The sequence below is a fragment of the Phalacrocorax carbo genome, chromosome 3 (genome assembly GCF_963921805.1).
Source record: "Phalacrocorax carbo chromosome 3, bPhaCar2.1, whole genome shotgun sequence".
Taxonomy (NCBI): domain Eukaryota; kingdom Metazoa; phylum Chordata; class Aves; order Suliformes; family Phalacrocoracidae; genus Phalacrocorax; species Phalacrocorax carbo.
This window is the reverse complement of record NC_087515.1, coordinates 124,167,252-124,239,340: the sequence shown is the minus strand read 5'-3', so window position 1 is coordinate 124,239,340 and position 72,089 is coordinate 124,167,252. Positions and strand designations below refer to the sequence as shown.

Sequence of the window (72,089 nt, the reverse complement as noted above, 5' to 3'; positions counted from 1 at the left end):
GATTGATGGGAAAATTTTAATACACATGCCTTTGAGCATGACAAAGCAGTATGCATAAACTCAGGTGTTTAAGGCTTGGGCTCCTGCCCTTCCTCTCCTTTCCCCTCACAAATACTCATCGAATGCTCTGTTCCTCTGCGTGTCAGTATGACCCTTTTGAAAAGGTTAATTACCTGTACCAGCTCCAGGCACTGATAGCATGGTCTCATCAGTCTTTATACATAACTGAAATGCTGTATTTGGACTTCCTTGGATTTCCTGCAATGCGTCAGCTGTCTTGTGCAGATTCTTGGTTAATCCTTAGATGTTAGTCATCCAATAATTAAGCTACTACCCAAGTGTTTAGTTCCCACATGCCCCATCCATCATTCCAGCAGGTAAGCTCTCAGGGCTTTTGGCCTGCATCATTTTAGCACCATTACAGCTCAGAGAGATGGGGTATCCTGCAAAGTAGAACAGTGGGACACCTTAACTGGGCAGATACAGGTTTCTGGAAAGTGAGTCTCCAGTAAGACCGGTGAATCCATATGTCTGTCTGGGTAGAAGTAAAGAAGTTTGATCATTCAGGCTACCAGCTGGAGGAAAGGGGCAGACCAAAGCTGACTGCTGTGCCCAGATGTCTTGCCACCGATGATAACATCCTGTTCAGAAGCCAAATATGAATGATTGAAGTTTTAGGGGGAAAAAAGGATCTGAGCTGAACACTTCCTTTGGCTTGAAACCTCTCCTGTTGAATCCTTTGCAGTAGCTAAGTCCTGCTCTGAAGTTTTTGCCAGCAGTTTCTGGGAGAGCAGAGCAAAACTGCCACCATCTTGTTTACGAGTAGGCAATAGAGTGGCGTGCGGAACAATAAGATGCTGAACCTGTAATAAAGCAGGGTTTGCTCTGTGCAACCCACAAGCTTGTCTTTCACGCAGCAAGCATCTTTCGATAAGGTGTCATAGAGAGAAACACCAAAGGAAGGCTCTGACACCTCTGCTGTCTGTGACTCAGTTTATCGACTGCCAATGAGCCAGAATTTCTCTGTTCCCTGTAAACTCACGCTGGTGCCACTAGATGGTGCTTTTAATCTCTGGTAAAATCTGCAGCGCTCGCAGGCACGGTTGTTTTTCTTTTCATTGAACAATAACTCTGGAGTTTTGGGGAAGAGGGAGTTTTGCAGAAGAGAAAACTTATTCTGCATGAGGAGAAACAGCCGGGAACACAGATATATCAGTAGAGAAAGAAATTCTGCACTGCCTTCTTTCAGCAGTATTGGTACACTTGTGATCCTGAAGCAAAATATGCTCCCTAGGTACCCTGACAGATGCTGACAGTAAGGGACAATCTGGTCTGTAACAGCAGTGCCTTTTAACGGTGGCACTGGCCAGGCTCCATCAGGGCTGCACAGGCTGGAGGACTTGCAGCTCCAGATCAGCCCTGGAAAGGCTGCGTGTACATGGATTGCCCTGGAAGCACCGGTCCTCAACTTTCCAGATTCCCAGACCATCTGGCTCCTGGCTTGGACACCAGCTGGTGGGATGCAGGTGTTTGGGCAGCCTGGTGAGAGAGCTGGCCTCTGAGTCAGGCAGCTCTGGGGATCCAGCACTTCACTGAAGCTACCGACCCCACATGTCCCAAGCAGCACAACCATCCTTTCAGCTGCACGTGCATTAAGAAAAGACTCTGCTTCTGCTGTCGTTTGGTATAAGGCAAGTAATACATAAAAGCATCACTGATTTCTGCTCGACTCTCACCTTTTCTCTTAGGTTTTGTTCTGGCCAACCAATGCTTCTTCTCTCCAGCCTCTCTGGGCTGAACAGAAGATAAAATTGCAAAGTTTAAATCAGATGGCTGATGGTTCCACCAGTGAGGGCCCATCATTTCTTGTTTGCATGGGCAATACCACGTTTGGAGAAAATATGGCGCCTCTCTTGAAAATCGTTGCTCTGCAGTCTTTGGCAGAACTATGGCCTGTGCCACCATTTGGGAAAGTTTGAGGAACCTGCTGTTGGTTGTAGAACAGGTAAGAGTAGAAGCAGATATTAAAGTTGGGATGGCTGGAAGTGTTACCTCCATTTGATTAGTGTCTCCTGGAGAGGATAAGGAGTATCTGATATAACAGTATGGGGCTGCATTGACTGCAGTGATGTAGAAACAGCTGCTAAAGGCTTCATCATCCTCGGGTGACACTGTGTAGTCTCAAATGACCTCTGTTAAATCCTGGTAGCTTCCATTAAACAATACGCATTGGCTAATTTAGTTGTTATCTTTTGAAGATCATTTTAATTTCCAGTCTCAGGAGTAAATACTAAAAAAGTTATTGGCATTTGGGAGAGTACCTCAGTGTCTGTTATATTTCGTACAGGGAAACACCTCCTTTTACTGAAGAAGTTGTGTTGCAGTGGTACTTTACTGTCTATGTCACTTCACTTTTCTCCTAAATCTTCTCAGACAAATTATGAAGAAAATTATTTATAAAAACATAAATAGAAAATGTACTGCTACTTTAAAGATGTCCTGAGCACAATCCCAGCAAATTAAGACCTTTGCTATAGACATCCACATTTCATAGATTCATAAAACCGAGATGGTTACAATTCCTAACATCTTTTGTACAATACATCAGTCATATCCTGTCCAGATGCAACTGTATCATACTCGGGTTGCATGAGAATAGATCTTCCAGAAAGACTTCCAGTCTTGATTTAAAGGCACCAAGGTATTACATCCCTAGTAGTTCATTCCAGTATTTAGTCACCTCTGTTAAATACACGTGCACTGGTCTACTGTGATTTTCTTGGCTTCGTTTTGCAACCATTACTCACTGTTAGTCCTTCCTCAGCTGAAGAGGAAGTAAATTCTGTAGAGGAACATGTATGGGTTATAGACCTCATAACATAGTCAAGCCGACTCGTTAGGACAGCAACAAAGGAAGCCTTAACGAGATATATCTTTTCTTATGTTTGACTTTTCCATGATAAGAAGAAACATTTACATGGTAAAGACAAAGCCACCACTGTATGTTCCAAATTCAACAGTAATAATATTTTCTGGCTCCACATTTATGTTTCCATCTGGCTGAAGTGACTTGGCAACCGAAAGCATAAGCTTTGTTTCAATTCTTGGTATCAACAAGTACCCTTAAGGCATATTAGGGAGGTATGACAAAAATCTAGTGAATGCCAAAGCAGTGAAGCTTAGTTATTGGCTTGCCAGCATGAGAGAAATATAATCTGCATTTTATAAGTATGAATATAGAACAAGCCCTGGCATTGCAAGCCGCTGTCAGTCAGGAGGAACTTCCTACTTTCAAGAATATATTTCATTTTATGCCAATTTATTTTTACAGTGTGGTTTAGTGAACAGAGGATTAAGCACAATGGTGTGGCATAAAACAATTTATGTGTATTCTTTGTATACGCATTTTCTTATTCCACACCATTGCACTTAGTCCAACATTCCTTGAGCAATGGATAACTAAGAATGAGTTAATCTCAGAGCTTTCTTGGACATTATTTTTAGTGCCCTAAAAGTGACTTGGAAGAGTTTGAAAACCTCATGGTTTTTCAAACCCTCTGTCCAGGATGTCTGTGTATCAGAGGCTTTAGACTCTGCATCTTTCGTGAAGATAGAAATGAGTCTTCATTGATTAATTTGGCACAATTTGAATCAAAATTTGATTCAAATAAGAAATGGAAACCTTTAGTATGAAATACATATTAATGAGTAGGTCATTCCACACTGGATCTTCTCTCTTTCTTTGGATTTGTTTTTAAGCTGTTCATTTCAATTCTGCTTTCACAACTTCAGTCTTCAATGTTGGATATCTGTGTTCTCATTTTTAGTGGCCAAGGAAGCATGGTCAGACAAGGAGGTGGACTGAGGCTTGAAGACATCAGTGGACAGATGGAATCTGAAACATAGGTGTTACAACAGACCTTTGGAGACCTTTTTAAGAGAAACCCTTCAGCTGTCTGATTTGTCATTCTACGCCTCCTGAGCAGTTTTCAAGGTGTCCCACAACAACACTAAATGATGAAGACATCAACATAACTAGCCATGGGTTTGTGCTACCTGAGCAACTGCTGGGTAATCTGGGTTTTGGGAAAGCAAGCAAACCATTGGAAGATGCTGAAACTACCACTAACAAATTGTCCAGGTATCTGGCTACACACCCTTATCTTCATCCCATGATGTAAAGCTGGACATATGAACATTTCAGTATGTGACTTACTGGGCCTAGGAGCTCAACTTCCTCCATCTAAAAGACTCAGACATGAAATAGTTCCAGATGTTGACTTTTTTGTTGTTTTTAACTTTGGCTGAGCTACAGGAGTGACCTTCTTGCCTTACTTGTCTCCTGTTATTCCACATCCTAAGTTTTCCACATCTTACTCTTTGGGGTGCAATGGGAAAAATCTAAGACAACCATCTTTCCTCTTTGCCCAGGTTTTTAGTGCTGCAAGATTCACCTCAGAGGTCAGTTACAGGGCTAAGCTCAGCTATTTCACCAGGTCAGACCAGAAGCCTGGATCAATGTTTGCCTTCAGTTCAAGGCTGTGACCCTGAGCATAGTGAAACTTCATGGGGTAAAGTTTTTCTTCATCAAATTGATCAAATCCCAGTGAATAACAGCCGAACTGTAGTAAATTTTCAAGTTCATCAGGTCCAAGCAGGTTTTCAGCCTCCTGAGGTAGAGACTATGGAGAAAAAAAAGTTGAACTTGAAATCTGAGCCAAATCACTCCTTCTCTTTCTGCTGCATTACAGTAGAGCAAGTGACTGGAGACATGTTTCTGTGGCTTGTATTTTATACTAACAGAATTCTTGAGAAGTGGCTTTATGGCTGGCAAAGCAAGGATTTACCTCAGAAAGTCACCCGAAGCAACAAGAAAATACTTGTACTATCTTTCCTATACCAGAGGTTACAAGGCCTGGTTATTTGAACAAGTTGCACCATCTGAAATGCTAACCTCTGTCTCCCACCTGCACAGCTTGACACAGCCAGCCTCACTGTTCTTGCCACTGAGATAAATCTGTTTCTGAGTTGTGGATGGTAGTGCAGAAGGGGGAAGAGTCCCTCTCAGCACTGCCATTGTCTTTCCCATGCCTTCTCCTACCACAAGCCCAGCTTCCCAGGGCTGCTCTCCCCCATTCCATTGCCGTAAGGCAGGACCAGACAGATCCCCTACCACTCTTCACTGGAGTGGTGGGAGCCCAAGAGTCCCAGGAAGTCCGTCATGGCCAGTTGTCTCCTGGGCTGCATAAGAAAGGTGACCAGCAGGTTGAGGGAGGTGATGCTCTCCCTCTACTCTGCTCTTGTGAGACCCTACCCAGAGTATTGCATCCAGCTCTAGGACCCCACTACAGGAAAGACATGGACCTGTTTGAGTCCCCTTTATGTGGGACCTTTTATAAGAAAGGCAGAGAGAGACTTTTTACCAGGACCTGTACTGACAGAACAAGGGGCAATGGTTTTAAACTGAAAGAGGGTAGAATTAATCTAGATATGAAAAAGACATTTTTTTACAATGACTGTGTTGAGGCATTGAAACACGTTGCCCAGAGAAGATGTGGATGCCCCATTGTTGGGACAGTTTGGGGCCAGGTTGGATGAGGCTTTGGCAACTTGATCTAGTGAAAAGTCCCCTTGCACATGGCAGGTACCTTGGAGCTAGATGATCTTTAAAGCTCCCTTACAACCCAAACCATTCTATGATTCTATGATTCCATAAGGGAAAGTGTGAGATAGAAGGTGTTTTTTGGGGAGAAGGAGACAAGCTGTGGAAAAGCATGCTACTGTCCCACTGTAACCTCACAGTCTGATCAGCGATCAAGGGGAGGTTAATAAAAGTTAAGAAAGGGGGAAAGGTAGTTTTCTCTCTTCCTGAAATTGTTCACTGCTCTTAAAATCTTCATTGACCCTTCTTGGTCTCATTCCTAAGCCCCCCCTTCATGTCCCTAGAGCTTCCTTCAAACCCACATCTTTGTCTTGCAGAACCCCACTGATTCTTCCTGAGACTCATCGTCACATCTATCTCCATAAAAAACTTCACACATCTTTTGTCACAGTCACAAATGCAATTTTGCCGAAGATATCTCAAATCAGCTCTGCTACGAGGCATAGGAAAAGATTTAAGATGCCACAACAGCCTTAGAGAAATCACTAACAGTTGCAAACATGCTATTTTAAGTGAATGCAAGTGTTCATGAACATCTGTATTTGTATGTGTTTATGCACAGTGGGGTGCATGATATAGCCTACATGGTAGAGACCGATACTGCTTGAAGACTAGTCTTTCCTTTCTAATTAAGTATTGAGTAGTAAAAGAATTAACTTAAAATGTCTTCTACAGCTGTTTGACATTTTTTTTTATGACAAAACCCAAATCATTGTGTGTGGACTTATATGTTCACTTCATTGAAAAAGGGACTGATCTCAGTTTGGAAAAAAATGTAGTTGGTCTAAAGATATGTATCAGTGAGGCTTTACAGCTGCCTGGTGGGGGCTTAGGAAGCCTGAATTCTTCAATTTAGAGCTGGGAAAATCACAGTTGTCTCAGTCCCCTTTAATAGGAACTCTTTGTTTTCAGACTTCTAGAGTTATTCTGTACAGCTGGACAGAGGAACACAGAGAAAAAAATTCAGTTGCACCCCAGGAAATATTTATGTTGCAGTGATACTGCAGCCAGTCTACAGTAGCTCTTTTCTGAGCACAGAGTGAGCTAAAACCAGAAGCAAATTTAAATTGCTGTAAGTAGTTACTTTAGTCCACAGTTAGTGACAAATATAGGAAATCAGGAGTTTTATCTTCACAACTCTGCTGTATTTAAAAATTTGTCTTATTTTGAAGAGGTTCAACCAAGTATAGGCAGGGAACTTGACATGTTTAAAAGCTAAATACAAACCCCTCCACACTTACTCAACTTCCGGGATTTTCTAATGCTTTTAAGTCCTCAGTGAGCATGTATTAGTCATTCTCAAATTTTTTTTTAATCACTACACTATCTAACAATTAGACTGATTAGCAGCTGAGTTTTAGCTGCAGAAGTTCCCAGGTTCACAACAAATTAGATTCACTGTGAAAGTAATAATTTTGTAGTAGGAAGAATGATCAGTGGTCCACAGATCATTTAAATCCTTTGAACAAGCCAGGGTTTTTAATTTGCCCATTGAGAGTTTAAGGTTATACAGAGAAATTATAGACATGTGTCAGCATTCTGCTATCTGTTGCTCGCTCTTTCTGCTAGGGACAGGCAACATGGGTGCACTTGCCAGATACTTTTGAAAGTTCTGCCTTTCTTCATGGGCTGGATTTGCAGACCCTACAGTGTAATTTAAACAGAGCTCCACCAGATCTAAGGAAATAATAGTGTTCTAGGATGTCCAAATATCTTCATCCACAGCCTCACACAATGGATGCATATGTTTTTATATATTTATTTACATTTTGTTTTGTTTTCTTCCTATAGTTATTCTCTGATGCAGAAATGACAGACATTCAAAGGCCAGTCTAAAGCCTCCTCAAAATTAGGACCTTGGACTAAAGGGTTAAATGCATAAAGGATCCTGAGATTTTGCAGAACCTAATTTTAAGCTTCCTTCCCTAGAGAAGGTTTTCCAATTTTAAATTAGTTACTCATGCTCAAATACAATATAGTTGTCACGTAAAGGTGAGTTTCTAAAAGTCACTGGACTCTGTGGAGAGATACTAGAGCTAATGGGAGCCCTGCACCCCAAAGATAAATTTACAGTGTCTTCACCACAGCCGCTCTCTTAAAGTTAGATAAGTAAGCTAGTCAAGTGTTTTCTGATAGTAAAATATGTAACAACAGATAAGAAACAGGATTTTTAGGGACACTAAAACCTTTTTGATTATAAGGTATTTTATTATAAGTGAATTATGAGTAGACTAAATACCTAGGAGTTAGAGATATGGTTTCAAATGATGACACAGACTGATTGGGTGCAAGAGAAGCAGCTCTTTTTTTCCCAGAGAATAGCAAAATGTTCTGCAGCTATCAAGGAGTACAGTAGTGCTGCCTCACATGCTTCATCTCACCAGCTAAAGTACTTGTTCAACATTTTACAAAAAATTCAATTGCTTCAATAGGAGAGACTGGAATAACTTTACTTCAGATCACATTAATCATCTAATTTGTGTTGTGTCTTTTCCTTATTCCAATTTGGAAGAGCCATTCCTTATTATGCATGCAAGGGAGCAGAAAATAGAAAAGCACAGTATCCTGTGGTGCCCTTTCCCACAGAACCTTCTTCCCTGATGTTGTTCTTGTACCTAGACAAACTGTCTTTTAAAAATAGTGGCCTCCCTTCAGAGCCCTAATAGTGATGAGCTTTGGAATATAGTGAATATCCTCCGTGGTGGAAAAACAAGATGAAGGCAAGCATAAGCGCAGCCATTGTCTCCGTTCCTCTGGGGTAGCTGCTGCTGCCACAATACCCTGAAGGAGCACCCTCTGGAGATGCTGTAAACACATCCCACACACCTTTTGTGAAAACAACCGTTTTACTGCCAGTGTGTCCATCAGCTGTGGAAGTGACTAAGGGTGCACGCAGAGGGCCGTGATATCAAAGACGGGCAAGTCTAGACTGCAAGCTGTCATTGGGAGACATCATAGCTGGTCAGGTTCACATCCCCAGGCTTTAGATACTGACAGCACAATTGGCTATGTCTGAAATCACTGTGTGGTCAGTTTGTAGTCCATGGAAAGAAATAGACACCTATAATATGATGTATCCCACCCTTCTTAGCCATCCAGTTAGGATAAGATGAATTGCAACCAGAAGTTTTCTCTCCCTGAATGTAAAGGGAGTCTAGATGAAGAACTGAATTTCAGGCAGCTATACAGTACATGACTAAAGGCAGAGGAAATGGATCCTGCCCTAAGTGAGTCTCCAGTTCAGTTCTCAGCCCCTGTGCCAGGGACATAGCTAAGATATGTTCAAAATATATGAGTCAAAATTAAGCTATAGCATAGAGATGTTAAAATGGGAGGAAAATGGAAGATGGGAAAAGTATCAGTGAAGTGACAGAATATGAGCATTTTCATTGAGCTTTTAATCTTAAATTTATTCATGATTGAACTATTAGTGTTCACTTTTTGTTAGGTTAAAGGTTATTGCTTATGTTTTCTAGGGGATTACTTGTTCTAGATTAATTTAACTCCAACAACCATTCAGCCAGAGTTCACAGTGCTACACGATGCTGGAGAAACATTTGATTTAATTCTATTAGTTGTCACCAATCAACTCTCTCTCCCCACTTCTCTCTCCATGTATATACATATATGTATGGACAGTAGTTTGTTGCTATGTAGAATAATATAGTTATAGCATATTATACCTGTAGTATAGTGTGTATATATAATATATATAGTATATATACCTATAGTATATTGGTTTATAGTATAATATGGCTGCATGGAGGTAAAAGTTAAAATGACATAGGAAAACAGCATGTCTTCCAGAAAGGAGAATGTTGTTAAAGATTAATAAAATTTTACAGTTAAATGGGGTGCCTTGGTTAATGATCCACATTTCAGTTTCTTTCCTAACATACGTCATCACTCTGTTGATCACTTTGTTGATATTAATTTATTCGTCCTCACTGCCATGCTGAACCCCCTTCACTTCAGTCAGGCACTGAGCAAGCAGCGAAAGGACAGGCTTCTGAAGGGACATAGCAATAGAAATGAAGTCAGAAATCACAGGTAGGAAGTTGTTCATGTTGGGGTCTTGTCTGAGAAGACCAAGCATTTGAACTTCCATTTAGGAAAGAAAGAAAGAGACTCAGCCTTTCCATTCCATATTTTATTTACATATTTTAGCTACTGAAGTGTTATAAGGAAGCGGAACATTGTCAGCTGCATCCAGGAGCTTCTGTTGCTGATGTTTCACTTTATTACATCAAAACAGCAGCCACGCTTCACTGTGGAGTCCATTCCCCATGATACACATAAAAGACAGAGGATGCCGATGAGGTCTGCTTCCTCAAATGACAGAGGCAAGGGAATGTCACCTTTGTGAGTCAAAGCTGAACCTAAGCAGGAAACGAATGCTTATGTGCTCATTTGTAAAAATTTATGGTGTACCAAGCTCTGAGGAATTTTATTGTTGCAAAACAGAGACGGCTACAGCTCTGAAATGACTATACAGTTAACTAGGGGAGTTGGAGAAATGAACTCTTAAAATATAATACCTCATTCCATGTAAGTTCTATTTCATATTTGCAAAATACTTTCACAGTTAAACAAAGTGTGTGCCAACACCCATTTACTCCATTTAAAGCACAGACGTCACTTTGTTATCTATGGTCCATACGGACCAATATGTTATAATGGACCAATCCATTAAAACACCTCCTAGCTCTAATCATATAACAGTCTGCAGAGGTTTATCCAAACCATTTTCTTAGGTGATCAAGAAAGGATGGACTCCATTTTACTCGCACTGTCTTTATAGATACCACGTTTGTACTTAAAAATACACACAAGTTATGTATTCCTCTCTCAAATACATTGACTGATCAAAGCTTGAAAGCATGCTGAGCACTAATTTCAGCTAAAATAAAAGACCAGAACAATAACAAGGGTAATGGCGTTTCTATTAATTCTTGAAGGTTTGAACACTATTATCCAGGTAGTAGAGGCTGTTAGTTTTAAACAAGAGAATCATAGGATCAAGAATGGTTTGGGTTGGAAAGGGACCTTTAAAAGTCATCTAGTCCAGCCCCCAACATTACTATTTTGGTTATCAAATCTTGTTTTCCACTACATTTATTTTCGTACATAAAATGATAATATTAAATAACTTTAAAGATCTTCAGATATCAAGTATGTTGATGAAATTTCTGTATATATAGAAATAGGAAAAGTGTAATATCATTATCTTACTAAATAAATTACCTTTTAGACAGAATTCATCCCTTACTAACGCCTTATGAAAACTGTATTAAAGTAAAAAACTTCAGAGTTGGGTCAGAGACTGATTTTTCTCATTGAGAAAAATCCTGCTCAATTCCACAGTTAACAGGAGGTTGGCCTATATGACTCCAGAATTATTCCTTTGAGTCAATACTTCTGCAGCTCATTCATCCAAAAACCAAGACACCAGCCAGGATATTCAACGTTCCTTTTCCACCTCAGTGACCACACTGCTAATTTAGTCACTGTTTCTTCTTTTGCACCTATTCCTATGTCTTAGGAGCACCCCATTACTGAAACTGATGATGGTACCTCCTTTTAAATTAGGTTTCCTTATTTTTCATACGCAGTGACACTAGCACTTGTAGAGTATGATGGTATAGTGATTTTTTTTAGTGTTTTTCTTTATTCCTAGCTGGAGAATGAAAAAGGAAAAATGAAGGGTCTAAATTATTGCACTTGTTCATTCAGAAGTTTCCCACATCAGGAAGAAGTTTCTTGCCATGAGGGTGCATATCTTTTTGCTGCACACAACACTGCACAGAGCTGTGCCCATTTCCAAAAAAAAAAAAAGCAGTTTTGGGGAGGAACCATTCTGCACATTAAGGCAATTAATGGCCAACCTACAAGAGAAGAATAAACTTTTTAATAATACTCTTGAAATTGTGTTTTGGGTTAAATCCTGTGAGAAAGTAATGTTCGAAATAAAAATTTTTATATTAAAAAGACAAATTCCTCTTTAAAATGTCAGTAAAGAGGAAAAACTAAACTGCATATATGAGTGCATACTTAAGTATATATATATATATATACATTTGCAAACATATTTAATTTATAGTTAGCAGATTGGTGTTCAATGAACTTTCTATCATAGACAAAAACACAACTTGTTCTTAAACTTTTGTCCTTGTCCTGGGTGATCCAGACACAACCATAAGAGAATAATTGTTCTCTACTTAGATACTACTCTTCAAGTTATTTTCTTGCAAAGTAGCCCACTGAAGTAAGGCCAGAAGGTGCAGTTCCTCCAGTTCTGGCAAAAAAAAAAATGAAGTGAAAATCGCTTTGAAAGCCTACTCGCCTCCGTATTGTGGTCGAGAGGAAATCGCTGTTTCCAGATTTCACTTCATCTCATCCTACAGCAAATACTAAAATCTCCAGTAAGAACCATGTCATTAAAATGCTGCCTGCTGCTTGTTCACTTCGAAGGGAAATCAAGTAACTACTTTGATGTAGATGTCTATATTTACAGGAAGGCTACAACAGTACTTAAGGCATATGTTCTGTTGCTGTGTCCTGCTCTACTACAAGTAATTTTATCCCACTCATTTATCTGTGATGATGTCTATACTTTTGATGAAGTGTACACTTTTTTACACAGATAAACTGGCAGTAATAGCCAGTCACCACTGTTGTTTCATCTTATTCTGTAGTAGCAAAATCAGAAACAAAAATATATTACAAAGAGATGACTCCACAAGAATTTTGAAGCTCACGTTGTCTCTATTTAACTCATATTTTTGACATGAAAAAGATTTAAGGTGTAAAGTAATGGGCTGTTCCTTCTGGATCACATACCTGAGACTCCATAGGTAGCCATGTTTATTTGGTAAGTAATGGCAACGCGGGTTATGTGGTAATAGTGTCCAAAGGTATCAGTGATGAATTATGGCCCAATCATGCAGGGTGTGTAGGCAGAATGAAGCAACATCTCCAAAGAATTCATGAATGGTGTATTTTGAGACAACATGCTGGTTTAGAAAGCAGGAAAACCCAGACAAATAGTGAGAAGCTCTGCAAATTCCTTAAGGAAGAACTCTATGGTGCCGCTGGCTTAGACCTAGCTGAATGTTTTATGGATATGATATGATTTATGAACCAAAGTAAGTGCAACCTTCACACATGACTTTGGAAACCAGCACTTTATGATTAGACTCATCACACATATTGAGATTTCTCCCTCATGCACTGTCTTGCTTGCATTAAGATGAAGATATGCTTTGAAAGGAAAATCAATCTGAACAATGGAAACATGTAGTTGAAAGCATGGCCTCTCTCTTGACAAAGGTTAAATGTTTTATCTCTGTGCAAAGAGGAGTCAACATTAAAAAGGTACTTCACAACTGACAGTGTTGTGTCATTAACATTATCCATACCCCTTTCCCTGTTATTTTATAAAAATGATCACCTCCTCTCCTATAAAAAAGTTTCCACCCCAAGGCAAACACCCATTTACAGAAAGACTTATGCATACTTTAAAGTCAATCTAGCAGTCTCAGAGTCTCTATCGACGATTTCCATGATGGTGCTTTCTTCACTTGAGTGTAGTGTATCCATGGTTCCACTCCTTCTACTTTGATTGCAGTGTAGGTTGTTAACAGTACTTGTAGAGGTCCTTTCCACTTCTTCCGCAGTGCTTCAGAGTTCCAGGTCTTTATGCACATGAGATCACCCGGCTGGTACTGATGTATAGGTGTATCCAAGGCAAGTGATCTAGTCAACACAATATATCTTCAGAGAGCTCCAAGAGTTTTTCCTAAAGAAATCAAATACACTTTTAAATCTTCATATCCCCTGGGATGAGAGGAATTTGATAAGGTTTGCCATACAAAATCTCATATGGGCTTACACCATCTTTAGATCTTGGCTGAATTCTAATTCTCAGGAGAGCCAATGGTAAGGCTTGTGGCCGTTTTAAAGACACTTCTTGACAGATCTGTTGATCGGTTGTGTTGATACACACTGTTGATAATCTCAATAGGAAAAAACCCAACAGCCTAGGACTGAACTAAAGCATTTACTTATGTCTGGGGAGGACAATTCGGATCTAAAATGTGTCAGATTGGCAAAATTCATTTAGGATAATTATTGCCATTTTTCAGAGAGGTTTTAAAAACTAGTATTAAAAAAAAATGGATCTTATGTTTAGGATCCATAAACAAGGACTAGGGAGTGTTCTGCAAGCAACTTAAATAAGACAAACCTTTCACTGATTTTCTCTTTATCATATTTACTTCAGCATTTTGGAAAGTAAAAAATCACTTTTTCTGATCTTATAAAAATACCTTAACAGTTCATTTTCTCTATATATTTTTCTATTAACATTTCTGGAGGAAACTAAAATTTAAAAACATTATTTTTATTATAGGTATTACTTCAGTTAAATTGGTTCTTTGAATCTGCCTCTTTATTTGAAAAATAATAATTGGCAAACAAGATTCTTCTGCTCCTTGATTTTTGTGAAAGAATCAGGTGTTTTCTATTTTAGTTATAATGACAAAAAATATAATTTCACTATCATTGATTTTTGTTTTATCCAAAGACTTAACACACCTGATTTCACCTTTAAGCACTGGAAGAAGATGGATTTGCTGCAGAGACCGGAGTCCACAAAAGAATAAACACATTACCATAATCTTTATTCATCTACTAGCCAGTTACAACTGGCAGAACTGGCAGTTACTGCTATTTCTCATCTACACATACATTGCCATTTTTAGAAGTTAAAGAGAGTTCAGTAACTATCTGACCAAAGATCTCGTTCCCATTTATAAACTTAATCAAAACTCTTAAAATTATTGGAAGCTTTGCATAAATCTGATAGTTTTTGATCAGGTTGTTTGATATAAATTGTGATTAACTGCTTTGTAATCAAACTCATGGGTTTTGCAAGAAGATTTTTTTGGCTTGCATGGAAAATGCCTAGCATCTTAAATCCTATCTTCAATATAATTCGCTATAATGGACAAATAGTGACTCTAGGGAATGCTGACAGTAGTGTTGAATTAAAATCTGTAAATTCAGAGTGTACTTATATGCTTCACTTTCCTTTAACTGTGGTTAAATCAGTTTAAAATATTTTTTTCTTTTTCACTGGCTGAAATTAATTTGTATTCTCAAGAAAAGATTATTACAGCTGATGACCAACAGCAGCTATTGCTTTTTTGGTATTGAAAATTTCCTATTATGATTTTTTAAAGTCAAAGGACAAAGAAATTAGGAGGAAAATTTTGCTTAGTCACTAAGTATTGACTACCTTTCAAAAATATAAAAGACTTAGGAATCTGTATGCATTTATACAGCTTATCCTCCGCTGCTTTATCAACTGATTGATTGATCAATGGATGAGTGATACCGGTTCTCTGCCTGAATGTAATTGTTTACATAATTTTTTATTTAGAATCATAGAGTGGTTTGGGTTGGAAGGCATCTGTAAAGATCATCTAGTTCCAACATCTCTGCCATGGGCAGGGATTTTTGTACTAGACCAGGTTGCTCAAAGCCCCATCCAACCTGACCTTGCACATTTCCAATAATGGGACATCCACAACTTCTCTGGGCAACCTGTTCCATGCCTCACCACCCTCACAGTAGTGAGGGTTTTTCTTTATATCTAACCTAACTCTACCCTCTTTCAGTTTGTCCTGCCACTACAGGCTCTGGCAAAAAGTTTCTCTCCATCTTTCTTATAAGCCCACTTTATATATTGAAAGGCCCCAGTAATGTGTCCCCACAGCCTTCTCTTCTCCAGGCTGCACAACCCCAACTCTCTCAGCCTTTCCTAGAAGGAGAGGTGTTCCAGCCCTCTGATCATATTCATGGTCTCCTCTGAACCCACTCCAGCAGGTCGATGCCTTTCTTGCACTGGGGGCCCCAGAGCTGGATGCAGCATGCCAGGCGAGGTCCGGCAGAGCAGGGGGGTTGGCTTCCCCAGTCTGTATTCTTATTGGGGATTGCCCTGACTTTGCAGTTGGCCTTGTTGAACTTCATGAGGTTTGCACAGGCCCACTCTGGAGCAGTCGAGGTCCCTCTGGATGGCATCCCTTTCCTCTACCAAATCAACTGCACCGTCCAGCTTGGTGAGTAGTATTGATCCCAGTACAGACCCTTGAGGGACACTACTTGTTACTGGTTTCTACTTGGACATTAAGGCATTGACTTTAACTATCTAGATGTGGCCAACCAGCCAGTTCCTTATCAATATAATAGTCATCTGTCAAACCCATATCTCTCCCATTTAACAGCCAGTATGTTGTGTGGGATTGTGTCAAAGGCCTTATAGAAGTCAAGATAAATGACATCTGTCGTATCAATTTATTGATTTTTCATTCATTTTTTCTTCAACAACAGAAATAAAACAGATTTTCGGTGGAATTCTTCTTGAAGACAATTTCCAATGTAAAATATTTTCCCCTGACTTAAAAGTAACCAAATCATACCTTACAGTTATTTGGTCAATAGCAAAACAAGAAAAGAAAAAGTTGCTGAATTTGTGTTGCCTTGGCCAGGGATTCTTTCAAAGGTACTTTAATGCTTCTAATTAAAAAGTTAATTAAAAGTTAAATAAATATTTTAATTTGCCTTTAGATTTGGAGGTTTTTTCCGAATTGTACAAAATGTCCCACAAAAAAATTAATTTATCTTTAATGTATAATACATTAAGATACATTAATGTATCTTAAATATAAATCTCATCAAGTGTCATTAACATAAATGACAAAATACATCCAAGTCAAAACCTGATTCTGAATATTCCTAATGTTGGGAAAAATTCAGTTTCAGGCTATATTTTGTTTCTCAAGTGTGCTTCTAGAGGGTGGTCACAAAAGGGGAGTGTAGATGTGGCAATATGGGCATACTGAGGCATTTCAGTTCCAAATATATCTATGCTTCTTCTGATTCCTCTCTGGAAAAACTATTAACAAACATGTTTGAAAGCTGTTTTGTAAGGGAATGGAAGGGGAGTGGCTGCCCCAACAGGAAAGGAAAGATTTTTAAGGTTACAAAGATTTCTTGCAAAATGTTTATTTTCAATGTCAGACTCCCCTAACACTAGGCTTAATGTAGTGTCATAAATATATCAATAAAGAAAACAAGTTTTCAGCAGATAGCTTTAAAGATATTGACTTTAATTTTGTGATAATCCTCTATCAAACAAGTCCATACCCATGAAGAATAATGTAATATTTGCAACATGGGCAGAGCAGTATTTCTAGGCTTTACTAAAGACAGTTGGATTAATCACTTTTTTGTATCCATTATGATTGACAACAGGATTCTTCATAAGGGGATTTGATGTCTTTTTTTTTTTTTTAAGATTTAAAAAGTTATTTCAATATGCACAAAGACCCTAAGCAGAGTTTTGGGAACAGAAAGTGGAAAAGCTCCAGAAAAACAATTCATTAGGCCCATAGCCTGCTCCCATCAGTTACATTATAGAATTTCAGAACTGGGTAAGAAAATGTTTAGGGATAGGAATCATTTGTTTAATAAGCCATAAGAAGGGAACACGAGAAAGAAACAACGAGCTTTGCAACTCAGAATCAAGTCCCATTACACAGTAACAAAGAGATTTCCTCTGCATGACTTGTATACTTCAAAAATTCATATTTACTTTTATAGTTATAGTTATTGTTACATTTTTTACAATCAGTAACCAAAGAAAAAAAAAATTAAGTCAAATGTCAACTACGAGAGAGAATTCCTGGTTCATCTTTAAAACCATTTTTCCTGAAAGATAGGACTGTTGAATTCAGTTAATGACCTGCAAAGCAAAGCAAAGAAGGTCTTATATACAGCATAGAATGGCATGAAATAAAGAATCATGAGTCTGGAGCCTACTTGAGGCAGCAAGTAGATGCTGTTTGGTGCTTCCTGGAACATATATGTTAACTTGAGCATTTGCGAACTTTACCTTTAGCACTTCAGGTTCTGGGTTAACTCACGCTACACCTGCATGCTCAGTTCCGCAGGATTCGGGAGCTGTTGGTTAATGAAGCTCAAGGTGATATTGTCAGTAACAAATCTGATAATTGCTTACAGGGAAACAGCAATTTCAACAAATGCTCTTTCGTGCAGGTGGCTGGTAGAAACTGCTTTCAGTCATTTATGCCTTCAATTACTTTAGATGAATAAGACAGGATCCTTTAGCTAATTAGAAGCCCAAATCCACAATAAGTAAGTAAATATTTTGACACGGTGTTGAAACTGACTTCTGTAAAAACATGTATAATATTTATATCCATTGAAAAGGTCACATATAATCATCTTTCAGTGCATTCAGTGCCAGCTAAAGGAAAATCTTCATTAATTACTGGAGTAATATTTTAATACTGTGAGCAGTCAGTAGTTTTCTGAAATACTGAGATTATATGTCTGGTAAATACCTGTGTCTTCTATCACCTCTAAAAAAGGAGGAAGTTAAGCGACAGAAAAACATGTGCCTTGTTTATGGGATAAAGTGTATACTAATATACTGTGCTGGAAAAGCCAAATCCATTTTGGGGCAGAATTTTATATCACTTTACATCAGAGAACAGGCTGAACAAAAATAAAAGAAGATCAAATACTTTGCCCTTCTAAAGCAACAAAAACTTTGGGGAAAAAAGAAAGGGGTACCCTAGCTAGCCTGAAGAATTTTTTTTTTATGTGGCTCAGGACCAGATTTTGTCATCCTTGCTTCATTTCCCTGTCCATCCAGAAGGAAATGCAAATATGAGGTGACTACCACCCACCTGCAGGAGAACTGGCTATAAACCAGCACTGAGATGTGATGGAAGGGACTTTTTTCAGGTGAACAAACTGACACATGGCAACCACGTAAGCAAAGTCTGTGGAACAGCTACCGAAAAGCTTAAGGTTATCCTGTGTGACATCTTAGTTTCTTTGATTTCCATAAAAGATTTGTTTTCAAAACAGGAGATATGGCACAAAACCCCACAGCATATGTGGAGTAAGGAAACAGACCAGAAAACCACTCGCCTGAATAAACCAGGCTCTGTGAAAAGAGATTTCTGTTAAGTAAACATTGATTTTAAACTATATACATAATTATTATTGTCTCATGAAAAAAAAAACACCGGTCACTTAAATACCAGTGGATCTGATTATTAAAACAGCTCTTAAAGTCTGTGGCACTTTAGTCATATTCCATTTTTAAATAATAATAATGACCCAATGGCAAACCTCTGTGAATATTCTTGTAACTGCAAGTGAATGACTAAACAAGAATTTTTTACTTATTTCTAGGAATCTAACTGAAGCAAATGAAATTGAAGCAAATGAAGCCAAAGAGGACACCTCCTCTTTTAAAATATAGACCAGTTAACCACTTGCTTTGGAATGATGTTTCATTATGCTTTGTATATTATCCCTTTCATTAGGGCTAGGGCAGATAGGCAGATAAAATACCATCCTTCACTATTAATGTTATGAATGCATAAGGGCATGAACTTTATGCAGGGTTTCTACCTTTGTGGTTACTCCGAATATTAAATATCAGTGCTTCTTCACAAATGCAAATATTTGCATTATTCCTTTCTCCTGTTAAATTGCAAGATTAACACTATAAAACACGCCATTAAAATGCCAAAGGTAAATGCTGAGTGCTCATGATCGAACAAATGCAACAAACTGACCTGTTTAGACCAAGTGCACGTGTTCTCAACCTCATATCTTCATTTCTATACCATTTGCTGTGAACTAACTAATTCCAAGGTGGGACCTTGTGTACATTCTAGAGAATGGGTATATAAAGGATGGTGTTCCTTTGAACTGAACAAGCAGAGAATATGTGATCCATCCACAAACCTCCCTGACTAAACTTTGAAATTGCTGATTTTTGGCTAAGATACTGCTGCCGTACTCTAACATGGCTTTCAATTTGTGACCCATGGCACCACAAGGTCTCTGAGTTACTTCTACTGGTTCAACAAAATGTGATCAAACGTGGAGTGGTTAAGAAGAGAATAAAAGACTATGATTCTATCTAATTTTTTTATATCTAAAATTTTGCTGTTCTCCTTCATGCTTTGCCTTGTTCAAGAAGAACAGTTAGGAGAGGTTTTCCTGGTTGTAGACCCTCAACACTTGTATGATGTAAATTGCAGCGAGGAACCCTTATCTGTACTCAGAGAAAAAGCTAATATTGATTTTCTATGATGAAAGATAATGCATATTTAGCAAAAAGCTCAGCAACATGTTACTGAGGAGTGATCTATTCTGTACTGTTGTTTAACACACTCCCTTAGCAACCCAACAGCAGCTGTAAATAGATTAAAGTGCCTGACCAAAGTTTGGAAACAACCTGTTGTGACAAGAAATACAAACTGGTTTTAAGAAGACACGAGTTGAGAAGGAACTAATTCAGTTATGTGCGGTATCAGTGGGACTAGACTTAACAGTTCAGAAAATCCCTCTAGTCCTGCATCCTAGAGTCCTTCTGACATGGAGCCATAAGAAGTGTATCAAACATCTGTGCCACATTATGTCTGAGAACATGATTTGATGTTCACGCTAAAATCTTTAAATGACCTAACTACTTGTTCCCATCTTGTAGATATTTTTCCAACCTGCTTTTTGGATGGTGCCTGACCATGAGCTCTTAAACTTCTCTCAGATGGCATTTGTAAAACTATATTAAGTACTAATGAGGCCCAGTATACAACAAATTGCCTGAAACCCTTGTTGAGTCTTAAACTCTGGAGAATGGAAGTGAATTCCTCAAAGCTAGCTGGGAACGGCCGCACTGTGAGGGAATCCTCAGCTGGTAAGCAGTCAACATGGCCAGAACTGCTGATCCTGCGATGTACACATAATATTAGAGAGAACACAACGAAAGCTGCTGTGCTTCCCAGCTGGCAGAGTGGATTTCAATGCTAAAAGCCACTCTCTATACCTTAATGTGTACCACAGCTATGCAAATCTGCCGTAACATTGGGTGAAGCACCAGCCCAGAAGAGACCCAGCATCAAGAAGTGGATTGGTTCTGTTTGTTCTGCAACCTTCATAGCAGTACTGTATGATGGAACCTGTTTTTCAAAGACAATGTAAGACTTCATTTCTTTGTAATCCTAGAAAAATAAGGGTAAAGCTACTTTTAATCCATTTTTTTTATTTGTCCATTTAAACAGACATTAAATATCAAGATTATTTAAATATGACACTCCCTTGGGAGTTCCTGGGAGTCATTCTGTGTTAAGCCAGGCTGAACTAATTGTGAAATGATTGTAAGAGTGTATTTGATTTTAAATGATAGATAGTGCCTAAGTAAATGGCAGGGATTAGCTGGAACTTGCAACAGGTGTGATAAAATTAAATAGCTAAAGAATACTTATTACAAAGAATACCTTCAGAATATATATGGGGCTCCACAGATCCTGAAACCTGGGGTACCATGACTGCCATAATAATTCACTATATTGGCAGGAAAATTAATGCAGAGACAACTTCATATTCTGACTGCATTGCTCACATTGCATGCTGCTGGTATCTACAGTCAGATAAAAACCTAAATATTGCTTATACCACTCAGAAACATGCATGACAAAGACAGAAAATGTTTCCCAGCTTGGATGTGATCAGATATTGTTTAAGATATAATGACAAAACAGGTAAAAAGAAAGACAAGTATCTCAAATTACTTCATATCTTGATACCATTAATTTCTACAATCTTCCTAGAAAGTCTGAAGATGAATTCTTACTCCTGTCATTAAAAGTCCATCGATTTTAATTTTTACCAATGGGCATCATAGAGAAAAGTTTGTTTCCTTGCCAGAATGATGGCAAGAAATATTCTTCTGCATCAGTTCCAAATGAGACAATGGTACGAACTTCTCTTTACTGCTGTAATGTACTGGGTAATAACTTAGTATCATACTGTTATCTTGGCTACTTTGAGTAATTTGCAACCGCAAAACCACCAAAAGCTCAATACACGTCAAGCCATTTATCTGTCACACACATAAAATCTGCCAAAGCTGAACTCAGTGGATTCACAATCACTTTCCTGTTTAAATAAGTGTATCCTTACATTTGCATAAGCCTGTGGTTCCCAGCAGTAGATGAGCAAAGGTAACAATGACGTGGTTTTCCAGTGCAAAACTGGGTTAGAGTCTATATCCTTACACAGAGGACTGAGCTCCTATGAGTGCTGGGCAGCTTGGCTCCCCCAGTGCCTTGTGACGGAAATACAAGATACACAGCAGAAAGGTTGAACCATCCACCAACGTGTTTATTTTACCATTCCACCTCTACCTTATAGGATTTTGTGCAACAGGACTATTTCTGCTGCGGGATTGAGGCAGTTTCCATGGTGCTCTAGTCATGCCATATTTTGAACAGGAAGATCCCTCTGCTTTTTCTTATCTGAGCAATGCGCGCTTTGATTGAGGGGCCATAATGATTCAGACATTTATTTGAAAAGTGATTCATATTCAAAACAGCATTTAAACAATTGCCTAAGATAATGAATGCATTAAAAGCTCTTTATGATCAGAGGAGCATGAGTAAAAATGCTAAAAGTATCTATTTTCCCACATTGTCCCAAATGAGAATGAACTGGAGCACACATTTCAACTCTTTGCTGAACTGTAAACTTGGCTTTGGTTTTTTTGTTACAAAAAATGAAACAAATAAAAACATTGTGTAAGAAGTGACCCAAAACGTTAACAACAGGTGTGAGAAGTGTCTTCCAAAATGTACCAGCTTCATTTTGTCTCCTTATGTCAGATCTGCATTCTGATCAGATTCACAGGCTGGTGGGAAGAGAATCCTCTCATCAGGATGCGTGGAAATTTTCCATGGGTGATTGTCAAGAACAATATATCAACCTAAGGTATCACAATGCGTTATGGATGGTGACTTACTCTTATTCTAGACCAACAACCTAAATTTACGCTAGCAAGGAGGAAGAGCACGTCATGGATGCCAAGATGGGGAGTGACAAATGCCTTTTGAACTCATCTTGCGGCAGGTCATGCATGGAGACAGGTCAAGGAACTTGTCCTGCCCTTAAGTTGTCTCATAAATGCTAACAAACCATAATCCAACACTGAATTTTATTTTCACCTTGAGCCTTTCTGCACTTTTCACCATAGTGAATTCAGGAACAGATGTGGCTTTTATGGGAGACCACAATTATTCCACTTTTTAGGATGGTTTGCACTAGTAGGATCCAACCTGTGGCTTATAAACCTATCAAGACTATTCTCAAGCCTAGAAACTGCTACTAACCTCCATACAACCCCCACCAGCATTTAATTCTACTGTCTATGTGATATACAGAGCCCACCTTTACTACACTATAAGGTGAAGCAGATTTGTTTATCCATATAGGCGACAGCATATAGTCCTTCCAGTCTACACCTGAGACTACATCTAGCTAAGTGATGTTAATGTTGCCAAGCCCATCTTCTGACCCTGAGTCCAAGTCACTGGGCCCAGCTGCAGCTGTCACACTCCAGACAGTATGGCTGGATCCCAAACTGTTAGTTGGGGATGGTATTTGGTCCATAGTAACTCCTGAACTTTAACCTGGGATTGTCTAGAGAGGGCTGATCAGCCTGAGCTCCAACTATGGCCTGTGTTAATAGTTGAAGCAACAGGCCTTGCACTGCACTGCAGTGCACAGGATCATGCCCTATTTAGTTTACAAATATAAATATACAGGCTGACCCATTAGCTGGAGAGCTGTAAAACCTGGAGCTGATGGAAACTATATGGTATTTTCCCAATACCATGGGATTCATGTGCAGATGGGCTGAAAGACTTACCAAGCAGACTTGACTAGTCAGTATCTCACATGTATTTTAACTTTCCTTACAGGGGTGAAATGTGGCAAAATTCAGATTTTGTGTTCAAACGCCCGTACATCAGATGTCATCTTTGACTGGAGCATTTCAAAATGAACATCCACTTACTGCCAAGTTTAACACAATCGCTTCCTATATTTACATGTTTTCTTATTAGTCATTCAGTAAAGTCACTTTATTGAATGCATCTTTGATGCACTAATTATATGTTCTTTGTGAGATGGTTTTACGGGAACTCTCTAGGTGACTAAGCTTGCAGCAGTTCAAGGAATTAAAAAATGTTGTTTCCTCTTCAGAGATAAGTCTACCAACCGTGCTTATCTGCCTAGTTCCTGGCTCTCATCTACCTCAGACAGGTATGAACTTGAAATTTGAGGTTATCCCCCCCAGACAGCTGTGGTGGTTCCTTAGAAACCTTTTGAGAAGGCTGAACATGTGGTCACCAGAAACACTTCCTGCAGCCCTGGAAGACTTCTAGTACTGCTGGCGAACATCTGTCCCAGGCTGGCACCTAAATTAATATAATGTAAGATCTGAAAATGCAAATAAATATTTATTTAGATAAATGCTTTCCTTATATCTTTAATTGGATTTTTTGACTCTGTGGCAGTTTATGCTGCTTTGTCTACTTACTTACCAGAGACACAAGATGATGTCACTGGCAAGCACATGATCTACTATGACAAATAATTCCAATAGCTAGCAACACACTGATGATGGCATTTGTGATGAAGATGCTGCTCACATGCCTGGAGCAGTGGTTCCCAAATGTTTTGATACCAGAAGCCTCACTGATTCAATTTTCCTTGATCTTCTGGTGGAGGCAAGAAAAAGGTGGCAACCATTTTGGTTGAAATGTCTTGACACCTCATCCTTGTCAACAGGTACTACAGGAACTATGACTTGGAGATTATCTCCCTCTATGGAGATATTCAAGAGCCGTCTGGACACGGTGCTGGAAAACTGGGTTTTGGTGGCTTTGCTTGAGTAGGGGGGGGTTGGACAAGACAACCTCCAAAGATGTCTTCCAACCTCAACCATTCTCTGATTCTGAGATTCTGTGTCTTCCAGACCACCAAATCATGTATCAGAGATTACATGGCTGCTCATTTTCATTGTTCTTTTTTTGTTATTGTTGTTGTATGATAAAGCAATAACAACAAACTCCTAAAACTGTGTAGAATCTGGCCTGCCACTGTCTTGTTCAATGCTGAGGAGTCTGACTTCAGGGAGGGAAATTCTTTGCATCTCTTGACACAAGGTCAATCTATCACGACCTAACGGGTTACCCAGCCCACAGGTGTGTAGAGATTGTGACCATGGGTTCATAGGATTCTGTAATACATAAGGGTACAGAGGCTTTTATTCTTTAAATTTCTCTGCTTTATTAGAGATTAACACAAATAATCACCACTAGCAGGTATACTACCACAAAATTACCACTAGCAAGTAGACCCATGGTTAATAGAGTGAATAATCATACGTACATTGAGTTATTACAAGTTCTATCAGCAATCAATAATATGGTAGAAATTAGGGGTATGGCAGCAGTTAATAATAGCAACCAGTCATACTGCAAGAACCAATAACAACAATAACCAGGTAGGTATATACTATTACAGGTTGCTACAAACATATCTTTAGTGAAGCAACTTAGTGAATCAACAATATAATAGCTGAACGGATAGGTTACTTATATGGATATATAATCTGTTATCTAGTGAATTAGACAGATTTCTGAAGGGGACAAACCAGTCTGCTTACCCTACATGCTTTCCTCTCTCATCTGGAAGTTCAGTACCTCCTGAAAAGGATGTTATTCTCTTAGTGTAAAAATCTACCTCCCCCAGTATGAGCTCCTTTACTTCTGCCTAAGAAAAGGGAGACTTTGTGCAACAAATCTAAGATCTGGTTCTAATTTAGTCAGGATTTAGGCTGGATAGTACTACTTATATGATTCTGTGATATGTATGTCCTACTCTGTGGAGCTGAAAGACGTCAAGAAGGCAGATATTATAAATCATCATTCATCCTTTTAATCAGAAGAATAAGTAGTACTGATAATGGTGAGAAATGCAGAAGATCTGGAGGAAAAAGTAGAGGAACTGTACAGAATAAGGGCTGAAACTAGTTAGCCACTAAACAATATACCAAGAGTGGCAAAAAAAATGCCATTTTGGAGTCAATAAAACAGGCTGCTTTCTGAGTGGTCTGAGAAATTGTATCATTCCTTGTGTTTTCAAGACTATTAGTCTTGAAAATATTTTTCTTTAGTATTTATTGCATGTATATATAAGTCAAAGGCTCACTTTGTTCTTAGGTGCTCACAAAATGAAAGCAAGACCTTCGCAAAAAGTAAGACTTGGAAAAATCTGTGCATAAAAAAGTTTGCAAGGTAAATTTTATTTTATCCTGCTAAATGTTATGCCTTTGCCATGAGCTACCTTGAAGCATTGTCTTCATGATCTTGTACAAAGGAAATCTAATCTGATATTTATGACCAACTTTGAATTGTCCACAGTGAACCTAACTGCTGCCTTGTTCCCAGGGTCTATAAATCATGTATCTGATACTTCGTATTACCTGAGTAAAGGCTAAGGTGAATCACAGTTTCCCTTTCACCATATGAAATATATGAAATTGAGCTCTTTTAGTAATTGACTGAATTGTCTGTCTTTTTCTGAGATTTTCTGTACTTATGGATGGCAAAAAAAAAAAAAAAGAAAAAAAAAAGAAAGGGTTTTCAGGAACTGCAAGAAGTCAAAAACAGGGACTTGTGGGATTGCAGCAGATCGATTTATAGTGCTTACAGATTGTGTGCCCAGATAATTTCAAAGCACATGATATGAAGGGGTCAGATCAGCCTCGTGCCAACATTTTTTGCAGCATCAGGCAAGACTGTCACTTAAGACCTAGCCAAAAGATTTACAATGTAAATGGTTGGTGCATATGGGCATGAGATTGCCTAAAGTCCCCAGCTGCCAGTGTAGACAAAGCCTTAATTAGCCAATAATGCTGGAAATTTGTGCTAGTATGGAAGTTTTCTTTATTCAGTAAGCAGTTCCTCAAATAGTACTGAACTGAAATCAACAACCAGTTTGACAAGTAACTGAGGAACATGGGTTTAGCTCAGTATTTATTAACTAAAAATTCAATCAGTTAGCTAAAGGTAAGAGTTTATCATTATATCTCATGAGACATTTGGTACACTATGCAAATGAGAAAAAGTTTCTTCTAAAAGATTAGATATCTATAATTGGGGATCTGATTGCTTAGGGAAAAACATGATTATGTGGCCAGCTTTTATAGATTTAGACAAATACATGATATCCGTGGGAGACATAAGCAATTTTAAACATTTGTTCTGCAGGCAGTTGAACTACCTGTGCACACTGGGTGAAGAAATTCAACAGGTCCAACCGAGTTTAGACACACAGTTCTCAGTAATAGGTATTGAAAATATCAGCATCTACATTTAACTTCAGGTAAAGCCATCAAAGCAGACAAACTCCCTTCTGTAGTTTATTTTATCCTTTTAATTAGTTGTGTTGCTTGCCCCATATTTTCATAATGTGTGAAAAGAAGAAGCTGCAAAGAATGCTAAACCTTAGGCAGAGAAGTACACTTTATCTTATAGCTCTAAATATGGAAGACAATGCAAAAGTATATTTGTTTGTTTGTCGGTCTTCCTCATAGATCCCTCATAGATCTAAGCTTCTTGGTGTTCTTTTGTATACAGGGAAAAGAGGAGCAGAAGTATAACAAAATTATTTTCAAAAGCACAAGATTTCTGAATTGTTTTCAATACTTTAAGGGGGCTTACAAGAAAGATGGGGCCAGACATTTTAGTACGGCCTGTAGTGGTAGGACAAGGGGTAATGGTTTTAAACTAAAGGAGAGTAGATTTAGACTAGCTATAAGGAAGAAATTTTTTATAATGAGGGTGGTGAAACCCTGGAACAGGTTGCCCAGAGAGATGGTCGATGCCCAACCCTGGAAACATTCAAGGTCAGGCTGGACGGGGCTCTGAGCAACCTGATCTGGTTGAAGATGCCCCTGCTCACTGCAGGGGGTGTTGGACTAGATGGCCTTTATAGGGCCCCTCCAACCCAAACCATTCTATGAGTCTATGATTCTATGAATTATTTGATGTCCTGGTGCAGAGAATGTAAAGCAGCAGACAGCTAACTAAGCTGCTAAATCCAGAGTAGGAAAATGCACTGCACTGACCAGTTATGAAGGCTAATAGTCTATATCTGCTGCCAGCAAGAATTTTGCTTTCCTTAGTTAAGGTAGAAGTGGGACACTGGGGCAAAGCAAGAGTCAGAAAGGGATGAAGAGAAAGCCTCCCTTCAAAGATGAGGTCTACCTGATTGACTCTGGGCATTGATAAAGAGATTCAGGAAAGTGTCAAGGTTTAAACTATTTCATACTAAAATCCTTACAGGTTAATCATTTTGAAGTACTGGGTCAGATCCTCACATACACAGAGTCACAAAGTGTGATTCTGGCAATGTAAATAGGTGAGATAGGATAGCAGCAATACATTTGCTCACACTTGAAGTCCTCTATAAGCTGTCACAGCAGATGAAAGAAACTTTGGTATAAATGAAAGTCAGGTTGAAGTGTTTAATGTACATATAGGCAAGCAAGAATGATCTTAATGTTGCTAAGGACATTTGAGTCCAAAATGTTTTTGAAGCACTTGCTCTGTCTCATTTGCATGCCGTTCCCTTTAACTCTGGAGATGCCTGAATGGTTTCATAACTTTTCCTTGACAAAAGCAAGCAAACTCTCTTACTGTGTATTGTCTACACTTTTCCTATGGTTAAAATCTGTACTATGTAAGTGTACATGCCTCATGACCATCTCCAGTACAGGACTAGTTTGATGAAACCCAAGGCTTCACATTTAATGGGCCAACAACATCCAGGACAGCAGTAGGAAACCTGTCCCCGGTATTATTTGAACTATAAAAACTATCCTGCATTAGGAGAACCAACCTTTGCTGTGTAAGCACTGCCAATAGTGGTTACAAAGGCAGAAATATCTCCCAGAATTGTGCCGAGCTTTTACTACTTTGCAACATCTAGGTATTGCTCAGTACTGCTATCAGTATATGCACCCAGTTTCAGAACCTATTGAATTGTGCTACTATTAAGTTCTCCCTAGAACAGATAAGGCTATGGAAAAGAGTGAGACCAGCATTTCTCTGCCAGTCCTAGGATTTTAATTTGGAGTTCAGTTGTCTGAAATTTATATAGACATTAGATATTCGTTTCTCCCTTTGGTAGCAACTGCAGCACTGGGAAGAAAAGTTGCTTGTCCTCTTTGGAATAGATATAAAGAAAAGATTTTAATCCACTCTACGTCATTTGAAAATTTCAGAAGAAATGTAATAAGCTCTACTTACACACCTTACCTGAAAAAAAAAAAATTGAAGAAACTGTCCTCATGTTGCAACCATAGATTAAGCAGTAAGTGAATAGATGACAGTAACTCTAGGGAAGTTTTGATGTGGGTTTGGTAATGTTGAGTTGGCTCATCTGTTCCAAGTTCAGACAAGGGGATTTGACTTGTCTGTTTGCTTTAAACAACACATGTTTGTATTACTGAATGTGTTCATATCCAGTACATAACAGACTACCTGCTATGTCAATTGAGAAGGGATTAACTGTTATGGCCTTTTAAATTCAGAACAAATATGAGTAAATCATTGTGACTGTTTTCCATGACTGCTTGACTGTGGATCAAAGAAGTAAACAGAACATAATATCTGTGTTACACACACAGAAGAATAAAAATGCCTACGTCCGTTCTAGACTACAGAAGAACATTGCTACGTTTGCTAATAGGTACTTTCAGACATATTGACCTTGAATTTAGATACACTTGTAAGAGTGAGACTGAGGTCATCTAACTTTAAGGGGAGTATTCATCACTGATACTGTAGGTTTGAGTATCTACAAAATAGTATGTACATCTGAGCAAGATGACAAAGTTACTGTTGTTACCAGTGGAAAAATAGGATGAGATTAAAAATATACATGTAGTGTCATTTTAAGCAGAGGTGTCCTATCTAGCATCCAGCTGCCGTGGATCTTCTGTACATCTCCCTTCCCTGTCAGACCCATGCCATGGGTGTCTTGGATGCCCTGAAACATCTCAGATTGCTCTAGATGCTTATGCATGGAGAAGCCCCTCTGTCCACAGTGTTGACACCTTCACCTAAGATAGTCTTGACTGTGACTAAAGCCAATGAAGAACATGAACATCTCATCTATTTTATCTGTACCTTAAATTGAGGTCACTCCCCTCAAACCCCTATTTTAATCTGTTGTCTGTAAAGGCAGCATAGGTTTGACCAGATGAGGTGTGGTCATCTATATTCTAGCCAGCTGAATATATGCAACTGAGTCATACTGTCCTACTTCTGGAAGTGACATCCATGCCAAAGAAGCAACTCCTTTTTATATTCTCTGTTGGTATTATTGCTGCAGCGCTATTCTCACTGATCTCCAAGAGCAGCAGTGTAAGAGTGCAGCAATTCACTCACCCATCCCTGGACTGGTGGAGTACTGGGTCAGTGCATGAGTGTCTGTGAATATGACACTCTTTGCATCATATGTTGGGAAGATGCCTCTTTTTAAAAAGCAGGGAGAACAGACATGCTGCTTTGTTTATATCACTTTCAAGAATAAAAGTGGTAAATGGTAATTGATATGACTGAAAATGCAATGATTTCCCAATGCCCAAATGTGATGGCTCCTGTGGACTCATCCCACTGTTAGAAAAGCAGTGTCAAATGAGCTGATACCAGTGGAGTGGCTGCAGACATTATTTTTTTTTCTATGTAAAGGAATATAGAATGGTTTGAATTGGAAGGGACCTTAAAGATTGTCCAGTTCCAACCCCCCTGCCGTGGGCAGGGAAGGGGAAGCCGTCCCTGGGTGGGCTCGAACCACCAGCCTTTCGGTTAACAGCCGAACGCGCTAACCAATTGCGCCACAGAGACTCATTTTGCTGGTTAGCTTGGCAGAACAGAATTTTGTGAGAGAACTGAGACGTTGGTAAAGCTTGAAGGAGGAATAGAAGGGGGAACCAGGCCTTTGACAAAGAGATGATTGTGGCTGAGGCAGAGCTGGAGATGGCAAATCCTTCCTTTCCCTTTCCCTTCAGTGTTCTCTGACACTGCCCTTTTTCCCTATCCTACCCAGAAGCACCATCCCAAGCCAACTAGTTGTTCATATGTGCAATGCCATCCCTTCACAGTTCCCTCACTAAATGAGAGCATCAGCAGGACACGTTGGAGCTAGGGTATCATTCCTCCAGGACATGACTATTAGACATACTTACACCCCTAACACAGACATAACTTCTAACATGGGGATGCTAAATTAATCCGTTCTCTTCTGTACATGAAAAAGGTTAAAGATGACTGTGAAATACTCATCCTACTGGCCTGGAGCAGCTGAGTTAAGAAAACAGTCTCTTCAGTTTCATCCACCCAAACTAAAGAGATGAAAACCACCTCAGCTGTTCCTGCCCTGGTTATAACCACAGCTCTGGGTTTCAGGAGAGACACAGCCTTACAAACTTAAAGACCATAGCTAATGCTAACTGTAATATAATCCATGCTAGCTGCATGTCCCCTTTCCTTTCAGATGTTTTTTTGCAAGTATGAAGACGCTTGCTCACAACAAAAACAGAGATATTCTTGCAACCACCCATATGTCCAAGAGCACTGTACTAGTTCCTATATATCCATCACTGAGATACAAAAATACTTGATTTGAGAGAGTTATATAATTCACATAGGAAAGATTAATCCTTAGTGGTACAATAGAAAATTTCTGTAACAAGAACACTTTTCCAAATTAAAAAAAAAAAAAATATATGCCTACTATATAACTATAGTATGGCTGTATTATAATTTACCTACAATATATCATCTTGTAGTTAGCCTTTATTTCCTATTGAGTCTTGCTACCTATATCTAGGCATATTTCCCCTTTGACCATCCTTGCATGCCAATCAAATCCCCTAATAAAATAGCTTGACGCTCATAATCTTATTTTTGTCTCAGTGGTATCACTTGAGAAAACTCAAGACAGACACTGCTTTTACAAAGTTGCTTCCAACTTTTCATCACAATATAATTCTCAGAGTCTGCAATGTCTTTTCTAAACTCCTAACAAAAATTCAGGGTATCTTGCCTAAGTGTAGATTTCTAAACATGAAGGATCTGATCCAATCTGGTATGTCTGTTATCACTGGATAAAGTGAACCTCTTGAAGAAAATGTTTTATGCTACTTTTCAGAGATGCCTCTACAAAGATGTGATGAATATCCCTCTCACAGGTCTCTGTCTCTCTCCATCTACCACATAGGAAGCCTAAACAACCTGTTCAATTAGATCCTTAAGGTGAGAAGATTAATTTAGGTCAGATGAATTATACTCTCTGTTGAAGTACTTTATAGATGCATTTTCGATGGAGTATTTATGAATAAGATGAAAACCAGAACAAAGGAATGACATCCTTTTCTCCAACATTTTCTTTTTTATGTAAGACACCCTTTTTAATTCTAGAAGAGCCAAAGTAAGACATTTTCTTATCATCTAGGCAAATGTTATGCCAGAGCACACTCCTAACTTTTGCTTAGGCAGAAATTCAAAGATCTGAAGTACAGAAAAAAAGGAAGCCTGACATATAAGCAAACTGACATCTGTTTAATTAACAGACAACCTGGATAACTTGGTTTTGTGTGTAAGAGGTTTTTATTTGTCATAACTCTGCAAACTGAAGGAACTGTTTAATCAGCTTCAGCAGAGCATAATCCCTTAACTTCGATATTTTTCCTCACAGCACTTAGCAATGCAAACAGTATTACGAATACCTGGAAGCATTGCACCAGATTCACAATAGCAACCTGTCATAGTCTGCCCATGTGAAATTGTTTCTGAGACATAGAAAAAAAAAAGGAAATTACCAAGAGAAAATGGCTGTCATTTGGGAAGTTCATATTAATTGCCTACAGTCATAGTCAATGTCAATTGACTCAGCAAGGAATATTTACGATCAAGGTTTGAGTAGTCCCCAGAAAATCAACCTCTCTGTTTTAAGTCAGCTGCACACTTTAACAACTGGCAGAATATGATTTTCAGTAAGACATATGCTCCATTGATCTGGAAATGACAAGATTTAGGACATACTTTTCACAGAACAGAGGTGGGGACAGCTTGGGAAAGTTAACAGTGTATGGAAATTTTCAAGAACATAAACCTGAGGTTTCCATCATGGACCATATGTATGCCACTAACGGGCACTGCTAAATAGGTTATCCTGTATAACTAAAGCTATTTCAGACAGGCAGCAAGCAAGTCACACAAATGGAGAGGAGAGAGTGTTGAGGAGAAATACAGCAGTTACCCAAGCAGGTACTGTCTCAAAAAAAAAAAAAAAGAAGGAAAGTGGAATAAGCAGTAACTGTCACCCTCCACGAGCATCTCTAGACTGCTAGACTGCAAGAGAATCCACCCTTCCTCAAGATAGGTGTGGAAAAGAGCGGGGAAGGAAAAAAGGCAGAAGGACCCAAGTCATCCATATTAACGCCTGGGGTGTCTATGATTGTCATGGTAGTCTGGTTTCCTCCAGACACATGTCCAATATATTTCTGCCATTATTGAACATTTCCCTTCTTATCAGTGTGGGAAACTGCTGTCTCCCTCAGCATTAATGTTGATGAAGCTCTTGTTTTCCATTCTCATAAACTTCTTACAATATAAGGACCATTAAATGGGACTTAGTCTTGGCCGCACCTCTTCATCCCACTTTGATTTACAAATTATACCAATGTGTACATTGCGTATTTTTGCTATGAATCTCTGAGAATAATCTGTATCTCTCTTCTCTACAGCCCCTGCTGAAATATAAATTAAATATTCCTTTCTGGCATTCTCTTCTCCAAGCTGAATAAATGCCGCTCCCTTAGCATCTCCACATATGTCATTAACTCCAGCCCCCAGTTATCGTCATGGACTTCTGCTGCACTTGCTGCAATTTGCAAATATCTTGCTTATAGTGTGTGTATGAAGCCACAACACCCATACTGAAAAAAATCCAATGGATAGACAGAAATAATTAAGTATTCTAAATACTATTTAAATTACAAACCATTAAGTTCACAGTGCCCAGGTTAGGTACATGTAGTGTGTAGTCAACCTATGGCCCCAAATTCATGCTGATTTGTAGTACAGTCAGAGACGGCTGTTCTTCTCTGTGTACTAAAATGAACAGTGGATGTCACTGGTGCAGGATGAGAAACAGTAGGAGTAGAAGACCAGTTACATTTTAAATGTACTGCTTACTTTTGGACTTCGGAAGGATGTGTTGCTTTTGCTTTGGGAGTTTCTTTGTTGTCACGTAATACTGTTCTATAGTTAAAGAACATTCAAATGGTACCTTAAAGCTTCTATTTTAAAAAAATATAAGACGTGCAAGAAAAACAGTAATTTAGAAAACACTTTACTTATCTGTCTGAGCAAATCAATCTAGCCATGAGTTTTTTATTTACATAAATATATACACATGCAGTAGATAAAGCCTCAGAGCATAGACAGATAAGGCCTTAACTCCAGTACTTCCATTTAAAAATTTCTGTTTACCTTGTCTTTCTTACGAACTAAAATTGTGTCAGCATAATTTATTTGGCATCATTTAGGCTCATGTTTGTGTGTTTACTGTGTTTATGTGCTGTGCCTTTCTTCTGGGCTTACTGTGCAAATACAAAATCTGAAAATTACTGTTCATTTTATACACTAGGAAAACCCTATGCTTCTAAACCCAAATTAGTTGTTTGAGAAGAGAAGAATACTGCCAATGAAGCTAGCATATAGTTCACAAGTCTATCAAATCAATAATCGGTGCTTTCTTCAGACTCTTCTTTTCAGGCTCTATTTCAGTTGCCAGCGGGGTCCTTTATAAGAAATCTGTATACCTGTGCGAATCTCAGGTGCTGTGGAAATCAGTACAGAATCAATGGTAATTCCTCAGCTTTGGCTGGATATTTAAGGAATTACTCACCTGGAAGAGGGGTAACTTCAAATGAGTTCCCCTTGACATACCAAAGCTCATGGAGATTTATATTGCTGAAACAATAAACTATTTCTGAGCAAAGCCATTGCTTCCTAAGACAAGCCACTAAATATGTTGCAGCTGAATGACACAGGGATGTGCAACTACCAAAGCACAGTGTCAAGGACCTCAGAAGAAAATAAGACATTTATCAGACCTGCAGTTCATGGAGTTGGGTGAAGACAGCGATTAGTAAAATGGTGAAAGTGCAAAATGCCACCTGTAAATAACTATCAAAGTGATTGGTGTGAATGTTTAATATGGGTTTGGGGGAGATTTCTCTTTGTTTCTTTGTTTACAGATTCTTACCTAACCTTGTTTAAAGTTTTATGTAATTACTCAGAAAAATAAAAAAAAAAGTAAAATTACATATTGCCTTACAAAAAAAGAAAAAGAAATAATCAAAGTAGAAAAATCAAGATCTTCATTAAAAAGTCAAAATTTGTTGAGTGTTCAGAAGAAATCATGATCCTTTCCTTTAGTGATCCGTAAGACAGATATTTGTGTCAAAGATCTCTAATCAATGGAGCAGTGTAAGCATTTCCAGAATGCAAAGCATCTTTTCTGAACTTGTTTGAGTGGGTTAAATCATGCTCCATTGGTGTCTTTTTCAGTCTAATCAGTACAAGACTTCTATAGGATTAGCTTAGACCAGACATTAGACTATAATGTATGAAAACTTTGTTAAAAAATAAACTCACCATTCATACCTAAATATGGTGATGTTATTCTCTGATATAAAAAAGAAAAATACCATCTGTTTTTTATAACTCTGATCAATAATAGGCCCTTGTTCTTTTAGAAATGAAGTGAAAACTAATCTTAAGAAACATTTGCAATGCAACTGTAACTTATTTCAAGTAAGGTAATTTTGGGGTTCGTGTGCAGATCTAGTGAATACAAAGAAGCTATTGAACAGTGAGACAACAGCAACTTCTTGAGATTACAAAAAATAATAGAGAGAGAGCCCACCTTTGTCTATAATTTAATTGCCAGATGTACTGTCATGTAGCAGCATTAGGGCGTAATGAATCTGCTCTGTTACTTGCTTCGCTGCGGGCTTTGAGCCAGGGAGTCATTCTGCCCGAGAGACAAAAGACGCTCTGTCTGCACAGAGATCCCTGCATCTTCCTGACACGTTTCCTCATACATTTTGTGAACTGTCTTTCCCCTCCCCTCTCCCTCTGTTATGTTAGCTGTGAACTGCAGTGAAAATCTGTCTGTGACAGACACTTTCGGTACTTGGTCAGCTGTCAGACAAGCATGAGGTGAAAGACTTCAAATATGGCATTGGGCTCACAAACACGCATACACGCACACACACACAGAGAGGAACAGCCCTCACTGGCTACTGCTCAGGTCCAAGCAGGAAAACAAAAACAAAACACACAAAAAAATCTCAAGGAAGAGAGTGCTTCTATATAAGTCAGAACTTGCAAACAAAGAAAGCATATTTCATGGTTTTGTTAAAATCAAACATGTAAGATCTAAATTGAAAGGGATGTTTCCTAATCTCTGACTGCAGGGTTAGTAACATCTTCGTTCTATGCACAGAACTCATCTGCAGCAGTATTTACTGGAGGATTTCTCCACTTTGGAAGTTGTTTCCATTAATGCCAATGTCAAGACAAAAATAAGGGAAAAAGACCTGATGAGAAACCTGTGAATGGATGAATGGCCCAGGCTGACTCACAGAGTATCAACTACAAATCATCCCATCCCAATCCACCCTTATTCGGATACTTGCATGGCACCTGGCAATGCATCCTCATAAGTCTAGCACAGTTAGGGCAATGCTGTTAGGATGCTGTAACCTTACCGTGTTAATATAAGGTACACTGCACTGAAATCACAGTGTTTAGCCAACGTGCTGGAGCTCCAAGTGAAATATCCTCTTTGGACTTGTACCGTAACAAAAGGGTGTTGTCTTCTACAGCACTAGCTAAATTCCATCTGTAAACACAATGCAGCATTCAAGGAAATCAAAAGAAACCTCTCCACTGGGTCTGGTCTGAGGTCAGGTCTTGAAAAGCCTTGTTTGTTCAAGAAGATTTAACCAAATAAAGAATCTGTGTTGAAGTACAAAATGACACAAGAAACTCCTTGATTTTCTTGTGACTCTGAGGCATATTTTAGACCCACTAGACTTTTTTAGTGCAATCTGTAAATCTAAACAAACAACATGGCCTATGCGAATATGTCTAATGTTCCGAGGTATCTCTAACACTTCTGGATGCCTGTAAACAACTGAACCACACTGTCAGTGCCTACAAAAAGAGTCAGGACATGCAGGTCAAGTGTAGACACCTACAATTAGGTGTGTGAACTTGCAACCTGCCGTAGGCTCACTCCTAGTCACTGGAGAGATGTAGGCACCTGCAGAGGGTGGTTCACCCTTTTCTAAGATTGAGAAAAGAAATGTCAAAGATAAATTGGATAAAAGTGTCTGAATTTTATCTTAACTGAGTATGGATTGAGTCCTAAGGTGGACTAAATGCCTGACATTTAGACAGCTGAGTCTCCATTTCTTTCCCTGAGCTTAGCTGTTCTTGGTGGTGTAAGATTCCTGGCATATCTGAGACAGCCACCCAGGCTTGTCAGATACAAAAAAACATCAATGGGAAGCTCAAACTTTCTGAACCAGTAGCTAATGTTAAGGCAAAATATCTTACAGCTTCTTAAGACAGTGTCAAGCACTAAAGTTGAGGTAACTGATTTCAACAGCTGAAGGAAAGTGACTGAAGCAGACAGTGCGCTATATTCAGCTGCCCAAACTTTGGTATTTAGTGTCATTTTAGAAGCCGTGCAGATATGACAGACAACTTCTGGGATATCTCCAGCATTTTGAAGCATGGCTGAGGGCAGGCAAGATAATGATGCCTGATACAATAGGGATATGATGCATTTGCCTACATATAGACATTTAGAGTTATTTTAAGTACTGTAGGATGTCCTACCTAGCCTCCATCTGACACTCCAGAAGGATAGTCTCCCATAAGTGCCGTGTAATACCTGTCAGTACCATGCATATGTCTCAAATATGCTACAGCAAAACTGGCAACAGACATCCGTGTTTCAGCAACAAAATTCCCGCTTCTGTGTCTGCACTTCAAACTTCCCTGAGTGTGTGGAGATGCAGCCCTGCAAATCATCACACACATAGCACAGAACTGCAAGTATCAGTGAGCTAAGGCACAGAGCAATATAGTTACATCCCTGCAGTATGGTGTGCGATCCAAGGCGGATAACCCTCACCCCCTGGCAGTGCTCATGTCTCCGTGAATAGAGACATTCATTCCTTCTTGCAAATAATCTATGCTTGCGCACCTTTGTCTACACTTGCTACTGAGGACATATCCAAAGAGGACTCTCAGAACCTTTTGGTGGATGTACAGCATATGAGTAAGACCTGCACCATGCAGATCTCTCTTAATGACATTTTTTGTTAGAGAAGGAGAAAGGAAAGACTGGCTTTACAGAAATTAAGTTCCATTCCTGACTGAGCCACAAACTTCCTGCATTTGACAAGCAACTGTTTTTCTCTTGTTTCCTCCTATCATATCCTGCAATTAGTATTCCCCTTTTCTGAGACAACTTGGGTGGACATATGCATTGATATTTATCAAATATGTCCAGAAATACTTTTACTACTGATATTTTTAGAATCCTCGGGGCTTCTTGCCAGAGAGATAACAATCACAGTTACCTCTGACAATCTTGGACTTCTCTTCAACCCCTTTGGTCCTCTTTTTCTTTCTGAAGGCACCAAAAAGCTTCTCTTAACCTTCACAAATTCAGCCTTCATCTACTCTGACAAATGGTTCATTTTCTCTTCCACATTTTGACATTCTCTTCCCCTTGCCCTGACTTTGATTAGGTTCTGCTTTTTCTTAATCTGTCTTCCCCAGCATGAGAAACCATAGAAAATCACACAGAAACCAGAGAGAAGCTATAGAAGTTCCCTGTAAAGCGAAGAAAAGACCAGGAAAGACTAACTCTCCAGAGGTGTGCACCAGCTTTCAATATGCTATTCCCTTCATTCACACAATTCCCTCAGCTTCTGCTACACTTGTTTATCCTAAAAATCAGGCTAATTTTTAGTATGTCTTTCATTAATTAGTTAAATGAAATAATTAAATATAGGAAGAATTAAAAAAAAAAAGAAACTTAAATATGGCCATCCAATAATCATAAGATAAACAGGTACTTCTAGGACACAGTAGGATTTTGTCTAGATGTTGACTTCAGAATGAAATGAAACAAGTTCCAAAGCTGCCTGTTAATTTCCAGAGTCCAAAGAAAGGAGCCTTGCTCAAATGTAGATTTCTGTGTTTAATTAAATTCCATTTCTGGTACCCAAATGACTTGGAGAACATGGACTTAATAGTCTTCATAATATTCTTTTCTTCAGAACTGTTCATTATCTCTCCTAGTAAACCTTGCTTTTAAATGAATTCAAAGGGTATGTGACTATATAAGCCACTAATGCAGGAGATGGTCACAACCATAACGTTGTGTAGACTGCAAATACTTACTTCTTAAAAAGAAGGAAAAGGCATGACTCAGTAGCATTGTCTATGTTCCTTTCTTATATTGCAATCACACTTGACTTACTTTTGGCACAGCAGTTCATTAGATGCACAGGTTGATAGGTAAAGTTTCCTGTATTGCATGTATCTGTTAACATAGAATACCTGAAAACAAAAGGTTCAGCTTTCATTACCTTTATATGCACAGGGCTCTTGGAGCCCTCTTTTTCTCCTACACATTGATGAAGGATGTAATAAAGGGCAAATAAGATGTTGAGATTCAGGCTTGAGTGGACACCCTTCCTTTGGCCATAAGAGGAGATATGACACTCAGGTCCTTTCACTGGATAACCTGTACACCACCACAGCCAATGAAACAATGACTGAATTTCCAACCAAGCTGTCTTCAGTGAGCCCCAAAAACCTGAAGATTTGCTCTGATTTGCAATGCTTGGGGAACCACAAGTGGTGGAGCAAAATGCATTTGCACTGTGAACACAGCTCTCCTTGCCCAATGGATTTTTTTCTCTACTCTGAGTCATAGAGAGATAAATAAACACATACAGGGATATAGAAACACAGAAATACAATTCTGCAACAAAATTTTCTTCCGCTCAGATTCTTTGATAGAATTAATCTTTAATTCCAACTCTACTTTCTTAAGAAAGTACATTGTTAGTCTTAAACACAAGACTCTGCTATTTCTATAATGGTCTCTTGCTTTAGAGCACCTCAGGGTTTGATCAGGTTAAAGGCTAGACCATACCTAAAAAAAACCCTTTGGGAAGAAGAGAAATGGGAGCTCCACTAGTCCAGTGTAACATTCAGTGAGGATACTGAGTTTTGGATCATACCCTTAGACATACTATTTCCTTAAACAGTCAATGTTCAACAAAGGCTAAGAAATATATATCAGACATGTATAAAAATCTCCAGAATACTTTTCTATCATTTTTTCCAGGCCCCAAATGGTTATCACAGATATTCCCTTCCATAATATCTAAACATGCTCTTCTCAGTGTTTTTTGATCAGAATTGATAACAGCGTGTATGCTGGGAACTAACTGTACCAAAGATCTAAATGAGGCCTTATAGAAAAGTATGGTATGGTATGAAGATATTGTTATACAGCCTTGCCATAATGCTAAAATAGTGTCAAGCAACATCTCACTCTAAACATGGAAGCACTTCTTTCAGATAAACTATGGAAATTTAATTTCATTTGTAACTACATTTTTCTGTATGACTGCCTGATATAGTAGATCCTGGACACATAATCCTTCTAAATCAATACACTGTTGCTAAATGCATTTGCTATGGCAGAAATCCGAAGCTACTAAATAAATAAAGGTTGTTTAACCTCTGAAGTCATGCTTGCTTGGAGTTACTGCCTTTATTACTCTGGGAAGAGCCACAGAAAAGCCTGGGTTTTGTGCTCTGCACGCAGAAGTGAGGGATGTTAGAGAGAGAAGAAAGAGCCATTGACCCTTGAAAGGACCATCATCGTCCTTAGGATGGAAGCATTGTGCCTCAGTGATGGACTTTGCAACCAGTCTATTCCTAGAGATACTTAGGGAAGCTGCTGTTTCCCAAAGGTTGTGCTTAATGGCACAATATTCCCATCAGTTTACTGGTAAAACTGAGGCTTTGGGAAACACAAAATTGAGGTGGAAATAAAAGCTGAGGCATCAGGTTTCCTTCAGGATTATTAATATACTTTGGAATCTCAATAATGGACTCAAAATATTTATCAAGCATGTGATCTGAGGTTACTCTGTTCACAGAGGAATTACCTCCCTGAGATAAATGTAGATGATATATAGAAAAGAGCACCCTTTTGTTCAAGATAATAAAAAAATGATATGCTTGAATAATTGAGAACATTTTCGTCATATGGAGCATGAGAAAAGAATGTGGCCAGTTATGTCTAAAATACCAGTGGGAAAGCTGCCAGAAAGTCTCTTTGGCCTTTAAAAGCAATGCATTTATTGACTGTTCCATTTGCGTAACAGGCATGAAACTCCAGATGAGCGTTTGGTCTTTCAGTTTGTGGTGGGAAGAGAATGAGACTGCTCCACCCATTTATAATGCAGGACTGCTGAACAGAAGTGATTGTACGGTCGGGAAGGTGAAATTTCTCTCTCAAATATTTTGACATCTCTAATTCAGGTGTCATTTTTAATCACCGAACAGGGATGTCACCCAAGGTTTGTCTCTAAGTAGGATGAACCTGGAGGTTACCTGCCACTTTAAAACTAAAAATGAATTTTTAGATTAATAAACCTAGCTGAGATTAACCTTTATTATAACAAGGATTTTTTTCCCCACTGGAAAAAATCTAATTCTTTCTACATCTAATTCTCACCTAATTCTTTCTACAGTCACAAAGTAGAACAAAAACAGGAACATCCAGGTATTTGGAGACTGCCTTCCACGTACAGGAATATTTTGGCAGAGGGGGTTTTAGATGTTTTTGTGGCATCTGAACTAGGTCAGGCTGTCTTTGTAGCCAACAGGAACAGGCAATATTTTCAGAGGCCAATTTACTTAAGATAGGTGTCTAAGATAGGAAAAGAGAAAGGTGTTGACTCTCTGTTGACTAGTGAGAGATTCTAGACACCTATTTGGTGTTAGATAAGCATTGTCTGAACATCTAAAGACAGATGAGAGGAATCTGAAGTATGGTTCTTTATATAGTTTATTAGGGCTCCTTGTTCTTACTGTGCTAGCCTCTGGGATCCCATCCTAGTGGATAACAAGCCAAACATGAGTCAGCAGTGCGTTGCTACAGCGCCAAAGGCAAATTGGATCCTGGGCTGCATCTGCAGGGGCTAGTAGAGGCAGAGACATGATCATCCCACTCTACGCAGTGCTCGTCAGGCCATATCTGAAGTACTATATCCAATTCTCATCTCCACCATTCAAGAAAAATGTGGACAGACTGGACAGGGCCCAAAAGAGGGCCCCAAAGTTGATCAGTGGTCTCAGAACCTGTCCTATGAGGAAACACTGAAGAGTTAGGTCTTTTCTCAGAGGGGAGCTCATCACAATATTCCAGGACTTAAAAGGCAGCTATGAAGAAGATGGAGGCTATCTCTTCCTGAGGAGCCACATGGAGAAGACAGAGATCAACAGGTACAAGTTGCCCTGGGAGAGGTTTCATCTTGATATAAGAACTAAATTTTTCACAACGAGAATGATCATTCTCTGCAATAACCCCCCCAGGGACATGGTAGAGTCCCCATCACTGTAGGTTTTCAAGATGCGATTGGACAGGGTTCTAGATAATTTCATCTAGGTTCCCCTTCCCATGGAAGGTTGGACCAGGTGATCTTTTGAGGTCTGTTCCAACATGGGCTGTTCTATGATTCTCTGATTCTATGATAATAAAATATAGGAACAATTTGTGAAGCTTTATGACAGAATCTCTATTCACAGAAAGGTTAGGATGTTGTTCAGAATAATTCACTCAGGTTTAAGGACAGCTCTTACACTTAAATAAAGAGTTAATTCAAGAAGTCTCAGTGTATACAAGGTAGAGAGATTAATGACATGAGCATGATAGGATTTAGTCGTTACCTTAGGATCCATGGTTCACTGATCACCTGGATGCAACTTTTTTCATTAGTAGTGGTTATAGCAATTATGCTAGTAACACTTGCTTGCTCATACAATGATTAGAGGTTCCCACTGTAATTAATTGTCATATCTGTCAACAAGTAAAATAAGACAAGCCTCATTTGGTGCCTTTCCAGTGTAAACAATATAAAAATCACACTACCTTAGAACAGTTTTGGTTGTACAGGACCTCTGAAGCTCATCTGGTCTAACACCACGTTCAAAGCATCACCAACTTGAGTGTGAAATTAGATTGCTCAGCACCTTGTCCAGTTTCTAATATCTCCAAGCATGCAAAATCGACCACCTCCCTAGTCTATCTGCTTCAGTGCTAAACAAGCCTCACTGTAAAAATTATTTTTCTTTATATGTAGTTAGGGTTACAATCTGTGGCCCTTACCTCATGTCCATGTCTTAAAAGAGTCCATCTCCGCCTCTCCCCTTGCCAACATTGTGGCCCTTTGCTAGGCTTACTCCAGCTTATTAATGTCTTTCTTATATGGGGGACTCCAAAACTGGACACAGTAGCCCAGACAGAGTTTCAGAAGTGCTGAAAAAGTGGGTATAATCACTGTTCTCGGTACTCTCACTGGAGAGTGGCTAATACAACGCAGCACATGGTCAGCCCTCACTGTTTACTCATATGCAACTTGTCATCGACCAACAACCCTTAAGTGCTTTTTGTTAGAGCCGTTCCCTAAACAATTGGTCTTTCCCAACTGTTTACTTTCAGATCTTTTCTGTCAAATCTCTTCTCCAGTTTTTTGAGATTCCTTTGAATGGCAGCCTTATTATCCAGCATATTGACCAGTCCCTGCAATTTGATGTGAACCACAAACTTGCTGACAGTGTGTTCCTTCCCACATAATTACAAAACAACAAATCAAACCACTACCATTTTGTCTGGTAGAGCCAATACACTGGTTTCCCAGGTAATGAAAAGCAAAAGATTGTTTTGAAGACACACTTCACAGGAGACTAGGGTAGGAGTTGAGTGACTATGAGGAAGGAAGACCTGAATTTAAATAGAAAAATAGCAACATTTTGTATAAAAGCAGACAATGACAGCTGTTCTGGTCAGTAATTACTTCAGACTAAATGTGGACAGAAGCAGTTTATATGCACACACATACCTTTCTGATCTGGCACTACTTCTACCCATTCTCATCTTACTCCAGGTACCTGGAAATGTCAAATCAAACTGTTTTAATGTTAGGGCACACAGTGATCTTTTAATCTTTATCCAATACTGGATAAAAATATCAATTACAGAAATATCCTTGTCTCCTCCTTTGACTTTTATACTATAGGATTGATGTAAAGAAGCCATTGCATGAACAGGAACTTGGCCCAAGACTTTTTTTATCCCCATGGAAAAATCAATAGGCAAGATTCCATCTTGGTTACCACGATGTCAGTCTGGAGACACCTCAATAGCCAGTTGAGTTTATTTGCGTTGCTGGAGATTAAGATCAAGTCTCACTACAACTGGATGCATCAATCATTAGCAGAGAGCCTTTGTACCTGGCGTTCACATTGACTGCAAATTTCACATATAAGGAGCACTACATACAAAACTCATTTCAGAGTATTTACTCTCTTCCAATACCAGAAGTAAGAGGAAATAACAAAGGAATACAAGCAAACAACTTCCTCCTTGGGAAAATATGCACTTGACAAATGCCTGTTCTATCTGGTCACTATTTGAATTTTATAATACCTGTGACGCTGAGTCACCTTGTCCTATCAGGAAACAGAAGAGCTATAAATCACCCTCCAGTGAGGACTCTGGTCACTTCTACAATCAGCTGAGGAAGGACGTAAGGAACTTCCTATCTTCCTAGAGACAAAAGGTAGGATTTAGATTGATCTGTTTGTTTAAAGTATTGCACTTTTTTCATGTATTAAAATGCAACCTATAGTCAGAAGACTTCTTGAACAATTTAGGACAGTCACAGAAAGAGGATTTTATTCAGTGAAAAATAATGATTACATGGGCAATAGTGTAACATGAGCTGGAAAAGAAAGGGGAGAGAAAATTGATGAACAATCAAAAACAGATGAAAATCTGCCTGTGTGCAAGTAAGCAGTATCTCAGCAGAATATACGTATGTAGAGAAAGAGGCAAAGACAGACTGAACATATTGAATTGGCTATATATTCAGTATATTCTGTTGCTATATGTAGCTATCACCATGAATTTTCAGAGTGGGGAAATTGCCACTCTTGTGCAAGGTGGCTGCTAAACAGGAGCTTGGGCAACAATGCTGTACAAGTGAAATCACAGCTAGTATTATTCTACTTCAGGTGCTTTTCAAGGATAATAAAAATAATGGGAATGCTCTTTTATAATAGATATTCAACTGTATGAATAATTTAGGATACACATTTTTTTTAAGGAAGATGGATGGCAAAAACATATTCACACAAGTTTGCTAAAGTCATACAAACTAGGGATGCTAAAGCACCATCTTTCAGTGGCAGATCCCTGTACACAGATGGAGTTGCAGGGAAGTCAATAAGACTTGGCACATGTCCTGATTTATGCTTGATTGAGGGGGAACAGGGGAGGGGGACAGAGAGACTGATTTTAGGACCAGTGCCTAGAAATTAATGCAGAGCAATTAAATTTACATCTCATAAACTATAAGCATTTGGTTGAAATCAGTGGGATTGCCAAAAGCATGTTAATATCTTGGAGCAGGAAACTCATTGGGTCTTAAAAAGCATTCCAATGGCATTTTGAAACTTGTATCATGTATTAAATTACCAATTATATTTCATTGTAACTTAATTCATAGAAAATATTACAGTGAATGAATACTTTGCCCATGTCTTTAAGTTAGCTTCTTCAGTTTGGTTTACAAAATAGAAAGCTTCACAATTTCAATGAAGAGTTATTTTTCCTTTGAAATGGGGAATTTGTTTTTACATGTTTTAAGTGCAAAAGGGTTGTTTTCTATTTGCATATCATCACATTTTGCACTCAAAAGGCATATTTTTGCTTGTAACTTGAGTGCAGCTAAAAATAACCCTCACCTCTATTTACTTTCTAATCATAAATTAAGTGAAAGGAATTATTTTTCATCTTATTGAGAGTATAACCTTTTATTGTTAAACACCTAAGTCATGCCAACTGCAAAGTTGTGTAACGGCTCTGAGAAATAAGTGTTAGAGAAGTTAATAAGAAAAAGTTCTGTGATCCTAAAGCACTTCAAGGAGGCATAGGTGATGTCGAACTTAAACATAAGTGACATAAGGCAATACCAAGAACTGGAAATCAATTACTTATTAGTTAATTGCCAGCAATTTTTTCTACCAGATCAACTAGATCTTTCCTCAACTACCAGTGCTTGAAATAAGCCACCCTATTTGAAGGCTGTGAAAATTTTAATTGTACAGATGTGGCCAGTCTGTCCAGGGTTTTGGTCTCTGAGCTACAGCTGCCCATAGTCACAGCCCATTTCAATGGGCTTTGCTCTTCAGCAGAGCTGGAGCAGCACCCATGCCTTCAGGCCGGGGACTGTGGGTCACCTGTGCAACATAAGCAAGCTGGTGAGGAAAATGGGCCTTCCTGTACCACTTGGAAAAGGGTAGTTTTTCTTACCCACATGTTCTCCTTGAGCTGGAGCACCTTGTGTTTTATATAAACTGGTTGCCTTAAGGTAAAGGGGCTTTACTGGATATGGAAAGATCAACAGATCCTATTGGCCTTTCCTCAAGAACACATTAAAACTAAAACCAGCAGCCCTCAAAACCAAATAAGAAGTTAAACTAATAATATACCTCAGTGGCAACATGCCCATAAATTCCCTTGGAGTGAGAGCCTGGGAAAAATGCCAAAATAAGTAAATTCCACTCTAGTTACCTGCTTGCCTGCCCAAGGTACCTAAGCAGAAAAAAGCTGAATGCAACTCCTATGACTGATTGCAATCAGACCAGAACTTTGAAGTGACCTATTACCTCCTGGATCACTGTAGTGGGACGGTATGGCATTTTCAGCTTCCTAAGCAAGTAGAGTCTTGGAGTCCAGAGTCTGGTGATTGCTCCTTTGTTTAGAGAAGGCTCTCATTTCTACTACTGTTCCACACTACCTGTAATATAATCAAGAGTTGTCTTCAAAAAAATAAAAACAAAAAAAAGCTTTCTGAAAGTCTTCCCCAGGAAGCCAGTGCTGGTCCATTTCTGGTACAGCCAGTTCTGCCCCAGCTCTTGTGCAAGGCTTTGCAGTGCTGGTCATTAACTAAGGCGTTTGAATCTAGACTCGGACACTTAAGCGTAGAGGTCTGCACATGGGCTGACTCTCTAACACGCCTTTCAACCAATAAATTCCATTGAAAGCAGGCGATAGGGAGTTTCAGACTAACTCAGACACAGAAACAAGCTGAAAGCAGCATCCCTCCTCAGCCGTTCCACAGCGTGGCCATGAGCAGAAGGCTGCCTACAGGCGAGGAAGCACGAATGTCCTGCTGTACTGTGGATTCAGGTGAAAGCATTTGGCCAGGATTACAGCAGGAAGTAAGACATGACCAAAGCGGTTGATTCACAGAAATTTTGAAATGAAAAGGAGGAATTAATTTTATTTTTTTACTTCTAAAAATGGGAGGAGGACAGAAGGATGAGAGAAAGAAAACCTTACCTTACTACTTGATAAAAAGCCATGAAATACACAAAAGGTGAATTATGGATTCACAGAAATGAAAGCTCTGTAAAAAAATAAATTAAATCCTCATTCTCCCTGTTTCAGAGATGATCCTGCTGGTGGTCTTCCTGTGTCTCACAGCTGTGCTGTCTCCATCCACTGGAGAGGTAGGATCCACACTTGTACTCAGCAAACCTGGGTGGGACCTGAGGCACTTGTGGTCTGACTGAATATGGTTTTTCCTACGCACACCAATCATGTGCAGGAAGAGTCTAAGTAGATACCTAGGATTTGGAACGCTTTTATCCTTGAAGTCTGTTTAATTTCAAAGCAGTAGACTGGTTCCACGTTTGCACACTAAACCACCTACAGGCTTACTGTTGCTTATGAGTTGGTTCAGACATAACTATACTTTCCAGAAGCTCCCATACACAGATCCAGTTATCTCCATCTCCCAAAGACCCAGCTCTCTACCTGTTAATTCCCTACACTTTTACAGGCAGCAGTTACCTAACTCTCTCCCTTTCTTGTCCTACAGGTCCTTTGCTCACAGTCCCATCCTCTCAATGTGTATCACTGATTTCCCTCAAAAAGCTAAAAAAACTAAGATAATCAGTGCACACTTAGGGTGGTTCCTCCCAACCCATACTTAGTCTGAAGTTTGAAGTTCATTACTTCTGCTTCAGAAATACTAATGTGATGGAAGGCTTCACTACATTTCCCCCTAATTCTTCAATTTCTGTTCTCCATGCTGCAGTCTTGAAGACTAGTGACAATGGTTGTAAAGAGGAGGCTGAGTTCTTCATATGGCTGTTTTTTAATTAGAAAACACATGAAAAGTTTGAGGAATGCTATCAGTTATGGCAGGAGTGGAAGAAAATCTATGGCATGAAAAACATAGGCACACTTTGGTTCAGTGTGATGTCCTGATGAAGTATCACAAGAGGTCTGTGATGATCCTGTGATTAAACAATAAGTTCCTTCAATAAAAAGGCATTAATAGGCACATTTAAAATACTGAAGAAGGGGAATACATCAAAAGCACAATCATGTCTTCAGCTGATTTTTAGATCCTGTTCCCTCAAAACCTCATGAAGGAAATTATAGTAATAGTAAATTGTCTGATTCAGTTGCCTAAATTTAAGAGTCTACAGGCACATGACATATTCCAGAACATCTCACCCTTCCTCAGAGGGTTGTCAGATATAATGTAGGAACCAGTGTTACTGCTAAGGTCTACACTGTGGAGCTCCAAAGTGCTACTCCACATGGAAGCACCCCTAAGGGTACTTAGGAGACCAACCATATCACTGTACCTTCTCCATTACAAGGATCGTCTCCTGGGTTGATATTAATATTTTGGCATTTTAATATTTCCTAGACAGGATTCAGGATTTAGTTACATTCAAACAAAAAAGAAATTTAACATGTTCTTTCAACTCAGGAACATGAAGATTTTGATGCTCTGTCAACTATCAAAGCTGACCAGCAGAAGCTGATTGTTGACAGACATAATACCCTCAGGAGAGGAGTAAACCCAACTGCCAGCAACATGATGAGGATGGTAAGTTGCGTGATGTAAATCTATTTGCAATGAGTAATGGACCCTATGAGAGATACAGGACTGTATGCAAGGCCACATTATTTTATTTAGCCACAAATTCACCCTCCAGACCATTCCTAAGGATTGAGCATGGCCAGCACCAAGAGAAATATAAAGCTGGCCAGGTGGAAAAGTAAGTCTGGAAAATTTTGTGGTGCCTGAGCAATAATGTCTCTTTCTTTTGGAGGAAAAATAAAAGGAAAACGAGGAACCATGGCATTGTTAATTTTTTTCTGATGCATTCTTCATCAGTCTTAGTTTCTATTCTTCCCCTGGGTGCATAGTAACTTTGTTCCTACTCCCCAAAAAAGGGGAAGAAAAGGATTTTGTCTATGGTTTTTTTCTGATTTGAAGTGTAATTTCCAAATGTTGTGTCTTCATGAGGGGTTATTTATTGGTATATATCTGAATAACTAATATTTCCTTCTTTCATTAAGGAATGGTGTTCTCCAGCTGCAGACAATGCCCAAAAATGGGCCAATCAGTGTACTTTAAGCCACAGTCCTGCTGAGAGGAGGAGAACCAGTAAGTGAAGCATGAGTGCTAACTGGATAATGTCATATATGTTATTGATGTGACTGGTTTGTTTTTTGTTTTGTTGGTGTTTTGGGGTTGGGTGTTTGTTTGTTTCTTTGTTTCTTTGTTTCTTTGTTTCTTTCTTTGTTTGTTTGTTTGAAATGCCATTTGTTGCCAGTGTCATTTTGTTGGTCCATGGGGCAAAGGCAAAATTCTAGATATAAATCTGCCCAGTAAGTAAGAAAAGTTTAATCCATTCCAATTACATCAGTTTTACATAGCTAAATCCCATTTTCTTCAGTAGGTGAAAAAAAAAATCATAGTGAGAAAGCATATTCTCTCAAAACTTCCATCAGAAAGAAGAGAATCTGCTTTCATCAGAAAGAAGGGTTTACTGTAGAAACCAGCTTACGTGTGCTGGATCAAACTGTCTGGGAAGGAAGGGGAAAATGGTGAAGGCCCAAAACCAATTGGTGGTACTAAGCATAATTTGTAAGACAAGACCCATAGTTTTTTTAATCCCCTGGCAACATGCAAGCTCTAACTATCTTGGAGGCTCATATAAACACTTCATTCATTGGATACTGAAGTTACAGCTATATAATGTTAGCAAAAGCTATGATCAGTGCCCAATGTGGTGTTGACTGACACCTGTCTATACAGTATGAAAGATGTGGACTTTCCTTCAGCCCCCTTACTTTTTTGCCTAAAAATCGTATCTTCTGTTTCTTCCTAAGGTGAATTCTAGATGAGAACTAAGGCATATGCAGTAAGGTTGGACCTGAACAGAAACAGTAGGTAAAGGCAGCGTAGACACCTCCTTGTGTACTAGAAATACGCTTTGAATTATTGGAATTTTCCCAAGATTACTGAGCTGTGGCCTGAATAATGACTAGGTTGCTAACCTTCAGACAGCAAAATTACAGTCATGAATCTGTGGTGCACATGTGCAGGTGTATCTACAGACATGCAGAAGGTCTGTCAACAACAAAATTACCAGCCAAACAGGCTGGCCATGCTGCAATCTGGTCAAGTGACAACTTCAGTATTGACAAAGAGTGATGTCACTGAACCGGAAAAAAAAAAACCCACCGTGCTCTCCCATCTGGGATGAGAACATCGATGGAAATCACACCACCTTTTGCTGTATTTTTCTTACATGTGTATCTTTTATGCACTTCTCTGTACCTTTCTCTTTTCAGCTGTACAATGTGGTGAAAATCTCTTCATGGCATCTGCCCCTTTCTCATGGTCAGATGTTATTCAGGCCTGGTATGATGAGAATAAAAATTTTGAATATGGAACAGGAGCAAACCCACAAGATGCTGTGATTGGCCATTACACTCAGGTAGATGCAACTTTTTTAATATTTCAGGCTGAATAAATATATACCTATGTTAGCTAAGCAACTTTTACCCACTCATTATCTTTAAAGGGAATAAGTACAATGGAGACATGAGAGTTATTCTGACAAAACAACATGAAAAACTTCAAAGTAACAGAATTAAAATGGAAGTGATAGGCTAAGTGTCTTTACAGAGTAAAGATACTGGTATTTCAAAACATCAGGGAGAAACAAAGGGAAGAAATGGGGTTTTTTTTGTTTGTTTAACATCTGAAAATTGCTCAGACACTAGAAGAATAGGATTATTAAGGTATCAGGAAGGAAATATAAATGAGTTTGTTACAGTCTACAGAGTTCTATTGACTCAGAGAGTTTCCATTTGGACATTGGTTTATGTCAATCTCCTCTGTTCACCTGTACGAAACAAAGGATACAAAATTTTACGTATGATTCCTACATCTTCTTCAACAGTTTTAATTGAATGAAAACGTATATTGTGATGTTTTATGTGTGTGTGTGATTATTATTTATTATATCATTACATCCTAAATGTTCTTTGGTTCAGGGGTGAAAACAGGGAAAAAACTGTTTTTTCCATCAGTGTGGGACATATATTTTATTTTAAAGGGTAAATAAAGTCACTTAAATTGGTTATAAATGTTTCTGTAATGCATACTGTACTTAATTGATTTTCAAATGTATATTTCTCATTCTCCTATTATTTTTATTCTTATACCTACAGATGGTTTGGTACAATTCTTATCAAATCGGATGTGCTGTTGCTTCCTGTCCCAACAGTAAATACAAATACTTTTACGTCTGCCAGTACTGCCCCATGTATGTATTGATTCTGATTCTGGAACTTCTTATTACATTACCAAAATTAGTCAGGAGATGGTGAAATCTGTAACAGGGCACAGCACCCATAGCTGAGGAACAACTTTGAAGAATGTATTAGGAATACGAAACGACTCATCAAAAGAGTTATCAAACAAGCAAAAGCATAAAACACATAAGAGTGACACTGATTTCCAGATCAAATTTCATTTACCTAAAAATCCTAATTTTCATAACAGTAAATCACAAATATTTTCCACATTCTACTTGAAGTCTTGGTCCAGAAAGGCATATCAACATGAACAGTACAGTAAAAACTATAATTAACACAAAGAACTTCAGTGGGAATTTTAAGGCAGAGTCATGATTTCATAAACTGCCTAAAATTAATTTTCACAGTCCCATTAAAACATATTGTGGTGGGTTGGCCTTGGCTGGCCGCCAATAATGCACCAAGCCGCTCTATCACTCCCTCTCCTCAACGGGACAGGGGGAGAAAAATATGACAAAAAGCTCATGGGTCAAGATAAGGACAAGGAGAGATCACTCACCAATTACCATCACAAGCAAAACAGACTCGACTGAGGGATATTAACTTAATTTATTGCCAATCAAACAGAGTAGGATAATGAGACATAAAAGCAAGCCAGAAAACACCTTCTGCCCACCCTTCCCTTCTTCCCAAGCTGAACTTGACTCCTGATTTCTCTACCTCCTCCCTGTGAGTGGCACAGGGGGATGAGGAATGGGGGTTGTGGTCAGTTCATAACATGTTGTCTCTGCTGCTTCTTCCTCCTCACCCTCTTCTCCTTGCTCCAGTGTGGGGTCCCACCCACGGGAAACAGTCCTTAACAAACTTCTCTAATGTGGGTCCCTCCCACAGGCTGAAGTTCTTCACGAACTGCTCCAGCATGGGTCCCTTCCATGGGGTGCAGTCCTTCAGGAACAGGCTCCTCCAGCGTGGGTCCCCCGAGGGGTCACAGGTCCTGCCAGAAGACCTGTGTGGGTCTTCTCCATGGGGTCACAGCCTCCTTTGGGTGCATTTACCTGCCCCAGGGTGGGGTCATCTATGGGCTGAAGGGTCGACATCTGCTCCACCATGGACCTCCACAGGCTGCAGGGGGACAACTTGCTTCACCCCTGCCTGGGCTGCAGGGGAATCCCTGCTCCAGCATCTGGAGCACCTCCTCCCTTCCTTATTCACTGACCTTTGTGTCTGCAAGGTTGTTTCCTCCCATATTCTTACTCCTCTCTTCTGGTTGCTGTTGCACAGAAGTTTTTACCCTTTCTTAACTATGTACCACTGCCACTGATTGGCTCAGCTTTGGGCAACAGTAGGTCTCACTTGGAGCCGGCTGGCACTGGCTCTGTCTCAAATAGGAGCAGCTTCTGGTGTCTCCTCACAGAAGCCACCCCTGTAAATTCCCCCTCCATCCCACTACAGAAACCTTTCCAGATAAGCCCAACACGTATATAAAATATCTTTGACATATAACCAAAGTTTGAGTATACATTAATATATGTATGCATTCATATCATTAAGTTTTATTCTTGGATATGTGACACTGACTTCATAGCTTATGTTAGTAATGTTGATGTTTCAGGGGGAACCTAAAAAATTCAATTAAGACACCCTACAAAAGAGGACAACGCTGTGGCGATTGCCCTAATGCTTGTGAGAACGGATTATGCAGTAAGTTCTAAGCGTTTTAATTTTGACTCGGGTAAAGTTGATGCTTTAAAAAAATCCCTATTAATTTATGCAAATGGAAACTTTTTGAAATTATTTGTTCAAATAAGCCAAAAGCACTATTACAGAGCCACACTTCAGCATGGAAACTCTCATTAATACTTCCTATTGTAAGAAGATGCATTGACTGCAGTGAGGTCCAAGATATGTTTATCCCAATGGTTGCACAGATATCTCAGCTCCAGATTTCCAGCCACAGTTTATATGCTTTTCCATACCAGGGAGAGGCAATTCTCATACTTCAGTCTGGGAAATGCCAGGGAAGGAGGGGACTTCTTTAACTTTTTTCCTTCTTCCTCCTTTGAACAATGGTGGTTCATCAGGTAGGATCAGGTAAGAGCAAGTAGCACATATGAGTTTTAAGAATTCTACTAGAAAATAGAAACTTATGGGCTGAGTCTCACAATGCAAGCCTTAACGTCAGTTCTAGCTTCTGGTACATAATTAACCTAATTCTCATCATGATCTGTAGTATAAAGGAAGAAAGTTTCAGAACACCTTGCAAGTTCAGTGAGAAACCTTCTTGACTGTATGTGCGGCCAAAGGTTTTGGATGCTGCTGTGCAGCAAATGGCAACAAAGAGGAAAAAAATTACAGAGAAAAGAAATATTGATGAAAAATTATTCCAAATGGAAATGCTGCATTTTCTTATTTCCCATTTATGATCAGTTTTGTGTTTCAATGCATTTTCAGCCAAGCTTTGAAAGTTTGAAGATGTTTGTTCCAACTGCCTTGGCAAAGTCTCCAGGATGTACCTATAGCTTCGTCAAGTTCACTGCCCTGCTTCCTGCCAAAGCAGAACTGAAATAATAACAGGCTCAACTTTTCCCTTCCTGGACATCCATCTCCTTAGTGACTTCTTTCACGAAAACAGATTCCATCCTACCTCTCCCACATATGCAGAAGGGCTAACTTCATTCCAGTGACTCACGCAAGAAAAAGCTGTAGGAGCATGTATATATTCTATTCTTAAAATGGTCTAGACTATAGCAGAGATCTTAACTGAAATTTGGCATTTGAGTACCAGATTTGTTTAATGGTTAGCTTCTCACATCTTTATTTTCTGAAAATGTTATCTAAGGGGCATTGTTTAAAGTTCTGTAGTTCCATGTGTTTCATATATTCTTAGTATACATGGATAGTCCTTGGTCTTAGGACTATCTTAACTTAATAGTTCCTTAACTTAGGACTAGTCCTAACCTGACCAACATTTTGAACTATATTACTGTTAACAGGACCAGAAGATAAACAGGATCACCTGAAATATGTAGTTCTCAAAAAGAATAAGGTGAACAGCACAGTTTCCACTAGAACTATACTGGTTTAGAATCTTTGTCTTTTGGTGACGTATTCTACTGTAAAACGCTCAATTGTATTTAAATGTAAAACAAAACCAAAAAAGTGTATTTCATTTAAATTACTGATTCTGCTTATAGTGTAAGATCGCACTTAGCATAAATGCATGTAACAAAACCTGGCCTCTAATAAAAAAGAACTGTCTGAGAAAAGGGCTTAATTCACAAAAATAGAGAGCCAAGGGGGAATGTCCGTGCATTTGGAAACTTTGCTTTTAATAGCAAGCAAGGGTGTCTTCCAAAATTATTTATTAATATCTGCTTTTGCTGTATCAATCATTAAATTACTCATGACCAATTCATTGTAATTTTCCTTCTTTCTTATTACCATGAAGTACAGTTCACTTAACTTCCAGCATATTTGTGACTTTATCAGCATTAGGTCTTGAAGGGAGCCTGATACCCTAGAAGCATAAGAAGCAGCAGCTCATGTGAGAAACTCAAGGTTTCTTAGGCAAAAACAGAAGTCAGGCAAACAACTTTCCTTCAGACCCTTTTCCAGAGAGAATGACCATTAGCATAAATAACATGCAATACTTACTTCTGTGTCTTTTGGGAAGCAAATGATCTTCTGTACCATCAACAGTGGGACTAAATATTATTTTAGTCTCATCTTACAATGTTTTCACATCCCAGTCCTCTTTTAGTAAGGAAGCTGCTGTCATAAATAAGATTCCAAGCCCCAGAGTCTTTGGCATAGAATTTTTTTAACACACACTCCTGACTCATTCATTTCAGTGGCTATTTCAACACTATCGTGGTTTAACCCCAGCCAGCAGCCAAGCACCACACAGATACTCGCTCACTCCCCCACAATGGTGGGATGGGGGAGAGAATCAGAAGAGTAAAAGTGAGAAAGCTTGTGGGTTGAGATAGAGACAGTTTAATAGGGAAAGCAAAAGCTGTGTGTACAAGCAAAGCAGAACAAGGAATTCATTCACTCCTTCCCACGGGCAGGCAGGTGCTCAGCCACCTCCAGGAGAGCAGGGCTCCATCACATGTAACGGTGACTTGGGAAGACAAACGCCATCACTCTGAATGTCCCCCCTTCCTTCTTCTTCCCTCAACTTTATATGCTGAGCACGATGTCGTATGGTGTGGGAGATCCCTGGGGTCAGTTGGGGTCAGCTGCCCCGGCTGTGTCCCCTCCCAACTCCTTGTTCACCCCCAGCCCACTCGCTGGTGGGGTGGGGTAGGAAGCAGGAAAGGCCTCGACTCTGTGTAAGCCCTGCTCAGCAATAATGAAAACAGCCCTATATTTTCAATGCTGTTTCCAGCACAAATCCAAAACATAGCCCCATACGAGGTACTGTGGAGAAAATTAATTCTATTCCAGACAAAACCAGCACAAACACACATTTCTGACCCATTCATTTCAGTGGCATTGTTTTTCGTAAGAAAGAGGAGCATTAAATTAAAAGCCTGGTTTCACAATTCAGAGTGCTTATTGTTTGGGTTGGTTTTTTTCTCATTCATCCCCACCATTTTTCTCCTCCATTATATACTGCCATCTTATTGGGGTACGTCTGTACTAGTAAATTAAGCAATGCCAGGACGTCGATGTAAGCACTGGAACATGACTTACTGCACTCTTAAATAATTAGCACAGGTCCAAGTAAGAATGATGATAATGCAGTAGCTAATCCAGTGTTGTTATCATTAAGGAAATGGGTAGACCCATCACCCCCACTCCATTTACTATGACTAATGGGCCTAGAAAACTATTCCCTTCCATCATAATCCATACCACAAGAACTGATTTCTCAGTCACTGAAGAGGAAAGGAGTAGAGTAATGAGGTAAAAATCAGCCCTCATCCATCTCATCTATGAGGACCCAGGGAACTAAAGGTCAATAAGCCTAATTTAGATCTCCAGGAAGATAATGGAGTAAATTGTTTACCAGTCATTTTGTAATCAATAGAGTATAAAATACCAGCATGGATTCGTCATGAGCTTATCTTGCCAAACCAAACTTTCTTCAGTAACTCGGATGAGTGGATGTTGTTTTGGCTTTGGTAGCGTATTTGACAAAGCTGCAAAAGACATCTGCAAACTAAGGAGATGCAGTTCAGATGGAAGTAACAAAACACGTCACATACACACTGTTGATCACACACGTCCATGACTCTCCTGTGCAGGAGACAGAGACAGATGCCTCTGGCAACATGGATAGGTGTCTGCACAGACGGACAGTACCCTCGTGCGGATCTAACTGCGCAGTTCTCACGTGTGATGTCCATGACCTTCCCCAGCCACAAGTCACAATCGTGGTTGAAGACAGCTTTTGCCAATGATATGGGAAAGCTTCACTGAATACTTTTCTTGGTTAAAGGAGAGTCAGATCCACATTCCCATTTGCCACGAGCACATTTAGGACTTTTTTCTTTTTTTGGCAAAAACAAGTTCTGAGTTCCCAAATTGCTTCAAGCAGACAATAAGAGTTAATTCTGTTCTAAGAAATATGCCCAAATATTAATTCATTACAGTTTAGTATAAAATTAGTAATTGGTACTTAGGAGAGATAGGATCTGGAGAGGTAGTAAAAATGGATAGATCGATGATGGTATAAACAACCCTTGGAGCAGGAAACCCAAGATGTCCTGTGCTGTGCTACAGAGACACTAATCTACTCCTGTTTGCTTCAGGGAATTTTATATTCTTTTTCTCTTCAAAGGGACATACTTTCAATGGGTGAAGTACAGAATGTTTTCCTCACCTATCCCAAACAGCATTTAACTTAGTGCTTACAGTACCTTGGCTTTACTGCAGACAGTAAATAGCATTTAATTTAGTGCTTAAACATTGGCTTTACTGCAGATGGGCGTTGTATCAGGTCTCCTGTTGCTCTGACATATTTTCTTACTGCAAAGCAAATTGGTAAAAAGTAAACCACACCAACACCTTGTTTTTCATTTAAGCACATTTTGGAAGGATGATGACTACGACCATCTTTATGTGGTGTCCAGCTACAGTTTTTCTTAGGCATAAGAAAGGTTTAGTGACTGACTGGTACCAAATGGTCATGTTGCAACCAGGCAGTGCTGGTAAAAGTATTAAAAGCCATTATATCAGGTATTTCATATGTATCGCAAAGCAGTGTGCCTTGTCCCTGATAGATCCCTGTGGCCACTGGGGTCCCCACATGTCCTGGTTTCAGGTGGGATAGAGTTAACTTTCTTCCTAGTAGCTGGTATAGTGCTGTGGTTTGGATTTACTATGAGAATAATGTTGATAACACACTGATGTTTTAGTTGTTGCTAAGTAGTGTTTACACTAAGTCGTGGACTTTTCAGCTTCCCATGCCAGGTGCACAAGAAGCTGGGAGGGAGCATATCTGGGAGAGCTGACCCAAACAGGCCAAAGGGATATTCCGTACCCTATGAGGTCATGCTCATATCGCCATTTAGCTAAGTGACATTTAGCTGCCTGCTGGGTTAAGCTACAACATCACATCAGATCATGCATTCTTCCTAGTACATCCTGTTCCTGGGTCATTTCACCTTTCAGGGTAAAACCCTTGAAACCCTCCCTACCTTTACCAAGCACCCAGAGCAGACAAGGACCTGCCAGGGGAGAGCCTGTGGAAAGGGGCCATTTCCCATTCCTCTTCCTCACCTACTTTTGATGGAGCTCCCTGCAGACAGATGGCTGCTCTAGGAGAGTGCCTAAGTTATGTCCCATATCATGGGCCCCTTGCTGTGGAAAAGTACACAGGAATAAAAAAAAAAAGAAAAGAAAAAGAAAAAGAAAAAGAAAAAGAAAAAGAAAAAGAAAAAGAAAAAGAAAAAGAAAAAGAAAAAGAAAAAGAAAAAGAAAAAGAAAAGAAAAGAAAAGAAAAGAAAAGAAAAGAAAAGAAAAGAAAAGAAAAGAAAAGAAAAGAAAAGAAAAGAAAAGAAAAGAAAAGAAAAGAAAAGAAAAGAAAAGAAAAGAAAAGAAAAGAAAAGAAAAGAAAAGAAAAGAAAAGAAAAGAAAAGAAAAGAAAAGAAAAGAAAAGAAAAGAAAAGAAAAGAAAAGAAAAGAAAAGAAAAGAAAGAAAAGAAAAAGAAAAGAAAAGAAAAAAGAAAGAAAAGTTGGAAGGGACCTACAATGATCTAGTCCAACTGCCTGACCACAAATTAGTTTAGAACTAGTTCCTCTCTAAACTGCAACAATTCTCTCACATGTGCAATGGTGTAGCAGGAACAGTGAAGCTTTATGATGGGCACAGTTCAGCTAAGGCAGTTTCCTGTCTTTCCCCATTACAAAAATAATGTCCTTTAATGGCAGGTAGAAAAATCCTGTGGCAGGCAGAACTGAGTTTGCTTTCCCTGGATGTGATATCCAACAGTCATGACGTCCTTCTAGCACTGAAATAGAAACTTTAATGTCATTTTGAAAATGTATCATCATCAGTTATGAAATTTCTGGGTATTCCTAGAATGTACATAGCCTTTCGAAAGCTGTAAGATGGATGCATTTTATACCCTTCTCGTGCTGTAGGCCTTGATTCACTTATTTCTTAGAATTTGAAGAAATGTTCTTAAAACCTGCAAAGCAAAAACATGCAGCGCACTTTTAAATGTGTGCCTAGGCCTTGATTGATTTGACCCTTTGAAGGGTTCCAACGATGTTTCAAGGGTGAGGATGGAAAAATGGTGACATCTTGTTGCGTGTGGTGGGTTTGAAATACCCCACCCGAAACTGTGGATTGCCTCTAACTTAGACCCTCTCCCGGCTGCATGGTGCAGCAGCTCTTTCCCAAAATTCAAGAAAAATATATTGTATGTGCTTTAGAGTAACATTTGGTCCATGTGAAAGGGAGTTGAATGAAACACTGTGCATCCACCTGAACAAAATAACTGCAGGAAGGACCTCTGATTTTTAAACACCACCTTGACCAGAGCTAACTTTCCTTAAGCCAATGAATGCTTTGCGTTTGTTGGCATTTGGCAGGACAGCGCTGTTTAACAATGCATCTCTGCACCCCATAGGCTTTAGACAAGGCGTAAATTTTAAGTAAATGGCAATGTATTCCAAAGATTGGTGAGAACTATCATAACTTCCAAACTATATGGTGTAATCAACAGCAGTAGAAAAATGCTGCCATGTTGTCTCTTTTCAAAACCATTTTCACATGATCAGGCTTTTTTTTTTTTTAACTTCGTTTTGCTTGTATCTTTTAATTTATTTATTTCTAAATTACATCCAAGCAGCAAACTCCACAACGTTCTAAAAGACAGAGCTAGAAACCACACAATCACTTGGGCTTAATACAAGGATATCTTTGAGAGCAGGAAAAACAAACCGACAAATCTCATAAATTAATCTGAAATGTTGAAAACTGACTTTTGATAATATAATGTCTTCAGTGAATTTCTTTCCATACTTTCTTGAGATTTGATGAGGGGGATCTATTTTTTTAATTTGCCTGACAGCTTTCAGCAAAGCTCTGCCTGGCACGTATCACAAAGGCAAAAATGTACTTAGTGCGAGAGACATCATCATTAGATAATACAGTTCACAAATATTAATGTTTTAAAGTATGCCAATGAAATTTAACATCCTCTGCACTATTTTTAATGTATCTATCAACTTCTATTTTTTTGTCCTTTTTCACATTAAACATAATTTATTAACATTTGGGGAAGCCAAGAAATGTAGGCTTTGCAATCACTACCAACATCCTGCTATGAAAGCATACATAAATGCATTGATAAAAATATGGAAAGTTCCATAGTATTCAAGTATAGTCTTGAAGAAAGTCTTAAGCGTTGAAGGGAAGGACAGTTTGACTTTTTGAAATGCATGTCACAAGTAGCTGAAACTGCATGATAGAGGAAACTTCCTATTCTTCAGCTAAACCTAACTGGATGAAAACTAAAAAGAGAGAGGTTCCAGTGAGCGTACAAAGATTGGGAATAATGAAGTACCATAATGAAGTTGCACTTACACTTTTCACAATTCTGATTTTGAATGCCGCATTAGACAAATGCACTGATTTTTAGTGTATTTTTTCCCCACATTTCTGCAAGAGCATGTACCTTTGACTTAATCTTCTCTGACATAATTATGTAAACCCAGAGAAATTAATTGGAAACATAAGTTTACACAAAATCATGAAATATTTGGGGTTTTTTTTCTCATCCAGTTAATTCCTACCAGGGCTGGTTCATCCCTCCACACTGTTTGTGTAACTTTTAACCTATCATGTGTAAGATTGGTTTTATCAAACAGATTTCCTCTGAGGCTGAGTCATCATCTGCTATATACAATGCTATATCTGGTACCAGACTGTCCACAGTCTGCATCAGCCAGGTTTTTATTCAGTTCTGCAAGAGTAAAGACATCATAAAAAATACTATGGACTTTAAAATGGCCTTAAAAAATTGGAACTGTTGTAAATCAGATATTGACCATCTGAGCAGAATGGTGCTTTTTCTACTTGTATGGAGATAATCCTCATTAATTTTCTCCCTAACAGTTAGCCACAGACAAGCTTTATAGATAAATGTTATACACCAAAGTAATGAATATTGTTCTAACTCTTTCTATGCCATTTTCAGACAGATTTCCTTACTTTATGTGTGTGTCCACCTGCTCTGCTACATCAGCTTGCTGGACTGGCAAAAAAGATAAACCAAATTTTAAAGAAAATAGAAATAATCTACAGATAATTTTACATACCTTTACATTATAATTTTATCATTTTGCAGCTGTAAAAGAAAACAACAGATGCATGCTCTGGAGATGCACTTTCAGAGCTTATCAGGTCCAGAGATCATCTGTGCCCTTGGTTGGCCCAAGAAATACTGCAGAACCTGGTGTTTTACACCCTGAAATCGAGCTGTGGCATGCACAATCCTCTGTTTGGCACCCAGGCTGCCCTCACAGTGCCTTACACAAGAGGTAAGTGTCTCCAAAATAGATCAAATTCCAAACAAAGACTGAGCAAGGAGTGGCCTATTTCAATTTAATAGGAAGCAAGGTTTTAATCCTCCCACTCCCTCCATGCTGTGACATGCATAAGGGTTACAGATTTCCCTTGGCATGGCAGAAGATAGCAGAGGCAGTTAGGACCACACATTTGGATTTAAACAGCTATTCTAGAGCTTTCTGTAGGGATCCACTAATCTGGGTCTCAGCCTGTCCACAAACCAGTACTTGCTGTAATATGTTAAGAATAAACCTCTCTCTTTTTCAGCTTTAAGTAGCAGGGACTGTCCATTGCTGTAGATATGTTTATTACTCTGCTTATAATATGTTTTGGTTATATTTTGCTAAGTTTTCACTTAGTGCAGCACTGTATCAAACAATTTCTGCCAATTTTTCCTTAAGTTTTGCTGTTGCTGTTGTTCTGGCTCTTTTGGGGGAGCTGTTTTTCAGAGAGCTGATCTATGATTAAAAATAACCTATCAAAAATAACTTATTTTTAATCTGGTTCAGCTCCTTAGCACAATTCACCATAAGGACCAACATCAAGTCCTTTTGTTACAACTAAGGGGCTATAAAAAGGGAGAAATGAGCTTTGCGGGAGGGGGAACATTAAAATATGTTATTACTTCTTGTGTAGCTCATGGGTGGGATTTCAGTCACAATCTGTTAAAGCGCAGACACTGAGTTAGTAGGGATGGAATTGAGGGATGGGGGAGCAGCAAAAAGTTCCTAGAATAGGTTGGTTGTCTCTTCTGACAGCACCATGGAACTAAAGTTGCTTGGGATGGCTTACACAGGTTACCACCATCGGAAGAGGAGGATCGTCCCCAGTGCCACCACTACGTTTCCTCATTACTGAGTTGATTTCATTTCCTAACTTGGCAGGAAACTGCCCAGTCTGGCTGGGCTGCTGCTTTGCTGGTTTTACAGTCGAGCTGACTTGGCAGAGGCTCCAGCAAGCACTAGAGTTGCAGAGGCAGAGGAGGAAGAGCAACAGTCTGTGACTGAGACAAGTAGACACGGAAAGGAGTAGAATCTCCTACAGAGACAGTGGGAAACTATTAGATGGCTCCAAATCAGTCACATCCCAGGAGTGCTCTCCTTTCCTTTCAGCTGTTTCCCCTCTTCAGCCACCAGCACAGTCCCTCCTCATCAAGAGACTTGTCCTTATCAAGTAGATGTGCTGTGAAGGGAAAGAACTAAAAGGAAAGCTGGAACACGGGAAGTTCCACCTGAACATGAGGACAAACCCCTTCCCTGTGCGGGTGCCAGAGCAGGGGCACAGGCTGCCCAGGGAGGCTGTGGGGTCCCTTCCCTGGAGACATTCACCCCCCGCCTGGACGCGGCCCTGTGCCCCTGCTCTGGGGGTGCCTGCTCAAGCAGGGGGTGGGACGGGATGGTCTCTAGAGGTCCCTTCCATCCCCCACCAGTCTGGGATGCTGTGATTCTGTGAAAGGATAAGAAAGGCAGTGACTGTCAGCGGGAACTGGTCCTCTCATCTACTGTTCATTCAGCCTGTAATGCAGGTCGGAGAGAGGCACACATCAACTTTTCTTCTTTCTTTAAGGAATGCAGTCCTGCTGCTGCAAGAAATCCCCAGTGCTGTGCAGATCAGTGCATTTAATCCCACATTCCTTAGCAGTACAAGAAAACAACTAAGTGAAAGAGTTGGGATAGTCCATCTATACATAATCACAGTGCTGCAAAGAAATAATCCACTGGGTTTTCCAGGGCTGCTGGTGTTCCTCCATTTACATCCACCTATGTGCTACACTTCATTCTGGGGACTCTTAAAGAACCCACATCTCTGTGCATGGACTCTTGATTCTAGGTGGAATCAGGATCAGTTCAGAGAGGTAATTTTTGTCTTTGAATAACTGCTATTTACTACCTGCAGAGTCGTCAAGTGTTTCATATAGGGATGTGAAAATTAGGTGCTTAACCCCATTCTGCCTCAGCCAGCCATACTGTTAAATTTTGAGAATAACTTACCTCTATATCTTGTTTATAGGCTGTATATACTTTGCTTGATTTCATTGTTTGCTCCACCTAGTTAAAGCATAATGATTCTCTGGACAGTAGACAGGATTTTGTGTAGTGCCTTTTGGGCCATCTCTAAACTGGACTGCTACCCCCTCAATGCACCCTTTGTTATGAGATTCAGTACACCAACTGTATACAGATCAGAGCTGGCCTTCATTTTCTGTATGTCTCATCCTCTAAAAATAATTTTAATAATCTACAGCAAATCAGACCCCTTAAACAGACGTTTAAAGCAATCTGATGGAAAGCAAAATCTTCTGAAGACTTAAATATAAATGCTTAGATGTGTCAGTTCTGGAAGATGGTTGAAAACATTTCTTGGGAAGGGACTCATTCCCTAGACAATCTTTGCTTTTTGGGAGTCATTTCTCATGACACAATACTCACAAATAAAGGTACTTCTCAGTGTGAATAAAGACCTGAGCAAATAAAGGTAGGAGAAACCTATTGCAACAGTCTTCAGCATAATATTCAAGTATTCTGTAGTAAATGCCCGTGTACATGCTTTTATCCTGCAATAAACACAAGGTCACAAACTCCCAGTACAAAAGAGACATATTACCTCTTATTTTTTAGTGGGCATGTGGAGAAAGAGCAGATGCTTGAGGAGTCATGGTGGGTGGCTATTCATTGCCAGCTGTAGCTTATCCTGGGATAACTAGGTTCACATGCCTGCACACTCAGGACCTAGATTTTCTTGTGTTACTTTTTGGGGACTTCGTCTTTTTGACTTTTTTATAGCTATGGCTTGTGGTGAAGACTTTTTCATGTCAACCATGGTTCATTCTGGTTGGTGGCCATTAGTCCCACTGATGAGGCTTTCTGTGACCTCTTTCCAAGGTCAGAACTCATGAGCCATAGTTCATGAACCTACAGGTTTACTTAAAATCATTACTTTGAAAAAGTAATACACCTAAAGAATTTTTTCTCTCTGCTCTAGCCTGGTCTTTCAGGATTTAATCAGAAATGCACAGGCTACAAGCAAAACAAAAGTTATGGATCCTTCTTAACCAAGAGACTGCATGGGCTGGAGATCAAGAAAATGCACCAAATACCTCTTTGCCATATATTAAAGAGCTCAAAGGTGCAAGAACTGCAAAAACATAATCCCTCACTCTCCACCGTTGAAATCGGGTAGATGTGCACTTCAAAAGGTTTCATTTCCCAGCGCCATTTTTAAAAGAAGCATGAAAGCTTCAGAGAGGCACTTGTCCAAAAAATGTATGAAATACAAGCTTTTTTATTAGCCCCTTCCCAGGAGGATGACTTTGGGAAACATTTCTTGTAACATTGACTTGCAGAGATTTGAACACAGCATACACTGGTGAGGTGTATGGTGTGACTGAAGGTCCTACCCTTCTGACTTGGGAAAGTATAGAAAAGGGATAGCATTTTAAGCAAGCTGCATCCTACTCACTTCCACTTCATTAAAGCAGTCTTCTTCCCATTAGAAATCAGCTAGGATGAGGACATGCAGCAGGATGGACTTGCAGCATCTGGAAATCTCTAATATTAAGCATGGCTTGAAAGCCAGTTCTTCTGACACATATATTCTTTCAAATTTTCCATTCTTTATATTCCATCAAACCCTTGCAAATGTGCAGACAAGTATTAAAAATGTCCTGATATAAAGAGGAGGTGAGGATATTACTGCAATTTAGTTTAACACTATTTTCAGGCTTCCTGTGCACCACTGAAATAAAATAAACAGAGCCGGATTCCACAGGATGGTACGCCAGCGAAATCGTTGTTTGCATCCTAGTACCGTGATATTTAGTCTAGTCATCCAGCTAGCTATAGGAGTGAGAGGCAGAGCACCGGGCAAGGCATGGGGAATACCATGGTCTCACCTGCAGTGACAGGTACTGCTGTCTGTGCTTTCCTTTTGCATCACAGCATCCTCTTTCCATCACATGCTCTCTGGGCAGAAGTTATCTCCATAGAGTAGCCATGTTGCTATTATTTTAATGATTGAAGCCCATCTGGCTATAAATGTTTTTTTTTAACTGATTTTATCCTGGCTATAACTCAGGTAATACCATCAGCCTTCACAGCTCCATGGAGTGCAGCTGCCCTGCTATTTACCTCCTGACCTGCGTGGGTTTTGTAAGAGCTCTGGGTTATCCCCCGGATCAAGCACAGCCTCAGGGTGAAGGAGAGACCATGCAGTCACACAACAGACTCATACCATCACCATGAGGCTGGCCAGTACTAACAAGGAGCTGCATTTCCCTAATCCACCCCTTTTTCCCCCTCCTCACCAGACCCACATCTGGTTGCCTTAAAAAGTAACCAAGATAGTTTTAGCTGTCTTCACTGAAAGTGTCCTGGCACCTGATTAACCCTTACCAAGATACATTAGCACAATAACCCAGCAGAAGACTATTCCTCTAGTTAGTTTTCTCTTAGAGAGCATCACTCGTCTCCTCTAATCACAGCATCAAAGCTAATACAAAACAGGACCTTAAGCAACTAAATGTATTTGACTTGCCTGCATCCTGTACCTGTCCTGAGCTGATAGAATTAAACACCCACATTCACACAGAAACAGAAAACTTCCTGAGGCATGGGGAATGGCTAACCAAGAATTTGTTTCTAGTTTAAAGGTGCCTTAAGATCTGCAGCTGCAACACTCTAAGAAAATAGAAAACAGGTCAAAAGAAGTACTCATTAGATAAAACCCCTCTACAGTGTTCCTGCTAAGATTTTAGTGCCGGGGGAATACGTTGCAGAGTCTGCCATCTATTTATCTCTCATCTTATCAGAGTATTGTGTCAAAGAATATGATAAGTAAAAGATAAGTTTGTTCGAGACTGACAAGACCATGTTGTCTAGATTGCTTGAACAGCAACACAGCAACACGTTAACCAGCATCGTTAGCAAAATTGTGAATAGGAATTGCATGCCTGATGGCACTTGTAAGGAGCAGCCACCATCTAATGAGTGCCACGGGTCTCTGGTTAGTGCCGTGTACTGCCAGCTACATCTGTGAAACAAGGTGAAGATAAAAGATAAGGAATAATAAAGTAGGATGTCATTAATCAGCTTCTACAAAAGTAGCATATCAGTAGATAGCATTTAATAATACATCGCCCCAAGCAGCTCGATGTCTGAGCCTGATCTCGTCTTCTGCATAACGCATCTCCCTTGAGCCCAGGCTGTCTTTGTTCACTCTATGAACTGCAGCGTCGGACCTGCTTTGCTGTTAGTGGGTGGTAGCAGGAGGCTTATCCTGCCAGGAAGTGATGCACAATACATAGGTTACATTTTTGCTCCATTTAAGAAACTAACAAGTAACGAGACCATTCCGGTTAACCCATCACCTAATGAGTCATAACACTGGCAGCCAGTCCGCCCATTGCCAGTTAGCAAGAAACAAGATTGCACGGGTTAGGCACTGAAGACACCTCTTAGCCAAGAGGTACCACACTGCTTCTGGGTCAACCAAAGCAAATGAGCTTACCCATTAAAATGTCAGGAATATCAATATGGGGAGTGGGATCCATCTTTAACTACCTTAGCCATCTACAGCCGGTTTAGTCATATAGACAGTCTTTAATAGAGAGAAGCGAGAGAAATTGGAAATTTTGTGGAAAAATTCATAGGAAACCCACATTTTTTTCTCAAACAGAGGCATTATGTGATACCTTGGATTGGCAAAGATCCACACATAGGGCTGGTGGGTACACTACAGGATCTACAGAAAAATAAGGGGATAGTTTTAGACTGCTAAAAGCAATTGCTATGGGTCTTCATCTTTTCAATCAGTGAAACGCTTTGCCACTGTATTGGTTTTGGCTGGGACAGAATTAATTTTCTTAATGGTAGCTCGTATGGTGCTGTTTTGGATTTGCGACCAAAACAGTGTTGATAACACACTGCTGTTTTAGCTGTTGCTGAGCAGTGCTTGTACGACATCAAGGTGTTCTCTGCTTCCCCTGCTGCCCACCAGCATGGAGGCTGGGGGGGCACAAAAGCCTTGGAGGGGAGACAGGTAAGATAGCTGACCCAACTGACCAAAGGGATGTCCCACACCATATGATGTCATGCTCAGCAATAAAAGCTGTGGGAAAGAAGGAGGTAGGGATGGATGTCAGGATGTACGGTGCTTGTCTCCCCAAGGAACCTTTACGCGAGATGGAGCCCTGCTTTCCTAGAGATGGACGAACACCTGCCTGCCCATGGGAAGCAGTGAATGAATTCCTCATTTTGCTTTGTTTGTGTGTGCAGCTTTTGCTTTCCCTGTTAAACTGCCTTTATCTCAACCCATGAGTTTTTACACTTTTACCCTTCTGATTCTCCCCCCGCATCCCACTGAGCCCCTACACGGGCTAAACAGCAACAGTCATAAAAACTTCGCCATGTCTCATGATGTTCCTGCCCATGGTAGGAGGGTTGGAACAAGATGATCTTTAAAGGTCGCTTCCAACCCGAACCATTCTATGACTCTATGAGACGTATTGTTCCACAAAAAAAACAAGATATGTGTTTTGCCACTGTTTCCAGCAGGTATGTCACATAAGTGCACCGTGCAGGTGAACGAGTGTATGAGTGCCATTCTGGGGAAGCAGCAGGTGTGTTCTGAAGACAAAATAGCAGTTGTGCAGAATGCCTGGTTAATACACATATATAGAATACCTATGGTATATGTAGCATTGGCCATCCTCATGAACAGGTATTGTGTGACTGTGCAACTGGGAAACAAGTCAACACCTGCACTGCACTCTAAAATAGCCCTCAGATCTAGGGCAGGAATGGGCGACGTATGTACACACCAGAGCTATGAAGGTAGTTGTGATTAGCCAAGCAGCTGAAGAAGTGGAGAGGTGCAATTCTGCATTACTTCCCACAGAGGAAACACAGCATATTTTAAACATTCCTACAAACCATACAGAGACACCATCAAGCAGGCTCCAAAGGTAACACGCTGATGAGAAGATGACTCAGTTGGGAGTAGGTTTTCCTCCTGGTGACTTTGTGCTGCTGTTTCCAATTAATGTGAACTAGCTCAGACAGGTCTTCCTTACACGTGTCCATTGCAGTCTAATATAATCCCTGTGTCTTTTAGAGGATGCATGGACACTGTTGGTCTATCACTGATGGTATTCTACAGTAGGAAGAGTAAAGGCTGTCTCCATAGCATAAACTGTATCTATTCTTAACTTTAGACCTTTTTCTACATCTTCATTCAAACTCTTTCTACCCATTCATGTTTTCCATGTCTATCTATATTAATAGGTTACAGAGAGCCAGAACACAGGCTTGAGCACAGATGTGATTTTCTGTACCGTTATAACCTTAGTCCTTGACACTATTTTTGTTTAGACCAACTAGCCTTACCCTCCAGAAAAGCCTTGACATGGTTGAGAGGTTAGTAACACCAAGGGCTCTTCATTACCAGCAGCTTGGAAGGTGTCAGAGTGGTTCAAGAGGTAGAGTTCAGTTATACTGACCAGAGCCAAACCAGCTGGCTTTAAGGCCCAAAACATTATCCTAGACACATAGTCCTATAGAGATAACATTTATATCCTTACAGCTCCCTCTTGCATCTCTTCCTGAAACAATTCTTTTCCTAACCTTGTCATCAAAGAAATATAGAACTTGACCTGTATAATAATATTTTTTTTAATGTTGGTGGTGTCAAGGCAGTCATTTAACTTAGTTGCTCATCCAGCCTATCTCAGATATCTGCTGTAAGCAGAGGAGGTGTAATGCAGACCTGAAGTGCCCCCATTACCTCTAAAGGCAGCATAAGGAGAATGGCTTTGAAGTAGACCCCTGGCTTCTAGAGCTGGATGAGATTAATCCCACCCCAGCAGTCTAGATCACACCCTTGCAGGGACAGGTATTCATCATCATCTGCAAACTCAAGAGACTTGTGTGGAGGCTAGCTATATTGAGGCTAACATTAATGACAGCAGGCTTGACTGGGGTGGGGCTGGGAGGTGGGAGATCTGCAGAGCATAAAGGTTCTGGCTGAAAAGCAAAAGAGTGAATAATGGAGGTACTGGCAGGCAGTTAAACATGGAGACATTTTCTGCAGTGGGTCAAAAGAAGTTTAGGAAGCACATTAAGATAAGTAGTCACAAAACACTCCAGAGAAGTGGAGCGACTGGTCCCACCAGATGAACTAGCTAGACATTCCCCATATTCGAATCCTGAAAGCGCAGAGGTCGTCTGTCTCCTCCTGAAGTGCAACAGCACAGGTTGACAGCTGCAGACCCCGTAGTCTTGATCTCCCTTTGATTACATTGTGGATGACAAGTTTGGCCCAGAACAGACAGCGACTGTCTCATTAGCTGGAGCACTGGAGGTAACAAGGTGGAGAGTTGTCATCTTAGTACAAAGCACGTTTGTAACTAAAAGCTGCCTGGGTTTTCTCTGTGATCTTCTCTGCTTCTGACTAGACCAGCAGGTCACAGACATGTGGCATCTGTAGCTCCAGTGAAGACCAGTGATTTTGCAAGCACCTGTTGCAGAGCTATAACCGGGTGTCCATAGGACAAACACAACCGAGAGGAAAGGGCTGAAAATAAAAAAAAGCATGCTTACACCTGTGTTAGCTCAGCCTGGCTCTCCCTTGTTGTCTCAGCTCGGTTCAGGTCAACACAGATGGAGTAGAGCTGAGTGTGGCAGTCTAATTTCAGGCTGTTCCTTCTCACTGGTTTTACAGGAGGGGAAAAATATTTACCTGTTCAGTTTAAGAGTTGCTGTGAGAATCTGCCACTACTGGCATGTGCCAGAACCTGCAAACTATTTGGTGTGTCACACTTCCAATCTCTGTTGACCCAGTTCATATATATTTTGGTCAAATTACCAGAAGAGTCTTTTTCCTCCTTAAACTGCCTTTTCCAACTATTTCAGTAACTAAAGAATGAGACTAACTTTAAGAAAACCTTAGGAGGTAATTCAGCCTTGACAGAACCTGTTAAGAAATGTGTTGTCATCTTATATGCCGAGATGAAACAAACTTCTAATTTTCTCTAGCATTTTTTTTTTCAAAAAGCTTTGGCTTCCTCATGTGGATGCCCTAAAAACTCTGCTTTCTCTTCTGTCATCAAAGAACAAAATACCTAGATTTTCTTCATCCAAGTATATTACCTTAACTACTGTAATATCATTTTAAAAACAAGTAAAAAGTCTAATAAAACCTCAAAAAGCCCTATAATATATGACTCTCGATAGGGACACAGTTCAGCTAAACTAACAGGTTTTTCAGTCTCTACAGATTTGACTGCAGATATTTGGTTTTTACTGTATATTGATATAAATTCTCGAACATCAAAGCTACAGAATCAACCCAAGCTGCATCAACACTTGAAGTGATTTAATTTTTATAACAATGTGTATTTCCATGAACGAAGATTAAAACACCGGACTGTGCAGGGGATGGAATATTCCAGAGAAAATACTGAAATCTGGCATGAACCCTGGTGACACAGGTGGCCTCATTCCTCCTCAGGAGGAAGATACAGGTCCCTTCACTCCCAGATTAAACCAGGTCATATCCTGACCACATCAGACACTGTGTGTTTGAACTGATTATTTATTATTACGTGCATAAGCCTGACACATCTGGCGGGCTGAAGACTTGCTGTGCACAGTCGCCTAGCAGTGGAGGGTGTGAGATGATGCGTCGTGTTGACAGATGTGCAACGAGGTGAATCTGACCCTGCATTTTGCTGCTTGCCGTGTCGCAGCTAGAATTGTACCTATGCAGACTTGCCCAACGTTGTTCAGAAACTTGCTTTCATTAAAAATATAGGAGTGCCCTCTGGTGGAAAGCTGAACATCGGAAGCTAAAGTTTCAGTGTCACTAAAAATTACCTTTTTCCTCAACTGCAAATACATGCAATTTGTTGCTGGCAAACCAAAAGAAACTGCAGGGCCCAAATTAGATTTTAGTTACATCTACATACTGGGTATTTTCACCTAGAAATAAAATAGTTTACTAAAAAGTGTCCCTAGTTAGGCAAGGAAGTGATATATTTTTTAATTCTTAAAAAACCCTTGGTTTAAATTTCATCTTTCCTACCTTAATAAAAGCCTTGGGACACAGCTTGTCTTGGTGTACTAGGGATTGATGTTTCACCTCCTGAAACGTGAAAAGACTATCTGCTTGACAGCTACCAAGCATAACAGATTTTATGTTGAATAAATAATTTTGGTGGGATTGTAGCATATGGAGCTCTGTTTTAGATGACTAAACTTTCTCTTAAGTTTGGGAGAGTTAGACACTGCCAAAAGGGCATCCCTTATTGTCAATATGCCACAAAAACTACTCTTG

The 72,089-nt window shown here is 39.5% G+C and overlaps 1 protein-coding gene and 1 non-coding gene across 2 annotated transcripts; one reads left to right on the top strand and one right to left on the bottom strand.

The window, feature by feature from the left end:
• Positions 1-30,457: 30,457 nt before the first annotated feature.
• On the bottom strand, positions 30,458-30,531 carry TRNAN-GUU (transfer RNA asparagine (anticodon GUU)). Its single transcript has one exon. It is a non-coding gene; the product is annotated as a tRNA-Asn (tRNA).
• A 14,069-nt stretch (positions 30,532-44,600) lies between these two features.
• Positions 44,601-55,130, top strand: LOC135312904 (cysteine-rich venom protein TRI1-like). The gene is made up of 8 exons (XM_064448648.1): positions 44,601-44,651; positions 47,546-47,607; positions 48,885-49,004; positions 49,481-49,568; positions 50,762-50,907; positions 51,647-51,741; positions 53,346-53,434; positions 54,185-55,130. The coding sequence occupies exons 2-8, from the start codon at positions 47,548-47,550 to the stop codon at positions 54,193-54,195; spliced, it is 609 nt and encodes a 202-aa protein (XP_064304718.1). The 5' UTR covers positions 44,601-44,651; positions 47,546-47,547; the 3' UTR covers positions 54,196-55,130.
• Positions 55,131-72,089: the final 16,959 nt, after the last annotated feature.

Coding starts and splice junctions, on each gene's coding strand:
- LOC135312904 (XM_064448648.1), top strand. CDS start 47,548: ATGATCCTGCTGGTGGTCTTCCTGTGTCTCACAGCTGTGCTGTCTCCA. Junction 49,005..49,480: donor CCAGCAACATGATGAGGATG/GTAAGTTGCGTG, acceptor TCTTTCATTAAG/GAATGGTGTTCTCCAGCTGC. Junction 50,908..51,646: donor TGATTGGCCATTACACTCAG/GTAGATGCAACT, acceptor TTATACCTACAG/ATGGTTTGGTACAATTCTTA.